This window comes from Hyperoodon ampullatus, assembly GCF_949752795.1.
Source record: "Hyperoodon ampullatus genome assembly, chromosome: 7".
Classification (NCBI taxonomy): Eukaryota; Metazoa; Chordata; class Mammalia; order Artiodactyla; family Ziphiidae; genus Hyperoodon; species Hyperoodon ampullatus.
The window spans coordinates 11,534,618-11,606,706 of record NC_136920.1 but is presented as its reverse complement, the minus strand read 5'-3'; the positions used below and the strand labels follow the sequence as shown (position 1 = coordinate 11,606,706).

Genomic DNA, 72,089 nt, shown 5'->3' with positions numbered 1-72,089 from the left:
TGAAAAATGCCATTGGTAGTTTGATAGGGATTACATTGAATCAGTAGATTGCTTTGGATAGTATAGTCATTTTCACAATGTTGATTCTTCCAATCCAAGAACATGGTATATCTCTCCATCTGTTTGTATTGTCTTTAATTTCTTTCATCAGTGTCATAGTTTTCTGCATACAGGTCTTTTGTCTCCATAGGTAGGTTTATTCCTAGGTATTTTATGCTTTTTGTTGCAGTGGTGAATGGGATTGTTTCCTTAATTTCTCTTTCAGATTTTTCATCATTACCATATAGGAATGAAGATAGTTCTGTGCATTAATTTTTTATCCTGTTACTTTATATCCTTTTGAAATCCTTGTCATGCCTCTGTTGGCCTTTTGAACATCCTCTTTGGAGAAATAAATGTTTATCCAGTTCCTCTGCCCATTTTTAAACCACATTGGTAGGGTTTTTTTTTTTTTTGAAATATAGTTGAAGTACAATATTGTGTTAGTTTCAGGTATACAGAATAGTGATTTAGTATTTTTTTTTAGATTTTTTTCCATTATAGGTTATTACTGAGTATAATTTCCTGTACTATACAATAAATCCTTGTTGGTTATTTATTTTATGTATAGTAATGTGTATCTGTTAATCCCATACCCTTAATTTGTCCCTCCCCACTCTTTCTCCCTTTTGGTAGCCATAAATTTGTTTTCTATATCTGTCAGTTTGTTTCTTTTTTTTTTTGCGGTACACAGGCCTCTCACTGTTGTGGCCTCTCCCGTTGCGGAGCACAGGCTCCGGACACACAGGCTCAGCAACCATGGCTCATGGGCCCAGCCACTCCGCGGTATGTGGGATCTTCCCAGACCGGGGCATGAACCCGTGTCCCCTGCATAGGCAGGTGGACTCTCAACCACTGCGCCACCAAGGAAGCCCCCGTTTCTGTTTTTTATATACATTCATTTGTATTATTTTTTAGATTCTACATATGACTGGTATCATATAGTATTTGTCTTTCTCTAACTTATTTCATTAAACGTGATATTGTCTATGCCATCCATATTGTTACATATGGCAATCTTTCATTCTTTTTTTATGGCTGAATAATATATATATATTCCACATCTTTTTAATCCAATCATCTGTTGATGGGCACTTGAGTTATTTCCATGTTTTGGTTCTTGTAAATAATGCTACTATGAACATTGGAGTGCATGTAACTTTTCCAATTAGAGTTTTGTGGGGTTTTTTTGGATATATATCCAGGAGTGGATTGCTGGATCATATGGTAGTTCTAATTTTAGTTTTATGAGGTACCTCCATACTGTTTTCCATAGTGGCTGCCCCAATTTACATTCCCACCAACTGTGTACATGTGTTCCCTTTTCACCACATCCTTGCCAACATTTGTTAATTGTGGTCTTTTTCATGATATCCATTCTGACAGTTGTGAGCTAATACTTCATTGGAGTTTTGGTTGACATTTCTCTAATGATTAGCGATGTTGAGTTTCATTTCATTTGCCTTTTAGTCATCTGTACATCTTCTTTGGAAAAATGTCTATTCAAGTCTTCTACCCATGTTTTGTTTGGATTGTTTGTTTTCTATGTTGAGTATTATGAGCTGTTTATATATTTTGGATATTAACTCCTTGTCAGCTGCATCATTTGCAAATATTTTCTCCCATCTCGTAGGTTGTCTTTTCGATTTGTTGATCAATTCATTTGCTGTGCAAAAGCTTTTAAGTTTGATCACATCCCATTTGTTTATTTTTGCTTTTATTTCTTTTGCCTTAGGAGACAGATTCAAAAAATATTGCTATGATTTATGTCAAAGAATGTTTTGCGTATCTTCTCTTCTAGGAGTTTTATGATGTCATGTCTTACATGTAGATCTTTAAACCATTTTGAGTTTATTTTTGTATATGGCATGAGGGAATGTTCTGATTTCATTGATTTACATGTAGCTGTCCAGGTTTTCTGGTACCACTTGTGGAAGAGATGGTCTTTTCTCCATTGTATGTATGTTCTTACTTCCTTTGTCATAGATCAATTGACCATAGGTGCAGAGGTGTCAATGCCATGCTGTTTTGATTACTGTTACTTTGTAAATAGTATAGTCTGAAGTTGGGCAGTTATACCTGAACTTTGTTCTTTCTTCTCAGGGTTGCTTTGGCAATTTGGGGTCTTTTTTAGTTCCATATTAAATTTAGGATTATTTGTTCTATTTGTGTGAAAAATATCCTGTGTACTTTGATAGAAATTGCATTAAATCTGTAGATTGCTTTAGGTAGTGTGGGCATTTTAATACTAATGATTCTTCCAATTCAAGAGCATGGAATATCTGTCCATTTCTTCAAATCATCTTTGATTTCCTTTATCAAGGTTTTCTAGTTTTCAGAATATAGATATTTTAATTCCTTGCTTTTGTTTACATATAGGTATTTTATTTGTTTCTTGGTGCAATTTTAAACATAATAGCTTTTTTTTACATTTCATTTCTGATATTTCTGTTCAAAATGCAATAGGTTTCTGTATATTAATATTGTGTCCTACAACCTTGCTGAATTCGTTTATTACCTCTAATAGTTTTTTGCTGGAGACTTTAGGGTTCTCTATAGAGAGTATCATGTCATCTGCAAATAGTGATAATTTTATGTCTTCCCTTCCCATTTGGATACATTTTATTTCTTTTCCTTGTCTGATTGCTGTGGATAGGACTTTCAGTACCATGTTAAATACAAGTGATGAGAGTGGGCATCTTGTCTTGTTCCTGAATTTAGCAGGAAGGCTTTCAATATTTCACAGTTGAGTATTATGTTGGCTGTGGGTGGGTTTGTCTTAAGAGGCCTTTATTATGTTGAGATATGTTCCCTCTGTACCCACTTTGATGAAAGTTTTCATAATGAATGGATGTTGAATTTTGTTAAATGCTTCTTCTTTGTTTATTGAGGTAATTATATGATTTTTTAATCTTTCTTTTTGTCTATGTAGTGTATCACATTAATTGATTTGCCTATGTTTAACCATCCTTGTGATCCTAAATAAATCAAACTTGATCATGGTAAATGATCCATTTTATGTACTGTTGGATTTAGTTTGATAATATTTTGTTGAGGATATTTGCATCTATATTCATCAAATGTATTGACAAGTAATTTTCATTTTTTTCTTGTCTTTGGTTTTGGCATCAGGGTAATAATAGCCTCACAAAATGAAGTTGGGAGTGTTACCTCCTCTTCATTTTTTGGTAAAGGTTTGAGAAGAATAGGTTTAATTTCTTCTTTATATGTCTGGTATAATTCCCCAGTAAAGCTGCCCAGTCCTGGACTTGTTTTGTTTTTTTTTTTTGGCAGGGAATTTTTCAAAATACAGATTCTACTTCACCTCTAGTAATCGGTCTGTTCAAATTGTCTGCTTCTTCTTGGCTCATTCTTGGCAGGCAGTATGTTTCTAGAAATTTGTTCATTTCTTCTAGGTTGTCTAATTTGTTGGCATATAATTGTTCATAATATTCAATTCGGTTTTTTTTTTTTTTGGTATTTCTGTGGTATCAGTTGTTATTTCTCCTCTTTCCTTTCTCATTTTGTTTATTTGGGGCCTCTCCCTTTTATTCTTGGCGAGTCCAGCTAGAGGTTTGTCAATTTTGTTTATCTTTTCAAAAAATTAGTTCCTTTGATTTTTACTACTGATTTTTAAGCTCTATTTTATTTATATGCTCACTGATCTTTATTATTTCCTTCCTTCTGTTGACTTTGGGCTTTGTTCTTTTTTTCCTGATTATTTTAGGTAGTAAGTTAAGTTGTTTATTTGAGATTTTTCTTGTTCCTTGATGAAAGCCTATACCGCTTTGAACTTCCATCTTAGAACTGCTTTTTCTGCAACCCATAGATTTTGTAAAGGTGTGTTTTCATTTTCATTGTTCTCAAGGTATTTTGTGATTTCCTCTTTGATTTGATCATTGACTCATTGGGTTTTTAATAGCATGTTGTATAGTCTTCATATGTTTATTTTTTTCTGTTTTTTTTCTATAATTGATTTCTAAATAGTTTCATAGCATTGTGATCAGAAAACATGCTTCATATAATTTCTATCCTCTTAAATTTTTTGAGACTAGTTTGGTGACCTAGTATGTAGTCTATCCTAGAGAATGTTCCATGCATGCTTTAAAGAATGTGTATCCTGTTTTTTGTTTGTTTGTTTGTTTGTTTTTTGGATGTAGTGTCCTTTAGATATTAACTAAGTTCAATGGGTGCATTGTGTCATTTAGGACCTCTGTTGCTTTATTTATTTTCTCTCTGGATATTCTGTCCATTGATGTCAGTGGGGTTTAAAGTATCCTACAATTACTGTATTATTGTCAGTTTCTCCCTTTATGTTTTTTAGTATTTTCTTTATATATTTAAGTGCTCCTATATTGGATGTGTGTATTTTTTTTTTTTTTTTTGCGATACACAGGCCTCTCACTGTTGTGGCCTCTCCCATTGCGGAGCACAGACTCCGGACGCACAGGCTCAGCGGCCATGGCTCACGGGCCCAGCCGCTCTGCGACATGTGGGATCCTCCCGGACTGGGGCACGAACCCGTGTCCCCTGCATCGGCAGGCGGACTCTCAACCACTGCGCCACCAAGGAAGCCCTTGGTGTGTGTATTTTAACGAGTGTAATAATATCTCTTGTATTGATGCCTTTATCATTATATTATGCCCTTCTTTGTCTTTTTTTTATGGTTATGTTTTAAAGTGTATTTTGTCTGATATGATTATTGCTACTCCCCCCTCTCTTATCATTTCCATTTGCATGAAATATCTTTTTCCACACCCTTGCTTTCGGTCTATGTGTGTCTTTTGTCCTAATGTGAGTTCTGCATACTGATTCTTATGTTTTAATCCAATCAACCACTCTAGCTTTTGAGCTGAGTATTTAATTTGTTGACATTTAAAGTAATTGTTGATAGTATGTACTTACTGCCATCTTAATCTTTGCTTTCCAGTTGTTTTTGTAGTTCTTCTTTGTTCATTTCTTCTTTTTGTTTTTCCTTTTGTAGTTTGATGATTTTCTTTTGTTGTATGCTTGAATTTCTTTCTTTTTAGTTTTTGTGAATCTATTGTATATTTTTGATTTGTGGTTACCATAAATTTCATGTATATTGACCCATAACTATATCTTCTTTCCTTAACCTAGAGTTATTTAAGTTTAAAAATATTCTAAAAGACCTACATTTTATGCTCCTCCCTCATGTTTTGTGGTTTTGATGTCTTATTTATATCTTCACACTTATCCTTTTACTGTTTATTGTATTTATAATTGCCTTTATAATTTTAAAATTTTCTTTTAATCTACATATTGATTTATTTTACTGAACTTCAACCCTTCCTATATATTTGCCTTTGCTATTGTGATTTTCTCTCTCCTATAGATTCTTGCTTCTTTTCTATTTAGAGAATACCCTCAATCGTTCATTTAATTTAGGCTTAGTATTGCTGAATTCTTTTAGCTCTTGCTTGCATGGGAAATTCTTTATTTCTCCTTCTATTTCAATGATGATCTTGCTTGGTAAAGTATCCTAGGTTGCAGGTTTTTCCCTTTCAGCCCTTCATATATATCACATCACTCCCTTCGGATCTGCAAAGCTTATGCAGGGAAATCAGCTCATAGCCTTATGTGGGTTCCCTTATAACTGACCCTTTGTTTTTCTCTTTCTGCCTTTAGAAGCCTCTCTTTATCATTTGTTTTTGCCATTTTAAATATCATATGTCTTGGTGTGGGTCTGTTTGAGTTCATCTTGTCTGGGACCCTCTGTACTTCCTGTACACGGATATCTGTTTCCTTCTTTAGGTTTGGAATGTTCTCAACTATCATGTCTTCAAATACATTTTCAATCCCCTTGTCTCTTTCTTCTCTTTCTGGAACCCCTGTTATGTGTAGGTTGACACTTTCTATATTTTCCCATAGATCTCGTATGTTGCTGTCATTTCTTTTTGTCTGCTTTCCTGAGTGATTTCCATTTTTCTATTTTCCAGATCACTTATTCATTCTTTTGTGTCATTTAGTCATCTACTCACTGCTTCTATATTGTATTCAAATTATCTATTTTTTGGTTCGTATTTACAGTTTCTGGTTGCTTGCTACATTGATCTGCATTTTTATTGATAATCTTTCTTAATTCCTTTAGTGTTTTTATTGTCTCCTTTTTGAACTCAGGTTATAGTAGACTGGTGAGGTTTGTTTCATTATTTGCTCTTTTAGGTGATTTCTCTTGTTCTTTTAATTGGGAGTAGTTCCTCTGTCTTTTCATTTTACCTAACTTTCTTTATTTCTGTGAACTTAGGAAACACTACTTCAGTCTTGAAGGGGGGTTTTTAGGTTAAGAGTATCTCTGTGCAGACTTTGTGTGTCCAATGTCTTTGGTGCAAGGGCTGCTTTTCATATGGATGCCAACCATGTCTTTCCTCAGTGTGTACTTGTCCTCATCACCTTGATAGGTGGTGCAATTGGTTTGGGGATATCTAAAGCCTGTTCACAGTGTGATGTGGGAATTTCTTTCAGCTCCATGCCTGCTGTCACTCTTGGAGTAGAAGCTCTGAGGGTCAGGTTCCATCAGGTTTCATTACTCTTGAGTGCATGCCCTGCAAAACAAAGGGCAGTGTGGAAGCAACTGAGGCCCAAGTGCTCACAGAGGATAAAACCGCTGCCTGTGTAAGCGTTTGCAGCTCTGCTTGGATGCAGCCCAATGTTGCATACTTTTCCTCATGTGTTTGTCCTAGATCTAGTACAAGGCTGGGGTGTTCATACCTGGCATTCACTAGGCTGGGGCTGAGGCTTGAGGCATTGTGGCTGCAGGAATTGAAGTGGCTGCACTGTCATTAGATATATGAGCTCCCCACCCATTTTCTCCCAGGACCTCTCTGCTCCAGATCCAGCACTAAGCTGTGGTGTGGAGTGAGGGTGTTCACCTCACTCAGATTGGGGGGTACAAAGAGGCAGTCACTGCCTGTGCAAAACTTGCTCTATCCTGATTGTTGCACAGCAGCAGGTGTGCTCTCCTTGCAAATAGTGTCAAGGCTTCTCAAACCCATCTATCTGTCCCAGCAGTTCTCCCAGCAAACAAGGGGGCTTATCTCCTCCACACAGGACCTTGGACTGGGATTCCCAGTCTGTGGCTCGACCAGCTTGCTCCTCAGGGTGAGAGTCTACCCTTGCAGATCTTCTCTTATTTTCAGATCCTTATCAAGGGTGGGAGTTCTGGCTTTACAACTTTTTTCCATCCTAGCCGGTTATGTGAAAATCTTTCTTCCGAAGTAAATGGAAACATCTTCTGACAGTTTCCATTTAGTATTCAGTGAGAATTGTTCTACATGTAGATGTATTTTTGATGTTTTTATGGAGGTAGTTGAGCTCCATGTCCTCCTACCCTACTATCTTGATCCCTCACTTCTATAAGATAGTTTTAAATGACAGAATTTAAACAAAAGAAAACTGATTAACTGTTGCCAAATTTGGAAAGGAAATGATAGGAGCAAGGGCAGGTGGTATATTTATATCAGTACAACAAGAGGGATGCCTGTGGAGAGGGAACTCTTTAGTATCTTGACTGTGGTGGTGGGCACGTGAAGCTATACAGATGATAAAACTATATGGTACTAAGTACACCACACACATACAAACACAAGTACAGGTAAAACTGACTGGGAAAATCTGAATAAGATCAGTAGATTTTATCAACCTCAAAAAATCTGTAGTAATATTATACTATAGTTTTGCAAATATTACTATTGGGGGAAACAGGGTGAAGTGCATGCAGTTTCTCATTATATTATTTCCTGCTACTGCATGTGAATCTGTAATAATCTCCTAAAGCATCTCAATTAAAAATATAAATGATTGGAATGTTATAGCATGCAAATTATAAGCATAAGAAACCTGGAATGTTTATATTAATATGAGAAAGTACATACTTGAAATCGAGGAGCATTACTAGAGATAAAGAAGCCAAGTTCATAATGAGAAAATGATCAATTCATCAGGATTCTGAACACTGGCACATAAATGATCCTTAATATATTCTGTAAATGAATAAATAAACCTGAGAAAACAAACTCTTATGTTAGCTTACCATTACCTTTCTCCTGTATCTTTATTTGAAGGAATTTAAAATTATTGTGAGGAGCTGGTGTGATTTAAACTAAAGCATAATATCAGTTATCGAAAGTTAGTAATGGCACGATATTTCACTTTGCTTTAATTAAAAACAAAGGATTGTATTTTTTAAATTATTGTAGTCTAAAGTCAGTATAAACCAGAAAAAACTTGCTTTCTCTTCTTTCCACAGGAAAATCATAAAGCTGTTCACTTCTGTGTGTCTCAAATTCCATTTTCTGGAAATGACTGAAGACCCTGGAGCAGGTTTGTTTTAGCTTGTTTAGAGAACGTGTACATGCCGAAGTCCAATATTGATTTTACAGAGTAACTGAGGAGAAGCACATTCAGAGAGTAAATCTTTAAACAGATTTAATGGTCATCAGATAGAAGTATCTTTGGTAAATTATTTTCTCTGTGACTTTACTACAAAAAGTAATACCTACTGATTCCAGCAGGACTGGGGAAACTGCTTCCACTGCTCTCTTGTAGTAGTGAGGTGATGGGACCCATTGATGAGAAACTAGTGTGAGGTCACATAGACTTAGTGTCACCTCTTCAGAATGACATTTGAGGAACTCCTGGATGAAATTGGTGGCCTGGGGAAATTCCAGATCCTTCCTCTGGTTTTAATTCTTCCTTCTTTCATGATAATAGTTTGTCATATACTGTTGGACAACGTCACTGCAGCCATTCCTGGTCATTACTGCTGGGTCCACATCCTTGATAATGACACTGTCTCTGATAATGACACTGGGACCCTCAGCCCTGACGTCCTCCTGAGAATCTTCATCCTGTTGGATTCTAACTTGAAACCAGAGAAATGTCATCATTTCCTCCTCCCCCCAGTGGCATCTCCTTCACCTGAATGGGACCTTCCCCAACATGACTGACCTGAATATGGAGCCCTGTGTGGGCGGCTGGGTGTATGACTGAAGCTCCTTCTCCTCCACCATCGTGACTGAGGTAAAGGCCCTATTTACCTTTTTTTGAGTATATGGTCTGGGTGTTTAGAATAACATAAAATCAACAAGGTTCATGTCTTCAGTTACTGAGTAGATAGTGTAGCCAGCTCTCTTTCATTCTTTTAGGAAAACTGATTACTTATCTATTTAATGCCAAACACATTACAATTGATGACAGCAAAATCAACAACTGGATATGAATTTTACTATCACTGAGTTTTAAATTTAATGTGAATATTGATGGTTGGATAAGTAAGTACTTGATATAAATTGTGGAAAATTATTCTTGGTCATTTGCTCTTAACCTAGTTGCAAATTATAAATATTTGTATTAATTTTTAAAAAATGCCCTACCTTGGATATTGTCAGAGAAACAAATCAGAGTGCAATTCACTCTAGATGTGAAATCCAGGCATCAGTGTTGAAAAAATAACCTCAATGTTTTCAATACATGGTAAGGATTGAGTACCACTGAGATATGCAGTGTTAAGAGAATATGAAGATTGACCCTAATATAATCTAAAAGACTTTGTTGAGGATTTTTAGATTAAAAAACATGCTGAAGCTGAGACATGAATGATATAGATCAATAAATGTAGTAAAGGGAAGCCCAGAGGACACGCATTTCACTGAGGGTTCTCTGAGTGAGTGAACATTGAGGGAAGTAAGATGCTCTGAAGCTCTTCTGTGCTGGTTTTCTTCTCTTCCAGTGGGACTTAGTATGTGATCATCAGTCACAGAAACCAGTGGCTCAGTCCCTATTCATGGCTGGAATGCTGGTGAGGGGCTTCATATAGTGCCATCTCTCAGACAGGTGAGTGTCTCTAGATCATTGTTGCCCTACTGTGTGGTGTTTTCACAGTTTATGATTAGTTGTTTCATAAAGAAGGTTTCATTGAGTTTCAGTAGACAATTTCTACTGCTGTGGGTTGCCTTGGTTCCCAAGGAGCTATAGATGGAAATGTAGAATTAGACTCATTGCGTTGGATGTCATTTTGTTGTCACGGAGCTCTCTGTACTGGGCACAGAAATGATATCTCCATAAGATCTGGGGGCATTTCAGAATAGTATTTTTTTTTTTATGAAACTGCTTTATTGGAAATGAAAGAGTTGCTAGAGAAGAAACATTCAATTTGAAATTCTGAAGGCAGGAGCAGAGAGGTTCCTCCAGTTCCAGAACGCTGGGAACTGTAGTTGGGAAGTGACTCAGAAAAGTATTTAGAGGTAAGTTACCATAAACTTCATTTATTATATAAAGAGAAGGAGTTATCAATGAGAAGGGAAAGGAAGTTGCTCCAAGATAGGAGTTCAGCCTGTTTTAGGAAACAGCAATGCAGGCCTTTGCCATAGCTTCTGTATTAAGTCCCTCACAGATTCAGTGAGCTGAATGCTTGTGGGTTCCCACACTGGTCACGATGTCATGGCTACCCCACTGAAATTAGTATTCATTTCTATAAAATCTGCTGTTTTTTATATGGTATTGAAGTTGAATTAAGACATAATAGTGACTATAATCTGGATGTTTGATTTTGTAAAAAAGAAAAAAAAAGCCTCATTAGAGGTAATACTTGCAACTGTGTAATATAATTAATCTATAGACCACAGGTGTTATAATTTGTGGTGTGAGAAGTTTGGGTTATTCTGTGCCTGGCAGGGGTCATTTAAAACTAAGAGGACAACCAAGGCAGCCATACACACAAGACTCCCATGGGGTAATCGGAGCCTTAAAATGTTCCTTGTCATCGGTAAGACTAACATCATTTAATCTTATAGCTGAAAATTGTGAACTTTGAATGTGTCACCCCAATGTAATTCATAAAAGATTTCAGGGTCATAGTGCTCATATGGACCATTTTCTGACTGAGCCCTTTATAATGATTCACAATTAAATGCTGATTGATCAGTTTCAATGGGCATAGGTTGATACGTGTGTGTGTGAGAGTCTGTGTGTGGAAGTGTGTTATGACAGGAGACGAGAGAGGAAAATTAGGTGAAGAATAGGGAGCCTTATAGCGAAGCTAAAGAATTTGAACTAAAAATAGGCAAAAAGATTCCATATATATGTGTTAGCATATGGTATTTGTTTTTCTCTTTCTGACATACTTCACTCTGTGTGACAGACTCTAGGTCCATCCACCTCACTACAAATAACTCAATTTCGTTTCTCTTTATGGCTGAATAATATTCCATTGTATATATGTGCCACAACTTCTTTATCTATTCATCTGTTGATGGACACTTAGGTTGTTTCCATGTCCTGGCTATTGTAAATAGAGTTGCAATGAACATTGTGGTACATGACTCTTTTTGAATTATGGTTTTCTCAGGGTATATGCCCAGTAGTGGGATTGCCGGCTGGTATGGTAGTTCTATTTTTAGTTTTTTAAGGAACCTCCATACTGTTCTCCATGGTGGCTGTATCAGTTTACATTCCCACCAACAGTGCAAGAGGGTTCCCTTTTCTCCACACCCTCTCCAGCATTTATTGTTTCTAGATTTTTTAATGATGGCCATTCTGACCGGTGTGAGGTGATAACTCATTGTAGTTTTGATTTGCATTCTCTAATTATTAGTGATGTTGAGCATTCTTTCATGTGTTTGTTGGCAATCTGTATATCTTCTTTGGAGAAATGTCTATTTAAGTCTTCTGCCCATTTTTTGATTGGGTTGTTTGTGTTTTTGATATTGAGCTGCATGTGCTGCTTGTAAATTTTGGAGTTAATCCTTTGTCAGTTGCTTCATTTGCAAATATTTTCCCCCATTGTGAGGGTTGTCTTTTCATTTTCTTTATGGTTTCCTTTGCTGTGCAAAGGAAACTTTTAACTTTCATTAGGTCCCATTTGTTTATTTTTGTTTTTATTTCCATTACTCTAGGAGGTGGGTCAAAAAAGATCTTGCTGTGATTTATGTCATAGAGTGTTCTGTCCATGTTTTCCTCTAAGAGTTTTAGAGTGTCTAGCCTTATATTTACGTCTTTAATCCATCTTGAGTTTATTTTTGTGCATGGTGTTAGGGAGTGTTCTAATTTCATTTTTTTACATGTAGCTGTCCAGTTGTTGCAGCACTGCTTATTGAAGAGGCTGTCTTTTCTCCATTGTATATTCTTGCCTCCTTTATCAAAAATAAGGTGACCATATGTGTGTGGGTTTATCTCTGGGCTTTCTATCCTTTTCCATTGATCTATAATTCTGTTTTTGTGCCAGTACCATACTGTCTTGATTACTGTAGCTTTGTAGGATAGTCTGAAGTCAGGGAGCCTGATTCCTCCAGCTCCATTTTCTTTCTCAAGATTGCTTTGGCTATTTGGGGTCTTTTGTGTTTCCATACAAATTGTGAAATTTTTTATTCTAGTTCTGTGAAAAATGCCATTGGTAGTTTGATAGGGATTGCATTGAATCTGTAGATTGCTTTGGGTAGTATAGTCATTTTCACAGTGATGATTTTCCAATCCAAGAACATGGTCTATCTCTCCATCTGTTTGTATCATATTTAATTTCTTTCATCAGTGGCATAGTTTTCTGTATACAGGTCTTTTGTCTCCTTATGTAGGTTTATTCCTAGGTATTTTATTCTTTTTTTGTTGCAGTGGTAAATGGGAGTGTTTCCTTAATTTCACTTTCGGATTTTTCATCACTACTGTCGAGGAATGCAAGAGATTTCTGTGTATTAATTTTGTATCCTGCTACATTACCAAATTCATTGATTAGCTCTAGTAGTTTTCTGGTAGCATCTTTAGGATTCTCTGTGTATAGTACATGTCATCTGCAGACAGTGACAACTTTATTTCTTTCCTAATTTAGATTCCTTTTATTTCTTTTTCTCCTCTGATTGCTGTGGCTAAAACTTCCAAACCTATGTTGAATAATAGTGGTAAGTGTCGGCAACGTTGTCTTTTTCCTGACCTTAGTGGAAATGCTTTCAATTTTTCACCATTGAGAACGATGCTGGCTGTGGGTTTTCTATATATGGTCTTTATTATGTTGAGGTAAGCTCCATCTACGGTTACTTTCTGGAGGGTTTTTATCATAAATGGGTGTTGAATTTTGTCAAAAGCTCTTTCTGCATCTATTGAGATGATCAAGTTGTTTTTCTCCTTCAATTTTTTAATATGCTGTATCATATTGATTGATTTATGTATATTGAAGAATCACTGCACTCCTGGGATAAACCCCACTTGATCATAGTGTATGATCCTTTTAATGTGCTGTGGGATTCTGTTTGCTAGTATTTTGTTGAGGACTTTTGCATCTATGTTCATCAATGATATTGGCCCGTAGTTTTCTTTCTATGTGACATCTTTGCCTGGTTTTGTATCAGGGTGATGGTGGCCTCATAGAATGGATTTGGGAGTGTTCCTCTCTGCTATATTTTGGAAGAGTTTGAGAAGGATAGGTGTTAGCTCTTCTCCAAATGTTTGATAGAATTCACCTGTGAAGCTGTCTGCTCTTGGACTTTTGTTTGTTGGAAGATTTTAAATCACAATCTCAATTTCAGTGCTTGTGATTGGTCTTTTTATATTTTCTATTTCTTCCTAGTTCAGTCTTGGAAGGTTGGGCTTTTCTAAGAATTTGTCCATTTCTTCCAGTTTGCCCATATTATGGGCATATATTTACTTGTAGTAATCTCTCATTATCCTTTGTATTTCTGCAGTGTCAGTTGTTACTTCTTCTTTTGCATGTCTAATTCTCTTGATTCGAGTCTTCTCCCTTTTTTTCTTGTTGAGTCTGGCTAATGGTTTATCAATTTTACTTATCTTCTCAAAGAACCAGCTTTCAGTTTTATTGATCTTTGCTATTGCTTCTTTCATTTCTTTTTCATTTATTTCTGATCTGATATTTCTGATTTCTTTCCTTCTGCTAACTTAGGGGATTTTTTTGTTCTTCTTTCTTTAGTTGCTTTAGATGTAAGGTTAGGTTGTTTATTTCTGATGTTTCTTGTTTCTTAAGGTAGGATTGTATTGCTATAAGCTTCCCTGTTAGAACTGCTTTTGCTTCATCCCATAGATTTTGGGTCGTCGTGTTTTCATTGTCATTTTTTTCTAGGTATTTTTTTTTTTTTTTTTTTTTTTTTTTGCTGTACGTGGGCCTCTCACTGTTGTGGCCTCTCCCGTTGCGGAGCGTAGGCTCCGGATGCGCAGGCTCAGCGGCCATGGCTCACGGGCCCAGGCGCTCTGTGCCATGTGGGATCTTCCCAGACTGGGGCACGAACCCATGTCCCCTGCATCGGCAGGCAGATTCTCAACCACTGCGCCACCAGGGAAGCCCTTCTAGGTATTTTTTGATTTACTTTTTGATTTCTTCAGTGATCTCTTGGTTGTTAAATAGTGTATTGTTTAGCCTCCATGTGTTAAAACTTACAAGGTTCATCAGATTAAAGTCGAACAGTATTATAGAGTATGTGGGAAAACCAAAATTTCTGGGGGTACTTGCAGTAGTATAATTAGGCACAATCTTTATGAGGCTATTTTAAAAATACAACTAAATTAAAAGGGCATAACCTTTATTTTAGAAACTGAATGGGAAGAACTTAACCTTAAAGAAGTAAATAATGAAAAGGAATAGAATGCATGTATTAGGCTGTTCATAAATGAAAGTTTCAAAGTAAAACTGAAAATGACCTTAGTTTTCTGATTTAATAAATTCAAATATATCCATCCAAACTGCTTCCACTTCTGTCATTACAAAGGATAACTGTATGCATTGAAGAAGGGGAAAAAACAACATGTTAAGTTAGGAAATGAGGAAAAACCCAAAATGTATAACAGGACACTATTCTTATAGCCAGAAATAAAGGTCTATATACTTAGCCAAAATATTGACATTAGTATCTATGTGTGTTAATACAGCCTAGATCTTTTGTGAAGTAAAATTTTATTTCCAACTTTTTCTGTGAAGAATTTTTAATTCTATAGCGATAGAAAATAAAAAACTATTTTCCATAGTGGAAAGAAAAGATTATTTGTGTATATTTGCAAATTTCCTTGTCCTAGGGGAAAGAAGTCATAGTTTTCTATAATGGGGCTGTGCGACTTACAGGAGCCAAATCTCACCACCCTTTCCTGCCTCTATGAATCTAAAGCTGGGATGTTCCAGAACCCAATTTATGGCAAGTCCTGGTCAAGCTGGCCAATAGACCCACTTCTTCCAACAACTACTCATTTCAGCTTGTGGAGGCTCAGCAGCCCCTCCTAACCCTGACCCCTCTTCCTTAGGCACTCATCAGACCCCTCCTTGAATCAAGCTCCCATTCCTTATCCTGCCAAGGTGCCCCTCTAGGGACATCTACTCTAAGGCCAGGGATCACGCAAAGGCTCCCTGAATATCCCCCCCTCCCTGAAAAAAAATTCTGAATAGACTGGCCTTTCCCTACACAGGACCCTTCTCTGTGAGACTGGGAAGTGCATGGAGTTGTGCAGGCAGGGGAAGAGGTTGCTGAGAAAGATGTCAATGCTATCCCATCTGTGCTCCTTGAAACTGCCATGTGTCACCTACACAACTCAGTGAACTTAGGTATGTGGTTTGAAGTAACTTCTCTCCATTTTGCACTTTGGACTCAAGTCACTGAATGTGGTTGCTCACTTTTCCTAGTAAATGTGATACTGTAACTACAAAGTGAATCATTGGAATTCCCTGGCAATTCTACTATATTTGCAGGATGATTTAACCCTAACTTTAGAGCAGGACCAGTCTTCCAGTTTATGTACTCAGTCCTCTCTCCTCAGACTTACAACACTGCTTCTCCTACAGGTGTACTACCTGATGGGCACCCAGTTAGTTACCTCAATAAGGGGAAAAATAACAGAGGAGACCTCATTTTTACTCATATCTTTACCCACAAACTCTGCATTTTTTCATTTGCACAGCATGACCTTCTCCTGACCAAAGCCAAACATTTCATTTTTTAAGGAAACTCATTTCCCCACATCTACTCAAAGACTTGGCTTCTATGAATATCTCTATTCTCTCTTCAACATCCCTCTTTCCCTGGTTACTAAACTTTATGAGTTTTGTTCATCTCCATCTTGTCCAAGTTTTTACTTTTATTTTAAAAAAATTTAATTATAGAACTTACTTATCTACAGAAAACAATTTTTTAAAAGACACTCATATATACACCATATACAAAAAAATTAAACAGGTATTACTAGTTCATAGTACAGAGCTTTCCTTAAGAAAAGAGGAAGGAGGAAGGCTCTGATGCTGGGGATGATAGACTAAGCATACTGGCTCTGGTCTCTTTGACTAAATGCACCTTGAAACCTGAAAGAAAGCAGTGCAGGAATGCCCCAGGCTAAACAAATCACAGGGTCAGCACAAGGCCCCACCCATCAGCAAACAGGCTGCTTAAAGACTTCCTGAGCCCACAGCCACTTCTAAACACGCCACTCGACACAGCCCTGTCCACCAGAGGGCCAAGACCCAGCTCCACTCACCCATGGGTAGGTACCAGCCCCTCCCACGAGGAAGCTTGTACAAGCCTCTAGACCAGCCTCACCCACCAGGAGGCAAACACCAGAAGCAAGAAAACTACAGTCCTTCAGTCTATAGCACTGAGTTTGCAAACACAGGTCAGAGATGACCTTGGGGCCAGCTGGTCCCTGGCCCTAGGTTGACGAGAAAGGAATGTACTCCTGGGACATATAGGACATCTGCTAGAGAGGGCCACTTCTACAAGTCGAGAAATGTAACTAAGCTACTACATACACAAAATGCAAATACAATTTTAAACAAAATGAGATGCCAAAAGGATATGTTCCAGATGAAGGAACAAGATAAAACACCAGAAGAACAACTAAGTGAAGTGCAGATAGGAAATTTACCTGAGAAAGAGTTCAGAATAATGATCAAAGATGATCCAAGGGGCTTCCCTGGTGGTGCAGTGGTTGAGAGTCCGCCTGCCGATGCAGGGGACACGGGTTCGTGCCCCGGTCCAGGAAGAGCCCACATGCCACGGAGCGGCTAGGCCCATGAGCCATGGCCACTGAGCCTGCACGTCCGGAGACTGTGCTCCACAACGGGAAAGGCCACAATAGTGAGAGGCCCGCGCACCACAAAAAAAAAAAAAAAAAAAAAAAAAAAGATGATCCAAGAACTCAGGAAAAGAATGAATGCAAAGAGTGAGAACTTACAAGAAGTTTTTAGCAAAGAGTTAGAAAATACAAAGAATAACCAGAGTTGAAGAATACAATAACTGAAATTTAGAATACACTAGAAGGAATCAGTAGCAGAATAAATGAGGCAAAAGACCAAATCAATGAGCTGGAAGACGGAGTGGTGGAAAGACTGCCACAGAACAGAATAAAGAAAAAAGTTGAAAAGAAATGAGGCTAGTTTAAGAGACCTCTGGTACAATGTCAAACACAACAACATTTGAATTATAGGGGTCACAGAAGGAGAAGAGAGAGAGAATGGCCTGAGAAAATATTTGAAGAGATAATAGCTGAAAACTTCCCTAACATGGGAAAAGAAACAGTCACCCAAGTCCAGAAAGCACAGAGGCCCATACAGGATTAACCCAAGGAGAAACATGTCAAGACACATAGCAATTAAACTGACAAAAATTAAAGACAAAGAGAAAATATTAAAAGCAACAAGGGAAAAGCAACAAATAACACCCAACAGTATACTCATAAGACTATCAGCTGATTTTTCAGCAGGAACTCTGCAGGCCAGAAGGAAGTTGCACAATTTAGTTAAAGTAATGAAAGGGAAGAAACTACAACCAAGAATACTCTACCCAGCATGGCTCTCATTCAGATTTGACAGAGAAATCAAAAGCTTTACAGATAAACAAAAGCTAAGAGAATTCGGCACCACCAGACCAGTTTTACAACAAATGCTAAAGGAACTTCTCTAAGTGAAATATGAAAGGCCACAGCTCGAAACAAGAAAATTACAAAATGGGAAAGCTCACCAATAAAGGTAAACATACAGTAAAGACAGGCCATCATCCACACACAAATATGATATCAAAACCAGTAAACATGAGAGGAGGAGAGTACAAATGCAGGATATTGGAAATGCATTTCAAATAAAGAGATCAGCAATGTAAAACAATCTTGTATACATATAGACTGCTATATCAAAACCTCATGGTAACTGCAAATGAAAAATCTATAATATACATGCAAAAAAGAAAAGTGAATTCAAACAAATCACAAGAGAAGAGAGCAAAAGAGGAAAGGAAGAAAAAAAGACATACAAAAATAAATCTGAAACAATTAACAAAACAGCAATAAGAATATATATATGGATAATTACCTTAAATGTAAACAGATGAAATGCTCCAAATAAAAGAGATAGACTGGCTGAATGGATACAAAACAAGACCCGTATATATGTTGTCTACAAGAGACCCACTTCAGATCTAGAGACACAAACACACTGAAAGTAAGGGGATGGAAAAAAGTATTCCATGCAACTGGAAATTGAAAGTAAGGTGGAGTAGCAATACTTATATCAGACAAAATAGACTTTAAAATGAAGACTGTTAAAACTAAAGACAAAGGAAGACATGACAAAATGATCAAGGGATCAGTAAAAGAAGAGGATATAACAATTGTAAATATATATGCACCCAACATAGGAGCACCTCAATATATAAGGCAAACACAAACAGTCATAAAAGGAGACATTGACAGTAACACAATAATAGTGGGGGACTTTAACACCCCACTTACATCAATGGAAGTTCATCTAGACAAAAAAAAAAATCAATAAGGAAACAGGCCTTAAGTGACACATTAGACCAGATAGACTAGATATTTATAGAGCATTCCATCCAAAAGCAACAGAATACACATTCTTTTCAAGTGCAAATAGAACATTCTTCAGAATTGGTCACATGCTGGGCCACAAAAGAAGTCTTGGTAAATTTAAGAAAATTGAAATCATATTAAGCAACTTCTCCAACCACAAAGCTATGAGGTTAGGAGTCAACTACAAGAAAAAAATTGTGAAAAACACAAACACATGTAGCCTAAACAATATGCTACTAAACAACAAGTGGATCACTTGGAAATCAAAGAAGAAATTAAAAAATACCTAGAGACAAATGGAAACAAAAACATGACAATTCACCACCTATGGGACACAGCAAGAGGGAACTTTATAGTGATACAAGTTTACCTCAGGAAAAAAGAAAAATCTCAAATAACCATCCTAACCTTACACCTAAAGCAAATAGAGATATAAAAACAAAACACAGTGTTAGTAGAAGGAAATAAATCATAAAAATCAGAGCAGAAATAAATGAAAGAGTAAGAAAACAATAGAAAAGATCAATGAAACTAAAAGCTGGTTCTTTGAAAAGATAAACAAAATTCAAAAACCTTTAGCTAGACACATCAAGAAAAAAAAGAAAGATAGCCCAAATCAGTAAAATTAAAAATGAAAAATGAGAACTTACAACAGACACCACAGAAATACAAAAGACCATAACAGAGTACTACAGGCAACTACATGCCAATAAAATGGAAAATCTAGAAGAAATGGACCAATTCTTAGAAAGATACACTCTCCCAAGACAGAACTAGGAAGAAATAGAAAATATGAATAGGCAAATTACAAGTATTGAAATTGAATCTGTGATTTAAAAACTCCCAAAAAACAAAAGTCCAGGACCAGCTGGCTTCACAGGTGAATTCTATCAAACATTTGGAGACGAATTAACACCTATCCTTCTGAAATTATTTTTAAAAATTACAGAGGAAGGAACACTTTTAAACTCATTCTATGAGGTCCCCATCACCCTGATACCAAAACCAGACAAAGATACCACAAAAAAAGGAAATGACAGGCCAATAACACTGATTAATATAGATGTAAAAATTCTCCACAAAATACTAGCAAACCAAATTCAACAATACAATATAAGGATCATACACCATAATCAAGTGGGATTTATCCTAGGGATGCAAGGATTTTTCAATATCCACAAATCAATCAGTGTGATATTCTACATTAACAAACTGAAGAATAAAAACCATATGATCATCTCAACAGAGGCAGAAAAAGCTCTTGATAAAATTCAACATCCATTTATGATAAAAAAAAAAAACTCTCCAGAAAGTGGGCATAGAGAGAACCAACCTCAACATAATAAAGGCCATATGTGACAAACCCACAGCTAACATCATACTCAATGGTGAAAAGCTGAAAGCATTACCTCTAAGATTGGGAACAAGGCAAGGATGTCCACTCTTGCCAATGCTATTCAACATAGTTTTGGAAGTCCTAACCACAGCAATCAGAGAAGAAAAAGAAATAAAAGGGATTCAGACCGGAAAAGAAGAAGTAAAACTGTCACTGTTTGCAAATGACATGATACTATACATAGACAATCCTAAAGATGTACCATAAAACCACTAGAGCTCATCAATGAATTTGGTAATGCAGCAGGATACAAAATTAATGCAGAGAAATCTGTTGCATTTTTATACACTAACAATGAAATATTAGAAATAGAAATTAAGGAAACAACCCCATTTACCATCACATCAAAAAGAATAAAATACCTAGGTGGGAATAAACCCACCTAAGGAGGGTTTATTAGGGTTCCCACCTAAGAAATGAAAATCAAAAGTACGATGAGGTATCACCTCACATCGTTCAGAATGGCCATCATCAAAAAAGACTACAAGTAGCAAATGCTGAAAAGAGTGTTGAGAAAAAGAAACCCTCCTACACTGTGGGTGGGACTGTAAATTAGTACAGCCACTATGGAGAACAGTATGGAGGTTCTGCAAGAAACTAATACAGAGCTACGATATTATCCTGCAATCCCACTCCTGGGCATATATCTGAAGAAAATCATAATTTGAAAAAGTACATGTACCCCAACGTTCATAGCAGCACTATTTACAATAGGCAAGACATGGAAGCAACCTAAATGTCCATTAACATATGAATGGATATGTATGTGTATAAACATATATATATGTATGTATATAAACATATATATAATGGAATATTACTCAACCATAAAAAAGAATGAAATAATGCCATTTGCAGCAAAATGGATGGACCTAGAAATTGTCATACTAAGTGCAGTAAACTGGACAGAGAAAGATAAATAACATATGACATCATCTATATGTGTAATCTAAAAAAAGAGATACAAGTGAACTTATTTCCAAAATGGAAAGAGACTCACAGACATAGAAAACAAATTTATGGTTACCAAAGGGGAAAGGGGGTGGGGGGGAGAGATAAATTAGGAGGTTGGGATTAACATATACACACGACTATATATGAAATAGATAACAAACAAGGACCTACTCTATAGCACTGGGAACTATATTCAATATTCTGTAATAACAGATAAGTGTTATTATATAGTTTCTAGTCCCTTGTTACAGTGATCTGTGTTTCTATTGATATATTTTCTTAATTCCTTTAGCATATTTATTACCTCCTTTTAGAACTGGGGTTGTAATAGACTGGTGAGGTCTGCTTTGTTATTTGTTCTTTCAGAGGATCTCTCATATTCTTTTAATTAGGAGTAGTTCCTCTGAATTTTCATTTTACTTAACTTTCTCTATCTCTATGAATTTAGGGGAAACAGTTATATATTGTGCTGTTGAAGGGGTGTTGTAGATGGGAGCATCCTGGTGTAGACCATGTGTGTCCAATATCTTTGGTTCAAGGGCTGGTTTGTAATGGATGCTAGCCATGTCTTCTCTCAGGTTGGTGCGGTTGGTTTTGGGGGATCTAAAGCCAGTCCAGAGTGAGGCAGGAATTCCTCTCTGCTCCATGCCTATCACCATGCTCTCATGGGTGGGTCTGCTCCCCAGTTTTTGGAGTAGAAGCTCTAAAAGTCAGGTTCCATCTGGTTTCTTTCCCCTTGAGTGCATGCCCTGCCCCAAAAGAGGGGAGTACGGAAGCAATTGAAGTCCGTGTGCTCACGGAGAACTGAAGCGCTGCCTGTGTTGGTGTCCACAGCTCCACTCAGATGCACCCCACCCTTTTCCCTGATGTGTTCATCCCAGATCTAGTGCAAGGCTGTGGTGTGGAGTGGCCAGGCTGGCGCGTTCACTAGACTGGGGCTTGGGGTCAGGGCGCTATGGCTGCAGGAATTGAGGTGGCTGCACTTCTGTCAGGTATATGGGCTGCCTCACTGGCAGTATTCTCCCAGGACCTCTCTGCCCCAGATCCAGCAGTGAGATGTGCTGTGGAGTGAGTGGGGGTGGGATGTTTGCCCCCTCATATTGGGGAGTGCAGCGAGGTGGTAGCTGCCCGTTCAAAGCTCTGTCCACCCTGATTATTGGAGCCAAAATGTGTGCTCTCCTTGTGTGTAGGGTCAAGGCTCCTCCAGCTCATCTATCTGTCCCAGAGGTTCTCCCAGCCACCAAGAGGGCTTGTCTCATCCACGCAGGAACCCAGACTGGGATGTCCAGGCTGTGACTCAACCAGATAGCTCCTGAGGGTGAGGGTCTGCCCCTGCAAAATTTCTCTCTTACTTGAAGATCCCTTTCCAGGGTTGGGATCCTGACCATAGGCATTTCTTCTGTCCTCCCCTGTTATGTGGAAATCTTTCTTGCAGCTTTGTTTGTATAGGAGTTCTTCTGACAATTTGCATTCAGTATTCTGTGAGAATTATTCCACAAGTTGATGTATTTTTCATGTGTGTAAGGATTGGTGAGCTCCACATCCTCCCACTCCACCATTTTGATCCCTCCCCTCTATATAACAACTTTTAAATGACAGAGGTTAAATAATGGAAAACAGATCACTAGATGCCAAAGGTAGGAAAGGGAATGACAGGAGCAAGGGTTGGTGGTACATTTATAAGAGTACTAAAACAGGATTTCCTGTGGAGAGGGAATTATTTAGTATCTGGGCTATGGCGGTGGGCACAGGAAGCTACAGGTGATAAAACTATACAGTTCTAATTACATGCACACACAAACACAAGTACAGGAAAACCTGACTGGGGAAATCTGAATAAGATCAGTAGACTGTGTCACTCTCAATATCTAAGCTGTGATTATTATACTATAATTTTATAAATATTATTATTGGGGGAAACTGAGTGAAGTGCATGTAGATTCTCATTATATTTTTTCTTGCTACTGCATGTGAGTCTTCAATAATATCAGTAAACACTTCAATTAAAAGTGTACCAGATTGGGGGCTTCCCTGGTGGTGCAGTGGTTGAGAGTCCGCCTGCCGATGCAGGGGACATGGGTTCGTGTCCCGGTCCAGAAAGATCCCACATGCCGTGGAGCGGCTGGGCCCGTGAGCCGTGGCCGCTGAGCCTGCGCGTCCAGAGCCTGTGCTCCGCAATGGGAGAGGCCACAACAGTGAGAGGCCCGCGTACCGCAAAAAAAAAAAAGTATACCAGATTGGAAGTTGTAGCATGTAAACTGTAAGTATAAGAAACCTGGAATTGTTATATTAATATAAGTAAAATACATACTGGAAATCGAGAAGCATTACTAGACGTAAAGAGGCCAGGAGCATCTTGATAAAATGACCAATTCATCAGGATTCTGACCAGTAGCACATAAAAGATCCTTAATATATTCTGTAAGGGAAAACCTCAGAAGATAAATCCTTAGGTGAGCTCACCTCTGTCTTTCTCCAGTATCTTTATCTGAAGGAATTTAAAATTATTTTGAGTGCTAGGTGTGACTGAAACTGAAGCACAATATCAGTTACTAAAAGGTAGTAATTGCACCATATTCCACTATGCTTTAGTTAGAAACAAAGGATTGTATTTTGTTAATTATTGTAATTTAAAGTCAGTATAAACAAGAAAAACACTTGCTTTCTGTTCTTTCCCCAGAAAAATCATAAAGCGTTCACTTCTGTGTCTCTCAAATTCCATTTTCTGGAAATGACTAAAGACTGTAGCAGGCATGTTTTAGATTATTTAGAGACCATGTACATGCCAAAGTCCAATGTTGATTTTACAGAATCACTGAGAAGAAGCACGTTAAGTGAGTAAACCTTTAAACAGATTTAATGTTCATCAGATAGAAGTATCTTTGGTAAATAATTTTCTCTATGACTTTACTTAAAAAACTAATACCTCGTGATTCCAGACAGATTGGGGAAACTGCTTCCAATGTTCTGGTGCAGTAGTGAAGTGACGAGAACCATTGATGAGAAACTGATGTGAGGTCACATAGATTTAGTGTGAGTTAATGAAAGGAAACATTTTTCTCCCTTTGAACTTAACTCTACAAATTCATTGTGAGTTTTCTTGAAAATTGCCTCTTCACAATGGCCTTTGAGGAGCTCCTGAATGAAGTTGGTGGCCTGGGAAAATTCCAGATCCTTCAGATGGTTTTCGTTCTTCCTCCAGTCATGATAGCAGCCTGTCACATACTGCTGGAGAACTTCACTGCAGCCATTCCTGGTCATCGCTGCTGGGTCCCCATCCTTGATAATGACACTGTCTCTGATAATGACACTGGGATCTTCAGCCCTGATGTCCTCTTGAGAATCTTCATCCCATTGGATTCTAATTTGAAACCAGAGAAATGTCATCGCTTCCTCCTCCCCCAATGGCAGCTCCTTCAGCTGAACGGGACCTTCCCCAACATGACTGACCTGGACACGGAGCCCTGCGTGGACGGCTGGGTGTATGACCGAAGCTCCTTCTCCTCCACCATCGTGACTGAGGTAAAGGCCCCATTTAACTCTTCTGAGTACGTGGTGTGGGTGTTTAGAATAACATAAATAGGCACTGTTCAAATATTCACTTACTGAGTAGATAGTATAACCAGCTCTCTTTTATTCTTTCAGTGATTTTTTATCTTTTTTTGTTGTTTGTTTTTTCTTTTTTTTGCGGTACGCGGGCCTCTCACTGTTGTGGCCTCTCCCGTTGTAGAGCACAGGCTCCAGACGCGCAGGCTCAGCAGCCATGGCTCACAGGCCCAGCTGCTCCGCGGCATGTGGGATCTTCCCAGACGGGGGCACGAACCCGTGTCCCCTGCATTGGCAGGCGGACTCTCAACCACTGAGCCACCAGGGAAGCCCCTGTTTATCTTTTTAATTGCCAAACACTTACATTACAACTGAGGATGGTGAAATCAACAAACTGGTTATGAATTTTACTATCACAAAGCTTAAAATTTAACGTGAAGATTGACGTTTAGACAAGGACATACTTGGTATAATGTGTGAAAAATTATTCTTGGTCACTTGTTCTCAGTCTAGTTGCAATTGGAAATATTTGTATTAACTTAAAAAAATTCAATTTCCTGACTAATTGTCAGAGAAACAAATCAGAATTATTTCACTATAGGTGTGATCCAGGCATCAGTGATTAAAAAAAATAAACAAACCTCAATTTTTCCAATGTGTGACAGAGATTGAGAACCACTGAGGTATGCAGTGCTCAGTCAATACGAAGATTGGCCCTGGTATAACTTGGGAGAGTGAGCTGAGGATCTAGAGAAAGCCATGCTTAGGCTGAGACATGAATGATACAGATGAGTAGATGTAGTAAAGGAAACCAGAGGGCGTGTTCACTGAGGGCTATTGGAGTGAGTGCACATCGAATGGTAAAAGGTGTTGTGAAACTCCTCTGTGCTGGTTTCCTTCTCTTCCAGTGGGACCTCGTATGTGATTATCAGACACAGAAACCAGTGGTTCAATTCCTATTCATGGCTGGAATGTTGGTGGGGGGCCTCATATATGGCCATCTCTCAGACAGGTGAGTGTCTCCAGATCACTGCTGCCATTCCTCTGTGGTGTTTTCACAGTTTATGATTAATTGCTTCATAAAGATTCTTTATTGAGTACCAATATACAATTTATACTGTTGTGGGTTGCCTTGGTTCCAAGGGAGCTATAGATGGAAATGCAGAATTAGAATCATTGTGATGAATGTCATTTTGTTGCCACAGAGCTCTCTGGACATTTCTGGAGACAGAAATGACCTCTTTATAAGATCTGGGTGCATTTCAGAATAGTAGTTAGAGGTGAGTTACCATAAACTTCATTTATAAAGGTGAGAAGGAGTTACCAATGGGAAGTGAGAGGAAGGTGCTTCAAGGTAGGAGGTTCTTCCTGTTTGAAGAAACAGCATTGTAGGCCTTTCCCAAGGATTCAGTGAGCTAAATGCTCATATCATCCTCATATCATGGTTACCCCACTGTAATTAGTATTGATTTCTATAAAATTTGTGTGCTCAGTGAGATGGTACTGAAGTTGAATTAGAAATAATTGTGGCTATAATCTGTATGTTTAATTTTGTAAGAGAAAAAAAAGCCTCATTAGAGGTAATACTTTCAACAATATGAGGTAACTAATCTATAGAACTCAGGAGTCATAATTTTTGGAGTGAGAAGTTTGGGTTATCCTGTGCCTGGCAGGGGTCATCCAAAAGTAAGAGGACCAGCATGACTGCCACAGACTCAAGTCTCCCATAGGGGAAATGGAAGGCTTAAAGTATCCCTTGCCATCTGTAAGCCTAACGTCCTTTAATCTTACAGCTGAAAATTGTGGACTCTGAATGTGTCATCTCTCGAATCATGATTCTGTTCTATTGGTTTATCTCTTTATATGCCAGTACCATACTCTTTTGATTATTATAGCTTTGTAATATAGCTTGAAATAGACAGTGTTCTGCTTCTAGCTTGCATCTTCTTTGTCAGGATTGCTTTGACTATTTGGGTTCATTTGTGATTTCATATAAACTTTTGGACAGTTTTTTTCTGTTTCTGTGAAAGATGCCACTGGAATTTTGATAGATATTGCACTGAATCTACAGATGGCTCTGGGTAGTGTGAACATTTTAAAAATATTAATTTTTCCCATCCATGAACATGAGTTCTTTCCATTTATTTTTGTCCACTTCAATTTCTTTCATCATCTTGTTTTTTTCAGTGTCCAGATCTTTCATCTCCTTAATCATTTTATTGTTTTTGATGCTATAGTAAATGGGATTGTTTCTTTTATTACCCTTTTCAGATATTTCATTGTTGGTATATAGAAATGTGTTTGATTTTCATAAGTTGATTTTGTTTCCTTCAACTGTACTGAATTTGTAAATAAGTTCTAACAAAGTTTTTGGTTGAGTCTTCAGGGTTTTCTACATACAAGTTCATATCATGTGTAACAAAAAGAATATAATTCCTTCTTTACCATTTGAATGCATTTTACTTCTTTTTCTTGTCTGATAGCTCTGATTAGGACTTTCAGGTTTATGTTGATAGGAGTGGTGTGAGTGGGCTCCCTTTATTCCCTTGAACTTAGTGGTAAATCTTGCAAACTGTCACTACTGAGTACGATGTTATCTGAAGGCTTGTCATATATCACTTTTATTGGGTTGAGGTATGTTCCTTTTACACCCAATTAATTGAGCATTTTTATCATGAAAGGATATTGTATTATATAAATGGATTTTTCTTTATCTTTTGAAATGATCATATGATTTTAAACTTTCATTCCATTAATATAGTGTATCACGTATATTGATTTCCATATGTTGAACTCCTTGCATCCTAGGGATGAATCGCACTTCATCATATTGTATGACCCTTTTAATGTGCTGTTAAATTTGGTTTGCTATTATTTTGATGAGAAACTTTTTGCATCTATGTTCATCAGAGATGTTGGACTGTAGTTTTCTTGTTGTGTCCTTATCTGATTTTGATATCTTGAAAATGGTGGTCTTCGAAAATGAGTTTGACCATAATTCAAAAAGATACATGTACCACAAAGTTCATTGCAGCACTATTTACAATAGCCAGGACATGGCAGCAACCTAAATGTCCATTGACAGATGAATGGATGAAGAATATATGACACATATATACAATGAAATATTACTCAGCCATGAAAAGGAACGAACTGAGTTATTTGTAAGGTGGATGGACCTAGAGTCTGTCATACACAGTAAAGTAAGTCAGAAAGAGAAAAACAACAGGAAAATGTATGCTAGCACACATGTATGGAAACTAAAAAGGTGGTACTGATGAACCTAGTGGCAGGGCAGGAATAAAGATGCAGACATAGAGAACAGACTTGAGGACACAGGGGGAAGGGGAAGCTGGGACAAAGTGAGAGAGTAGCATTGACATATATACACTACCAAATGTAAAATGGATGGCTAATGGGAAGCTGCTGCATAGCACAGGGAGATCAGCTCGTTGCTTGGTGATGACCTAGAGGGGTGAGATAGGGAGGGTGGGAGGGAGGCTCAAGAGGGAAGGGATGGAGGATATATGTATACATACAGCTGATTCACTTTGTTGTACAGCAGAAACTAACACAACATTGTACAGTAATTTTACTTCAATAAAGATATTAAATAAACAAACAAACAAACAAATAAATAAATAAAATGAGTTTGAGACTGTATTCTCCTCTTCAGTGTTTTAGAAATGTTTGAGAAGAGTTGGTGTTTATTCTTCAAATGTTTGTAAGAATTCACCTATGAAATTATCAGGTCTTTTTAAAAAAGTTTAAATATAGTCAATTTATAGTATTATATTAGTTTCAAGTACATAAAATTGTGATTCAACATTTTTATAGATTATATTCCATTTAAAGTTATTACAAATTAACAGCTACATTTACCTGTGCTCTACAATTTATCCTTGTGGCTTATCTATTTCATTCATAGTAGTTTATATCTCTTAATCTCATCCCCTATCTTGCCTCCCCCGCCCTTCCCTTTCCCCATTGGTAACCACTAGTTTGTGAGTCTGTTTCTGTATAATTACATAATTAATTTGTATTATTTTTTTGATTCCACATATAAATGAAAGCACAGAGTATTTGTCTTTTTCTGTCTGACTTTTTTCTCTAAGCATAATACTCTGTAGGCCCATCCACAGTGTTGCAAATTGTAGAATTTCCTTTTTTTTTTTTTTTTTTCTTTTTGCGGTACGTGGGCCTCTCACTGTTGTGGCCTCTCCTGTTGCGGAACACAGGCTCCGGACGCGCAGGCTCAGTGGCCATGGCTCATGGGCCCAGCCGCTCCGCGGCATGTGGGATCCTCCCGGACCGGGGCATGAACCCATGTCCCCTGCATCGGCAGGTGGACTCTCTACCACTGCACCACCAGGGAAGTCCCTCCTTCTTTTTTATCATTGAGTAATATTCCATTGTATGTAGATATGTAGATATATGTGTGTGTATATATATATATATATATAATATCTTCTTTATTCATTCATCTGTTGATGGACACTTAGGTTGCTTTCATATCTTTTCTATTGTAAATAATGCTGCTATGAACATTTGTATGCACTTATCTTTTTGAATGGTGTATTTTTTCTTTTCAGATATGTATCCAGAAGTGATATTGCTGGATCATACGGTAGTCTATTTCTAGTTTTTTGAGGAAACTCCATACTGTTTTACATAGTTTCTGCACCAATTCACATTCCCACCAACAATGTATAAAAGTTCCCTTTTCTCTGCATTTTCACCAAGAGTTGTTGTTTGTGGTCTGTTTCATGATAAGTATTTGATAGGTTTGAAGTGATATCTCATTGTGATTTGGATTTGCATTATCTGATGATACCTAGTGTTGAGTACCTTTTCATGTGCCAGTTGGTCATCTGTTTTTGTATTTGGAAAAATGTCTAATCAGTTCTTCTGCCCATTTTTATATAGGGTTGTTCACTTTTCTTGATATTGAGTTATATATGTTGTTTAAATATTTTGGATATTTTCTTTTGAGGATGGGTGAGGTTTTGATTAGTGATTCAATATCTTTCATCATTATTGGTGTGTTCAGATATTGAATTTGCTAATGTTTCTGTCTTGTTAGATTGTATGTTTCTAGAAAATTATCCCTTTATTCTAGGTTATCCACTTTGTCTCTTATAAATATCTGCAGTAGTCTCTTTGTATCTCTGTAGTATCAGCTGTAATCTATCTGCTTTCATTTTAAATTTTTTAATTTAAATATTCTCTCATTTTCTTAGTCAAATAAGTTTCTCAATTTTGTTTGCTTTTTCAAAAAATCGCGACTTGGTTTTGTTGATGGCTTCTATTATTTTCCTAGTTTCTATTTTATTTATTTCTGAACTGCTCTTAGTTATTTCTTTCCTTCTGCTAACATTTCCTCTTTTCCAGTTCCTTCAGGTGTAAATTAATGTTATTTGAGAGGTTTCTTTTTTTTTAAACATCTTTATTGGACTATAATTGCTTTACATTGTTGTGTTAGTTTCTGCTGTATAAAAAAGTGAATCAGCTATACCTATACATATATCCCGAAAACCCCTCCCTCATCGTCTCCCTCCCACCCTCCCTATCCCACCCCTCTAGGTGGACACAAAGCACTGAGCTGATCTCCCTGGGTTATGCAGCTGCTTCCGACAAGCTATCTGTTTAACATTTGATAGTGTATATATGTCAAAGCTACTCTGCCATTTCTTCCCAGCTTACCCTTCCCCCTCACTGTGTCCTCAAGTCCATTCTCTACATTTCCATCTTTATTCCTGTCCTGCCCCCAGGTTCTTCAGAACCATTTGGTTTTTTTTAGATTCCAAATATATGTGTTAGCATACGGTATTTGTTTTTCTCTTTCTGATTTACTTCACTCTGTATGACAGATTCTAGGTCCATCCACCTCACTACAAATAACTCATTTTCATTTCTTTTGATGGCTGAGTAATATTCCATTGTATATATGTGCCACATCCCCTTTATCCATTCATCTCTTGATGGACACTTAGGTTGCTTCCATGTCCTGGCTACTGTAAATAGTGCTGCAATGAACATTGTGGTACATGACTCATTGAATTATGGTTTTCTCATAGTGTATCCCCAATAGTGGGATTGCTGGGTCATATGGTAGTTCTATTTGTAGTTTTTAAAGGAACCTCCATACTGTTCTCCATCGTGGCCGTATCAATTTACATTCCCACCAACAGTGCAAGAGGATTCCTTTTCTCCACACCCTCTCTAGCATTTATTGTTTCTAGATTTTTTGATGATGGACATGCTGATCGGTGTGAGATGATATCTCATTGTAGTTTTGTTTTTTTTTTTTTTTTTGTGGTACACGGGCCTCTCACCATTGTGGTCTCTCCCGCTGTGGAGCACAAGCTCTGGAAGCACAGGCTCAGTGGCCATGGCTCATGGGCCTAGCCACTCCATGGCATGTGGGATCCTCCCGGACCGGGGCACGCACCCATGTCCCCTGCATCGGCAGGCGGACTCTCAACCACTGCGCCACCAGTGAAGCCCTCTCTTTGTAGTTTTGATTTGCATTTCTCTACTGATTAATGATGTTGAGCATTCTATCATGTGTTTATTGGCAATCTGTATATCTTCTTTGGAGAAATGTCTATTTAGGTCTTCTGCCCATTTTTGGATTGAGTTGTTTTCTTTTTGGTTATTGAGTTGCATGAGCTGTTTGTAAATCTTGGAGATTAACCCTTTGTCAGTTGCTTCATTTGCAAATATTTTCTCCCATTCTGAGGGTTGCTTTTTCATCTTGTTTATGGTTTCCTTTGCTGTGCAAAAGCTTTTAAGTTTCATTAGGTCCCATTTGTTTATTTTTATTTCCATTTCTCTAAGAGGTAGGTCAAAAAGGATCTTGCTGTGATTTATGTCATAGAGTTTTCTGTCTATGTTTTCCTCTAAGAGTTTGATAGTGTCTGGCCTTACATTTAGGTCTTTAATCCATTTTGAGTTTATTTTTGTGTATGGTGTTACAGAGTGTTCTAATTTCATACTTTTACATGTAGCTGTCCAGCTTTCCCAGCACCACTTATTGAAGAGGCTGTCTTTTCTCCACTGTATATTCTTGCCTCCTTTATCAAAGATAAGGTGACCATATGTGCGTGGGTTTATCTCTGGGCTTTCTATCCTGTTCCATTGATGTATATTTCTGTTTTGTGCCAGTACCATACTGTCTTGATTACTGTAGTTTTGTAGTATAGTCTGAAGTCAGGGAGCCTGATTCCTTCAGTTCCATTTTTCGTTCTCAAGATTGCTTTGGCTATTCGGGGTCTTTTGTGTTTCCATACAAATTGTGAAATTTTTTGTTCTAGTTCTGTGAAATATGCCACTGGTAGTTTGATAGAGATTGCACTGTATCTGTAGATTGCTTTGGGTAGTAGAGTCATTTTCACAATGTTGATTCTTCCAATCCAGGAACATGGTATATCTCTCCATCTATTTGTATCATCTTTAATTTCTTTCATCAGTGTCTTATAATTTTCTGCATACAGGTCTTTTGTCTCCTTAAGTAGGTTTATTCCTAGTTATTTTATTCTTTTTGTTGGAATGGTAGATGGGAGTGTTTTCTTAATTTCACTTCCAGATTTTTCATCATTAGTGTATAGGAATGCAAGAGATTTCTGTGCATTAATTTTGTATCCTGCTACTTTACTTTACTTTTCTCTGGTTGCTGTGGCTAAAACTTCCAAAACTATGCCAAATAATAGTGGTGAGAGTGGGCAACCTTGTCTTGTTCCTGATCTTAGTGGAAATGGTTTCAGTTTTTCACCTTTGAGGACAATGTTGGCTGTGGGTTTGTCATATATGGCCTTTATTATGTTGAGGAAAGTTTCCTCTATGCCTACCTTCTGGAGGGTTTTTATCATAAATCGGTGTTGAATTTTGTTGAAAGTGCTCTCTGCATCTATTGAGATGATCATATGGTTTTTCTCCCTCAGTTTGTTAATATGGTGTATCACGTTGATTGATTTGCATATATTGAAGAATCCTTGCATTCCTGGGATAAACCCCACTTGATCATAGTGTATGATCCTGCTGCTATTTAACATCATACTGTAAATGTATATAGAGCAATTAGAGAGAAAGAGAAATAAAATTTACCCAAAGTAAAAAGGAAGAATAATAATATAATTATATACATATAGAGAGAGAGATGACATGAGCATATAGATATAGAAAATTCCAAAGAATGCACAAGAAATTTATTAGAACTAATAAACGAATTTAAGAAAGTTGCAGAGCACAAAACGAACACACAAAAATCAGTTGTTTTTCTATATATTTGAAGTGAACAATTTGAAAAGAAAATTAGGAAATTTATTACCCATACATCATCTTCTAAAGGAATAAAATACTTAGAAATAAATTTAACCTAGGATGTGAAAGACTTGCACATTGAAAACTATACAGCGTTGTTGAAAGAAATTAGAGAAGACCTAAATAATTGGAAAGTATCCCATGTTAATGAGGTAGGAAGACCTAATATTATCAATGAAGTCAATCATATTTAATGCAACTACAGTTTCAATGAAATCACTATCAAAACTCCAATGTAATGTTTTTCTAGAAACAGAAAAGCTGAAACTTATATTCATATGAAATCAGGGCTCCAAATAGCCAAACAATTTTGAAAAAGAAGAGTAAATTCAGGGGACTCATGCATCTCAGTTTCAGAACTACAATAAAACTACAGTTACCAAATGTTATGGTACTGGTATAAGGATTGACATACAGACAAATGTAATAGAATTGAGAGTTCAGAAATAAACCCATACATTTATAGCCAACTGTCTTTTGACAAGGGTGCCAAGACCATTTAATGTGAGAAAGAACAGTTTCTTCAACAGATGGCATTGAATAACTAAATGTCCACATACAATAGAATAAAGTTTTCTCTTCTGTGCACACTGTATATAAAAATTAACCCAGAATGTATCATTGACCTACATATAAAAATTAAAAACTTAAAAATCTTAAAAGAAAACATAGAAATAACTTTTCATGACCCTTTATTCAGAAATGAATTCTGAGAAATCAAAAGCACAAACAACAATAGAAAAATAGGTAAATTAGAATTCATCAAATTTTAAAACTATTGTGTATCAAAGTACATTATCGATAAAGTGAAAATACAAACTGCAAATGGGTGAAAATATTGGCAAATCATATATCTTTTAAGTGTTTAATATCCAGAACATATAAATAATTTAATGACAAAATAATAAACCAATTAAAAATTAGCAAAGAATTTGAATAGATATGGTCACAAAGAAGATATTCAAGTTGCAATAAGCACACGAAAAGAACCTCAACAACATCACTTATTAAAGAAATGCAAATCAATACTATCTGGGAAACCAGTGAACACATACTAAGTTGGGTATAATAAAAAAATAAAAATCATAAATAGGAGAGAGCTCAAGAAGGTGGAGCAAGAGAATGAGTACCTCACTTCCCGCCATTAACACATCACAAATACATCTACATGTAGAACAATTCTCAGTGAAAACTAACTGTAAATTTGCATAAGTACTCCTGTACAACCAAGGTTAAAAGGTAGATAAACAAGTAAGGATGAGAAAAAAAGCTATTTTGTCAGAACCTGTGCTCCTCTGAGTGGACTAAAAGAAAAAGGGAGATTTCATGGGTGCACATGTGTAAGGAGTGAATGCATGCTGGCTTGCCACCAGACAGGGCATGTAGAGGTCTGCTCTAGTGGCTGCTGTGTTTATCATGACCACCTCACTATGCACCATAGCTCAAGCAGAACAAATGCTTAGGTCCTGCTTACTCCACACCACCAGCAGAATTGGATCTAGGGTGGCCAGGACCTGGGAAAAGACTCAATTTTGGGATGCAGATGCTCCCCTGTAACAAAGTAGACATCAGGTGGAGCAGCGACAGCCATAGTTAGCAGTTACTCTAGTGGTGCCCTAGAAGTAACCTTGACTTGTGATAGCAGCTGCCCCACAACAGCACAACCCTCCCCACGTGTCCCACCTGCCCTGAAGAGAAGTTCCACCCAGGGCAGGAGCAATGTAGTCTGGGGACAGTGATCAATTAATTATAAGCACAAAGCATCTTGCTCCTGAGACAGGGCAGAGAGGGGACTGCTCTAGAGGCTGCCAGTTTTTGAGGACTGCCTTGCTGTGTCCCCCAGCCCAAGCCAAGTGAATGTTCTGTTCTTGCTCACTTTATGCCACAGTGCGGCACTGGATATGGGGTGGCCACCACCAGAGAAAAGACGCAGCCATGGGCTGTATCTGAGTGGAGCTGCAGAGGCCTACACAGCACAGAATTAGACCTCTGTAGGTGCACAAGCCACACTTGCTTCACCACTCTCCTCCTCTAGAGCAAAGGCCCCACTCTCGAGAGAAAGAAAAACACACAATTAAAAGGAAAACAGGCAGCATGAGCCCAACCCTCAGGGCTTCCAATCCAGCAACTTGGGATTAGATCTAGCTCCTGACAAGGCAATGATGGCCACTGAACAGAGGGAAGTCCTGCCTCACATCTTGAATAGGCTCTAGGTCTTCTACTGCCAGGCCTGCCCCATCAAGGTGATACCTGCCAGCACTCCCTGAGGAAACAGCTGACTGACAGCCACATCAAATCCAGCCCTCTCCCCAAAGGCACTGGACACACCCAGTCTACAAAGAGATGTTCACACATGAGAACACTCCTTCAAGACCACAACAGGTAACTGTTTCAACTAAATACATAGAGACAGAGAAATTTAAGTAAAATGAAAAAACAGAGGGACTACTCTCAACTGAAGGATCAAGAGAAAATGCCTTAAAAAATAATGAAACAGAAATAAAAAATTTACATGATAAAGAATTCAAAACATTGATAATGAAAAATGTTAACTGAATTAGGGAAAAGATTGATCTAAACACTGATCATTTAAACAAGGAAATAGAAAATGCAAGAAAGAACTAATCAAAATAAATAATTCAATATCTGAAATAAAGAACACACTAGAAGAAATGACTAGCAGACTAAGTGACATATAACAAAGCACAAGTGATCTGAAGATAGAATATTGGAAATCACACAGTCAGAACAGCAGAATGAAAGACACATAAAAAAAAATGATCACAATCTACAAGATCTCTGAGATAACATGAAGCATGACAACATTTGCATTATTGGGGTTCCAGAGGGAGAAGAGAAAGATAAGTAGATTGAAAATGGATATAAGGAAATTATGTCTGAAAATTTCCCAAACCTGGAGAAAGAAACAGATATCCAGGCACAGGAAGTACAGAGGGTCCTAGAAAAGATTAAACCAAACAGACCCACAACAAGATATATCATAATTAAAATGATAAAAGTGAAAGATAAAGAAAGGATTCTAAAGGCAGCAAGAGAAAAACAATGAGTTATATGCAAGAGAATTCCCATAAGGCTATCAACTGATTTTTCTGCAGAAAATTTGCAAGCCAGAATGGAGTGCCATGACATATTCAAAGTGCTGAAAGGAAAAAAACTGCAACCCAGGATACTCTACCAAGCAAGAGTACCATTTAGGATAGAAAGAGAAATAAAGAACTTCTTAGAAAAGCAAAACTGAAAGAATTAATCAATACTAAACATATCGTAAAAGAAATGTTGAATATTCTTCTCCAAATAGAAAAGAAGTAAGGATCTATAAGAGAGGGAAAATCCCATTAGGGAACACAAATATATAGAAAGAATTTAAGATCACTAAATGTGCCAGCTGTACATTAAAAGTCAAAAAATTGTAAAAACAACCATAATTACTATGAGATAAACAGTTAAGAGATAAACATGAATATGTAAAAATGACATCAAAACCACAAATGTGGGGGAGGGGAATAAAAATGTGTATGTCTTAGAATGTGTTTGAACTTAAATAACAGTCAGTTTAAAACAAGTGGGTATAATTATGAGTCAACATACATGAACCCCATGGTAAAAATAAATCAGAAACCTATAGTAAATACACAAAAATCAGGACTTCCCTGGTGGTGCAGTGGTTAAGATTCCATGCTCCCAATGCAGGGGGCCTGGGTTCAATCCCTGGTCAGGGAGCTAGATCTCACATGCATGCCACAACTAAGGAGCCCGTCTGCCGCAACTGACAGGGTGCAACAAAATAAATAAATAAATAAATAAACAAACAAATAAATAAATAAATAAATAAAATAATTTTAGGGCTTCCCTGGTGGCACAGTGGTTAAGAATCCACCTGCCAAGGCAGGGGACACAGGTTCGAGCCCTGGTCGGGGAAGATCCCACATGCTGCAGACAAACTAAGCCCATGCGCCACAACTACTGAAGCCCGCGCACCTGGAGCCTGTGCTTCACAACAAGAGAAGCCACCGTGATGAGAAACCCGTGCACTGTGAGGAAGAGCAGCCTCCGCTCGCTGCAACTAGAGAAAGCCCGCGTGCAACAAGGAAGACCCAACACAGCCAAAAATAACTAATAAATAAATTTATAAAAAGAATACACAAAAATCATAAAGAGAGAAAGCCAAGAACACTATTAAAGAAAATCATCATTTTATATATAGTAGTGTGTACACCTGAAACCAACACAACATTGTAAATCAACTATACTCCAATAAAAAGTAAGAAAAAAAATTTAAAAAGAAAATTATCAAATCACAATAGTAGGAACTAAAAGAAGATAAAATGAAGAAAGCAGATCTATAAAAACAACCAGAAAACATGTAATAAAATTGCAAAAGTACACCACTATCAATAATTACTTTAAATATCAATTAACTAAATGCTCCAATCAAAAGATATAGAGTAGCTAATTGGAAAAAGAAACCAAGACATTCAGTATGCTGCCCACATGAGACAACTTGAGAGTGAGTCTGAAAGTGAAGGGATAGAAAAAGATATTTCAAAGGGAAACAACAAGAAATCAGAAGTAGCAGTACTCATATGAAACATAATAGATTTTATAACAAAGCCTATAGAAAAAGACAAAGAAGATTTATATAATAATACAGGGATAAATACAAGAACAGGATATTACACTAGCTAACATATATGCACTCAATAGAGGAACACCTAAATATAAAAAGCAAACACTAGCAAACATAAAGGGAGAAATTGACAATAATACAATAATAGTAGGAAAATTTAACATTCTACTGACTTCAGTGGACTGATCATCCAGACAGAAAATCAGTAAGGCAAAAGTGGTCTTAAAGACACAATAGACCAGTTGGACTTAGTTGATATCTACAGGACATCACACCCCCCCCCCCCGAAAAATCAGAATACACATTCTCTTCAAGTGCACATGGAATGTTCCCCAGGATAGATCACATATTGGACCACAAAACAAGTCTCAACAAATTTAAGATAGAAATAATATAAAACATTTTTTCCTACCACAGCAGTATGAATCCAGAAATCAACTACAGGAAGAAAAATGGGAAAAGAACAAACATGTGGAGACTAAATAACATGCTGCTAAGAAACTACTGGGTCAATGACAAAATCAAAGAGGAAATCAGAATATACCCTGAGACAAGTGAAAATGAAGCACACTTTCCATAAACTGTGAGATGCATCAAAAGCAGTTCTAAGAGGGAAGTTTATAGCAATACAGGCCTTCCCCCCAAAACAAGAAAATTCTCAAATAAACCACCTAAACATAGTTAGAAAAAGAAAGACAAACAAAACACAAGTCACTAGAAGGAAGGAAGTAATAAAGTTCAGAAAGAAAATAAATAAATATAAATTTAAAAAAATAGAAAAGATCAATGGAACCAAGAGTTGGTTTTTTGAAAATATAAACAAAATTGATAAACCTGTAGCCAGGCTCACTAAGAAGAAAAGAGAGAGGACCCAAATAAACAAAATAAGAAATGAAAGAGGGGAAATAACAACTGATACCACAGAGAAACAAAAAAATCATAAAAGAATACTATGACTATTTATACATCAAAATATTGGACAACCTAGAAGAAATTAACAAATTTCTAAAAGCATGCAGCCTGCCAATACTGAGTCAAGAAGAAACAGACAATTTGAACAGACTGATCAGTAGAAGTGAGATAGAATCTTTAATTTTAAAAACTTCTTGCAAACAAAAGTCCAGGGCCAAATGGCTTCAAAGGGGGAATTCTACCAAACATGTAGAGAAGAGTTAATATCTATCCTTCTCTAAAGAAGGTAAATATATACAGTGGTACATATATACAGTGGAATACTACTAAGCCACAAAAAAGAATGAAATAATGTCATTTGCAGCAACCTGGATGGACCTAGAGATTATCATACTAAGTGAAGTAAGTCAGAAAGAGAAAGACAAACAGCATATGATATCACTTATATGTGGAATCTAGAATAAGATGCAAAATAACTTATCTACAAAACAGAAACAGATTCATAGATATAGAGAACAAACTTGTGGTTGCCAAGCAGGAGGAGTGGTGGGGGAAGGATAGATTGGGAGTTTGGGATTAGCAGATCCAAACTATTATATACTGAATGGACAAACAAGTTCCTACAGTATAGCACAGGGAGCTATATTCAATGTCCTGTAATAAACAAAAAAAAAGACAAGAATATGAAAAAGAATGAATATATATATATTCATATATATAGTCATATATATATGACTAATCACTTTGCTGTACAGCAGAAATTAACATAACATTGTAAAACAACTATACCTCAATAAAATAAAATAAAAAACAAAAACATCTATACTTCTCAAACTATTCCAAAAAATTGCAGAGGAAGGAGCATGTCTGAACATATTCTATGAGGCCATCATCACCCTCATACCAAAACCAGACAAAGCTGTCACAAAAAAAGGAATTAGAGGCAAATATCACTGAAGAACATAGTTGCAAAAGTCCTCAATAACATGTTGTTATTAGGAAACTGAATCCAACAATATATCAAAAAGATCATACAGAATAATCAAGTGTGCTTTATTGCATGGATGCAAGTATTTTTCAGTTTCTGCAAAGAAATCAATGTGATATACCACATTAAGAAACTGAAGAATTAAGAAAAACCATATGGTCATCTAAATAGATGGAGAAAAAGATTTTGATAAAATTCAACATTCATTTACAGTAAAAAGTCTTCAGAAAGTGGGCATAGAGGAAAGATACCACAACGTCATAATAGCCATATATGACAAGCACATAGCTAACATCATAATCACTGGTGAAAAACTGAAAGCATTTCTTATAAGTTCAGGAACAAGAAAAGGGTGCTCATTCTTGCCACATTTATTCAACATAGTATTGGAAGTCCTAGCCATGCAAATACAATAACAAATATTGGTGAGAATGTGGACAAAAGGGAACCCTTGTACACTATTGGTGAGAATGTAAATTGAAGCAACCCCTGTGGAAGACAGTATGGAAGGTTCTCAAAAAACTAAAAATAGAGCTACCATATGACCCAGCAATTCCATTCCTGGGATAATATCCAGAAAAAATGAAAACTCTAATTCAAAAAGATACATGCACCCCAATATTCAGAGCAGCACAATTTATAATAGCTGAGACATGGGAGCAATCTGTGTACCCATTAACAGACTAATAAAGAAGATGTAGTATATATTTACAATGGAATATTACTCAGCCATGATAAGAATGAAATTCTGGTTTTTGCAGCAATGTGGATGGACCTAGAAAATATTGTGCTAGTGAAATAAGTCAGAGAGAGAAAGACAAATACTCTATAACATCACTTATATGTGGAATCTTAAAAACTAATACCAATGAATGTATGTAAAAAAAAACAGGCTTACAGATACAGAAAACAAACTAGTGGTTACAAAATGGGACAGGAAGTGGGGAGGGAGATATTAGAGATATGGTATTAAGAGATAGATAAGACTATTGTGCATAGAACAGAAGAGCAGCAAGGATATATTTTAAAGCACAGGGAACTATATCCATTATCTTATAATAACTTATAATGGAATATAATCTGCAAAAATACTGAATCACTGTGCTGTACACCAGAAACTAATATAATATTGTAAATCAACAGTACTTCAACAAAAACTTAGAAATTTCAAGTGTTGGTGAGCATGTGGAGAAATTGAAACTCTTGTCCATTGATGGTGGGAATGTAAATTGGTGAAACCACTGTGGAAAACAGTTTGACAGATCCTCAAAAATCTAAACATGTAATTGCCATCTGAACCAGCAATTCCACTCCTAGGTGTATACTCTAAAAACAGGGACTTAGACAGCTGTATATCAAAGAATACAGAAAAAAAGAATGAAGTTCTGGTACATGGTACAACATGAATAAACCTTGAAAAAATTATGCTAAATGAAATAAACCTGACAAAAAAGAACAAATGTTGTAGGCATCCACTTATATGAAATATATCTAGAACAGGCAAATTAATAGAGACAGAAAGTAGATTAGTGATATCAGAAGAATAAGAGGGCAGGAGTGAATGGGAAATTACTGCTTGATGGTGATAGAATTTCTCTTTGTGTTGATGTAAATGTCTCAGAAAAAAGACAATGATGGTAGCACAACATGACGAAAGTAATTAATCACAGGTTTGTACATCTAAAAATGATTAAAATGACAAGTATTGTATCTATCATATGACAATAAAAACATTCAAATATATCTCCAAATATCATTGTGAATTATGTGTCTAGTTCTGTCAATATTGTTTCATGTATTTCAAACTTTTTTTAAGTTAAGGTACATTTGACATTTCCAGCGTTATCTTTTCTGTAAATGTATTTTGTTTTGAAATTTATTTTATTTGATATTAATATAAAGACTCCCACATTATTATTACTATTTTAATTCTATATCTTTTTCTGTCAATTTACATTTTTTTACCTCTTTATTGGAGTATAATTGCTTTACAATGTTGTGTTAGTTTCTGCTGTATAACAGGGTGAATCAGCTATATGTATACATATAACCCCACATCCCCTCCCTCCCACCCTCCCTATCTCACCCTTCTAGGTCCTCACAGAGCATCGAACTGATCTCCCTGTGCTATACAACAGCTTCCCACTAGCCATCCATTTTACATTTGGTAGTGTATGTATGTCAATGCTACTCTCTCGCTTCGTCCCAGCTTTCCCTTTACCCGTCTGTGTCCTCAAGTCCTTTCTCTACGTCTGCGTCTTTATTCCCGCCCTGCCACTAGGTTCATCAGTACCGTTTTTTGTTTTTTTTTAGATTCCATATAAGTGTGTTAGCATACGGTATTTTTTTTCTCATTCTGACTTATTTCACTCTGTATGACAGACTCTAGGTCCATCTTTCAACTGACAATATTTTAAGTACTACAGTGGGCAGTGTAAAAGTACATCACTTTTTTGATCACTACAAGAAACCATATGCCAATAAAATGGAAAACCTGGAAGAAATAGAAAAATTCTTAGAAAAGCACAACCTTCAGAGACTGAACCAGGAAGAAATAGAAAATATAAACAGACCAATGACAAGCACTGAAATTGAAACTGTGATTAAAAATCTTCCAACAAATAAAAGCCCATGACAAGATGGGTTCACAGGCGAATTCTATCAAACATTTAGAGAAGAGCTAACACATATCCCTCTCAAAATCTTCCAAAATATAGCAGAGAGGGGAACACTCCCAAACTTATTCAACGAGGCGACCATCACCCTGATACCAAAACCAGACAAAGATGTCACAAAGAAAGAAAACTACGGGCCAATATCACTGATGAACAAATGTGCAAAAATCCTCAACAAAATATTAGCAAAATGAATCCAACAGCACATTAAAAGGATCATACACAATGATCAAGTGGAGTTTATTCCAGGAATGCAAGGATTCTTCAATATATGCAAATCAATCAATGTGATACACCGTATTAACAAATTGAAGGAGAAAAACCATATGATCATCTCAATAGATGCAGAAAAAGCTTTTGACAAAATTCAACACCGATTTATGATAAAAAAAAAACCTCCAGAAAGTAGGCAGAGAGGGAACTTACCTCAACATAATAAAGGTCATATATGAAAAACCCACAGCCAACATCATTCTCAATGATGAAAAAGTGAAACCATTTCCCCTAAAATCAGGAACAAGACAAGGATGCTCACTCTCACCACTATTATTGAACATAGTTTTGGAAGTTTTAGCCATGGCAATCAGAGACAACAAAGAAATAAAAGGAATCCAAATCAGAAAAGAAGGAGCAAACTCACTGTTTGCAGATGACCTGATACTATATAGAAAATCCTGAAGATGCTACCAGAAAATTACTAGAGCTAATCAATGAATTTGGTAAAGTAGCAGGATACAAAATTAATGCACAGAAATCTCTTGCATTCCTATACACTAATGATGAAAAGTCTGAAACTGAAATTAAGAAAACACTCCCATTTACCATAGCAACAAATAGAATAAAATATCTAGGAATAAACCTACCTACGGAGACAAAAGACCTGTATGCAGAAAACTATAAGACACTGACGAAAGAAATTAAAGATGATACAAAAAGATGGAAAGATATACCATGTGCTTGGATTGGAAGAATCAACATTGTGAAAATGACTATACTACCCAAAGCAATCTACAGATTCAATGCAATCCCTATCAAACTACCAATGGCATTTTTCACTGAACTAGAACAAAAAATTTCACAATTTGTATGGAAACACAAAAGACCCCAAATAACCAAAGCAATCTTGAGAAAGAGAAATGGAGCTGGAGGAATCATGCTGCCTGGCTTCAGACTATACTACAAAGCTACAGTAAACAGGACAGTATGATACTGGTACAAAAACAGAAATATAGATCAATGGAACAGGATAGAAAGCCCAGAGATAAACCCATGCGCATGTGGCCAACTTATATTTGATAAAGGAGGCAAGAATATACAGTGGAGAAAAGACAGCTTCTTCAATAAGAAGTGCTGGGAAAATTGTACAGCTACATGTAAAAGAATGAAATTAGAACACTTCCTAACACCATACACAAAAACAACCTCAAAATGGATTAAAGACCTGAATGTAAAGCCAGACACTATAAAACTCTTAGAGGAAAACATAGGAAAAACAGTTTGACATAAATCACAGCAAGATCCTTTTTGACCCACCTCCTAGAGAAATGGAAATAAAAACAAAAATAAACAAATGGGACCTAATGAAAGTTAAAGCTTTTGCACAGCAAAGGAAACCATAAACAAGACCAAAAGACAACCCTCAGAATGGGAGAAAATATTTGCAAATGAAGCAACTGACAAAGGATTAATCTCCAAAACATACAAGCAGCTCATTCAGCTCAATATCAAAAATACAAACAACCCAATCCAAAAATGGGCTGAAGACCTAATTAGACATTTCTCCAAAGAAGATATACAGACTGCCAACAAACACATGAAAGAATGCTCAACATCATTAATCATTAGAGAAATTCAAATCAAAACTACAATGACATATCTCTCCACACTGGTCAGAATGGCCATCATCAAAAAATCTATAAACAATAAAAGCTTGTGTGGGTGTGGAGAAAAGGGATCACTCTTGCATTGTTGGTGGGAAGGTAAATTGACACGGCCACGATGGAGAACAGTATGGAGGTTCCTTAAAAAACTAAAAATAGAACTACCATACGACCCAGCAATCCCACTACTGGGCATATTGTGGTCTGAGAAAACCACAATTCAAAAAAAGTCATGTACCGCAATGTTCATTGCAGCACTATTTACAATAGCCAGGACATGGAAACGACCTAAGTGTCCATCAACAGATGAATGGATAAAGAAGATGTTGCACATACATACAATGGAATATTACTCAGCCATGAAGAGAAACGAAATTGAGTTATTTGTAGTGAGGTGGATGGACCTAGAGTCTGTTATACAGACTGAAGTAAGTCAGAAAGAGAAAAACAAATACCGTATGCTAACACATATATATGGAAGCTAAAAAAAAATCATTCTGAAGAATCTAGGGGCAGGACAGAAATAAAGACACAGAAGTAGAGAATGGACTTGAGGACAGGGGGAGGGGGAAGGGTAAGCTGGGTCGAAGTGAGAGAGTGGAAAGGGCATATATATACTACCAAATGTCAAATAAATAGATAGTGGGAAGCGGTTGCATCCCATGGGGAGATCAGCTCGGTGCTTTGTGATCACCTAGAGGGCTGGTATAGGGAGCATGGGAGGGAGATGCAAGAGGGAGGGTTTATGGGGATATATGTATACATATAGCTAATTCACTTTGTGATACAGCAGAAACTAACACAACATTGTAAAGCAATTATACTCCAATAAAGATGTTAAAAAAGTACATCAGTTTTTTAACTCACTCTGGTAATCTCTATCATTCGATGGAGTGTTTAGGTCATTAGCAATTAATTTGACGTGATTGTTTGGGGATTTTCTTTCCATCTACCATTTCATTTTTTGTTTTCTAAATCATTTTCTTGATGATGATAGTGATTATGAACATGATTATTTGGTGTTGTGTTTGTTCTTATGTATCCCATATTCTGTTTGGGAGGAAATTATTTGAAGCTATTTTTAAATATTGCAGAGGAATTCCTAATACCAAACACTGTCTGTCTGTTTTTATTACAGACAATGGGCTTATATTTACATTAACACATCTCGTTTAGTCCACATTGTCTCTACTAAGACCCTCTTTTCTTGATGCCCAATGAAAGACAAAATTCACTTTTCCTTATTTGTCTTTCACATTCTTTTTCCCTTCATTCTTCATTTTACATAATTCTTTCCTGTGAGAGATTGATATAATAGCCACTGTCTGGGTTATGGTGCTCTTATATTCTGTTCTAGGAAAGCACATTACTTGAGGTTTATAAATACAGATTCAACAAAGAGTGACTCTTACATAAATCTTCAACAACTTTGATGCATTGCTTCACTGATCATTTGCATCAGTTGCGTCTTCACCTGTCTGGTGCTAGAGACCAAAGTACACTTTTAGCTCTCTTGTGTTCTACACACTATACAGACTCTCCACTATGGTAAATGCATAATGTTAGTACAATGAATGCTCATGGTATATTCCAATTTCCAACATTGTAGTTTCTTTTGTATGGCATCACTTCCTGTCAGAGTCCTCCTGGGGATTGGATGATGAAGTTTTAGTAATGTTAGTCTGTAAACCAGAGTGTTAGTATGAAGCGATTTCCGTTGCTGATTTAGCTCTTGTTTACTCAAGGTTTCAGGTACAAAGAATCACTTGTTAAAACATTGTCTAAATTTCAATGTATGCTTTGTTTTCTTAATTTTTTTTTTTTTTTTTACCACAAATTATCATTGCTCCCATAATCTAACCTGCCTCTCTGTTTCTTAGCTTTGGGAGAAAGTTGATTCTCAGGTGGTGTTTGCTCCAGCTCGCCATCTCTGGGACCTGTGCAGCCTTTGCTCCCACCTTCCTCATTTACTGCTCACTACGCTTCTGGTCAGGTTGTTCGGCTGTGGTCATCATAACAAATAACTGGATGCTCAGTAAGTCAACAGTTTTGATTTTCTTGATTTTCCAAGCCTTGAATTTAACTTTGAAATTTCACCCTTATGTGACATTAATATCCCAATTGGGTTTTCTTTCAGTTGTAGAGTGGACAAGGTCCCAGTCAAAAGCCATGGTAATAACACTGATAACCTGTGCCATTAGTATTGGACAGATAATGCTGGGAGGACTGGCTTTTGTCTTTAGAGACTGGCATACCCTGCAGCTGGTGGTGTCTATACCATTCTTTGTCTTCTTTTTCTCCTCAAGGTATGAGCCTCTCTCTCACTCCACTTAAGGGAACCTAGATGAAAATGCATATTGAATTGGGATATACTGATTTTCTTATTCCCTGGACCCTTTCTTGTTGTTTTGACCTAAACCAGTGTTTCTCATCTGTTCACTCTGATCAATTTGAGATTTGAGAAGTAGAATAGGGAGTAACAGTGATCTTCCTTCCGGGGAGCTTGAGGTATTTTCTGCCATTTTGCTTCCTAAGTCTTACCCAGTATTGTGGTCATTGAGTTATTCCAATATTGTTTTTCTTATAGACTTGAAGATATACTTTCAATTTTTTGGCTTTGGAATGAATAAGGTACAATAAAGTTTTCCATGATTTTCTATGTTGCAGATGAAGTTGGATAAAGGAAGAGGCAGAAAATTTATTCATAGAGCAATTTAACAAAATAGCAACAGAATTTCTCCAGAAGTGAAAATGACATGCAGATTGGATGACTTACATTACGTGTTCAACACTTCCTCTTCCCTTAAATAATTTTAACAAATATTTATTTATGGATAATTCCACCCCTACACTTAAAAGCACTTTAGGGAGAATTAGCTTTAGTAGATCACAGAAAGATGACTACAGGCTTAATATAGTGAGATGAGTACAGAGAGAAAGAAGAGTGTAATCCATGTCAGACTCATCTGCTAAGTCATTCTATTCTCATAACAAGGAAGATGTGCTTATTGTTTCCATTTATTTATAAGAAAACTAAAGCAGATGTAAATAAGTGACTCATTTATGTAGTTAGTTACCAACACTTCTGGTAGTGGCAGGAGTATTCACAATATTTGTTGGTCTAAAAGTTTACATAATTTGGGGACTTCTTTTTTCAAAATAATATACATTATATATACTATATATAATAATATATATAATATACATTATATATACTATATATAGAATATATATATAATATACATTATATATACTATATATAGAATATATACTATGGCACAAATTTTCCAGATCTCATGCTCAGCTTTGGAAGGGATTTATGCAAGTGAGGGACTCTCAAACTTAAGCTTCATAAGCCTCTTTGGAAAATCTCCTGGTGAATAAGCAGAGAGGCAATTTGAAAACAAAAAGTCTGTGATCCTATGCATGTAGTACATTTTTTGCCTTCCATCCAATATCCACCACTCCAATTGGTGGTGGATATTGGATGGAAGGCAAAAAGCATATGTTGTAATTAACCATAGGACGAATAAGCAAGAGATAGCTGACTGCACTAGTGTGCCCTTCTTTCATCAGGTGGCTGGTGGAATCTGCTCGGTGGCTGATTATCACCAATAAACCAGATGAGAGCTTAAAGGAACTTCAAAAAGTTGCACACAGAAATGGAATAAAGAATGCTGAAGCAGCCCTGAACATAGAGGTGAGCAGGAAGGGGAAGGTGGTTATTGGGTTGGAGAGAAGACACAAATGGACACTTGCCTTCTCCTTATTATAGATAGACAAACGGCTTTTCTAACAAGGGCAGCTAGTTGAGAATGCAAATTCCCTGGTCTTTCATGGCCATCTCATAGAAAAGAAGCTGTGAGCACTGTACAGAGCTTCTTCCTATAGCTCAATTCCTGATCTGACTCTATACCCTATGTGCTCTCCTGGGTACCCTGCCCACCTCTGTGGCCTCATTTTCAAAATATCATTGTTGCCATTTAATTTCCTGGAGTCTCCTTTAACTCCCTGCATCCTTCTTCATACCATGTTCACTCCTGTGATTGTATGTGTAACATGTTACATTATAAAGAAAGGGAACACATCTCTCCTCTCCTATTGGGTGCCAGCGCTCATCACAATACCTGGCACTGTGTTGGCAAATGACACATTTGTCGTTCTTGAAGGGTTTGAGAGCGACCATGATGGAGGAGCTGGAGGCCGCACAGACCAAAACTACTGTATTTGACTTGTTCTGCACACCCAACCTGCGTAAGAGGATCTGTCTCCTGCTCTTTGTGAGGTGGGCTCCACGCGGTGCATGACAACATTCAAAGAGTGGGGACATGAATCTATGTATTTCACAGGTTTTAACAGTGCTGTGAGAGGGAGGCGCTGATTTGGAGAAAAAATGAGGAAATCACACCAAATAACACTCACATGAAACTGATTATATGATGAAAAGTTAGTTAGGTCATATCACACTATCAGTCTTTTCTCTGGAGATTGATGTTGAGAACTTCTATCACAGTACAGATTTGGGCACTTAATTTTCTTCATTTTTCTTTCAATGTTAATTGAAGCAAACGTTGCAAACAGAAACATGAAGAGGTAAAAAACAGATACAAATCAATGAAAATGTCAGTATGTAAAAAGGTAGCCAACATACAGATCAAGATAGAAAATCCTAATTCCCCAAGACTTCCCCTCAACTATCTGCTACAGCAATATTCACCACCTCCACACCATTGCCTGACTGTTCTCTCCTCACAGCCCGCTCCTGTGCCAAATAAAACTTAACAGTGGTTCTGATCTCCTTCACTGCAGATGAGTGTTGCCTGATCTTGACCTTCACATAATATAAATGATAGAAGGGTTCTGTGACAGGCCGCCTTTCCTCATGCTCATTCATGAAGATTCATCCATTCTGTTGCATGTGACAGTAGGTTGTTTTCCTCCCTAATGCTTTAGTTTCCATTAGATGAATACACTACAATTTCTTTATGTACTTCAATATTGATGGACTTTTGTTTCCAATTTGGATACAGTTTTTTTGTGTGTTAGCACAAGGGCTTCTGTTAAAGTCTTGCTCATTATCTCTTGAGGGGATATAAGTATTTACTTTGGTATAGTCAGGAGGAGAAATTTTAACTTCTGAATTTTTGAAGATTTATATACATGGACAAAAAGCACACAGGACGATAAACACCCACTGCCAAGCTTAAGAAAGTGACTATTTTTTTGTGTGTGTGTGGTACGTGGGCCTCTCACTGTTGTGGCCTCTCCCGTTGCGGAGCACAGGCTCCGGACACGCAGGCCCATCGGCCATGGCTCACGGGCCCACATAATGCTCCGCGGCATGTGGGATCTTCCTGGACCAGGGCACGAACCCGCGTCCCCTGCATCGGCAGGCGGACTCTCAACCACTGCGCCACCAGGGAAGCCCAGAAAGTGACTATTGAATAGTAAAATTTATCTTTCCCAGACATATCCCTGTAGACTGCTTATTCATTTTACTACATTGTGCTTTTTGACCTTTTCATATCCACTAGGACACAGACTTACGTTTCTGAATTCTAGATAATCAGAGTGGAAGGAAAAAGTACATATCATGATAAAGAGAAGACCTGTTTGCAATTGCTGTGTTCTGTGATGATTTCTTCTATTTTCTTTTTTTTAAACATCTTTATTGAAGTATAATTGCTTTACAATGGTGTGTTAGTTTCTGCTTTATAACAAAGTGAATCAGTTATACATATACATATGTCCCCATATCTCTTCCCTCTTGCATCTCCCTCCCTCCCACCCTCCCACCCTCCCTATCCCACCCCTCTAGGTGGTCACAAAGCACCGAGCTGATCTCCCTGTGCTATGCGGCTGCTTCTCACTAGCTATCTATTTTATGTTTGGTAGTGTATATATGTCCATGCCACTCTCTCACTTTGTCCCAGCCTACCCTTCCCCCTCCCTGTATCCTCAAGTCCATTCTCTAGTAGGTCTGCATCTTTATTCCCGTCTTGCCCTTAGGTTCTTCTGACCTTTTTTTTTCTTTTCTTTCTTTCTTTTTTTTTTTTAACATTCCATATATATATATATGTTAGCATACGGTATTTGTTTCTCTCTTTCTGACTTACTTCACTCTGTATTACAGTCTCTAGGTCCATCCACCTCACTACAAATAACTCAGTTTCGTTCCTTTTTATGGCTGAGTAATATTCCATTGTATATATGTGCCGTATCTTCTTTATCCATTCATTTGTTGATGGACACTTAGGTTGCTTCCATGTCCTGGCTATTGTAAATAGAGCTGCAATGAACGCTTTGGTACATGACTCTTTTTGAACTGTGGTTTTCTCAGGGTGTATGCCCAATAGAGGGATTGCTGGGTCATATGGTACTTCTATTTTTAGTTTTCTAAGGAACGTCCATACTGTTCTCCATAGTGGCTGTATCAATTTACATTCCCACCAACAGTGCAAGAGGGTTCCCTTTTCTCCACACCCTCTCCAGCATTTATTGTTTGTAGATTTTTTGATGATGGCCATTCTGACCAGTGTGAGATGATATCTCATTGTAGTTTTGATTTGAATTTCTCTAATGATTAATGATGTTGAGCATTCTTTCATGTGTTTGTTGGCAATCTGTATATCTTCTTTGGAGAAATGTCTATTTACTGTGATGGTTTCTTCTATTGCAATACCTAAATCTGTCTCTCTCTGGGTGAAATAGATCTTTTATGTGGACTCCTTTCCTTTAGATGCTCTTTGGGTAAAAGGTAGATCCTCAGTGGGAATCTTTGATTCCATTTCTGATGGTACAGTTGGTACATGTTTGCTTTCCTGAATTCTTACATTTTCTTTTAGCCCCAAGAACTCTTATATGAACTTTAAATTTCCCAGAACTGTGTTTGAAACCAGGACACTGTGCTCCCACTCGAGGGGACACAGGTAGTTTCTTTGCAGTTTCAGTCACTAGTTGAGAAAAGGGAAACGCTTTACAGTATTGGGGCTGGCGGAATAGAAGGAGGACTCACAGCATACAGACAACTCTCAATAAGAAATGATTTCCCTAAATTTTAAGTTTTAATGCTTATATATTCAAATTCTCTATACCATCCAGTTTGGTGATTGAGTCAGGTTATGTTTTCCCGTCACTGCTAACTCTATGCTTAGGGACTCAAAAAAAAAGAAGGACAAAAGGAATATCATTTTCCTTTATAGCCATGTTATTTTAATGGTAACTTTATCACCCTAAAAGGAAGTGTTATACAAATCAGACTACACCTTTATTCTTAAACATTGATCATTGGCTGCCTGGGTCAATATAATAATCGACTGCAACACATTGGCTCTAAATCTTACAGCTTGTGTCTTTCCTCTTTTGTTCACTACAGATTTGCAAGCACAATACCCTTTTTTGGCATTTTTATCAATCTACAGCAATTTGGGAGCAATATTTTCCTGTTCCAGGTAATCTTTGGAGTTCTCACTGCCTTAGCCCGATGTCTTGCACTTCTAGTATTGAATTATATGGGCCGTCGACCAACCCAGATGCTTTTCATGTTCCTGGTGGGACTTTCCATTTTGACCAACACGTTTGTGCCCCAAGGTGAGAGAAGACAGGACTTTGGGGAGAAAAGTGTCTTTTTCCCACCCTTCAGGGATTGTATTGGTCACACTTGTCTGAAGTCACATTTAAAAAGAGGTACCACTTATGCGCTAAGTATTCCCCCAAACCAATCTGATGGTTTATGAGAAATTCTGCTAAAAATTTTTTGGGAAAAAAACTAAAGGTCAGCGAGGGGCAAACCAGGCATAAGTTCATCTCATCACATTGTGAAGTGTCTTAAACTGGTACAATTTATCCCAGATTATTTCTCTAGGACAGCAATTGTTTACCTGCCTTTTGTCCATTCACACTTCAAATAACAAACATGGAGGGGTGAGGCCTTGCAATGATCCCCCAGGTGAGGACACAGCATGGTCACTCCCTCTGTTTGGGCTCTTCATTACCAGCTTTGATGACTAGTCATTTCCCCGTCTCCACATACCCACATATCAGTGTGGTGTTAAGTCACCATGACTGCAGCTCTTGCTCATGAGAGTCTCCCAGGAAATGAAAAAAATCCCCCCTTTTCAAGGAATGAAGGAGTGAACAGTAGGAATAGAATTTAAGCAGATTAAAATCCTTGTCCAGGGCTTCCCTGGTGGCGCAGTGGTTGAGAATCTGCTGGCCAATGCAGGGGACACGGGTTCGAGCCCTGGTCTGGGAAGATCCCACATGCCGCGGAGCAACTGGGCCCGTGAGCCACAATTACTGAGCCTGCGTCTGGAGCCTGTGCTCTGCAACAAGAGAGGCCGCGATAGTGAGAGGCCCGCGCACCGCGATGAAGAGTGGCCCCCACTCGCCGCAACTAGAGAAAGCCCTCGCACAGAAACGAAGACCCAACACAGCCAGAAATAAATAAATTAATTAAAATAGGTGTTTTTAAAAAATCCTTGTCCATTCCCTGTTAGATTACTTTACAAGTTAATAGAAAGATGATATGTAAGGATTTGTAGAACCTTAGTGGGCACTATGCTTCACGGTCTCCCGATGCAAGAATATGCTTCACAGCATTACAGATGGGTGGACTCTGCTCTTTAGAATACCATTAATGATGCAGGCTTACTCCCTTACGCGAGAGTTCTTTCCAATATTATAAAGCTATAATTAGATTTCTTTTTATACTGTGCAGAAAACTGTTTCTCTGAAATTTTTTTTAGTGGTCCCAAATTCTTTTTTTCCAAATAGAAGTTTCCATTCTTGGTTCTTCATGTCTAACATTGATGTAGATCCAGCTTCTCTTCAGCCTGTCCACTAACAAAAAAGCCCTGTCCTTCTATTACTCTCTTGTGCCATACTCACCCCATGGCAATGCTGTATCTACACTAGGTTGACTGACTCATTGAGGTTTGTCTGGGACTTTCCAGGTTTTATTAATGAAAATCTCACATTGCTAAAACCTCCTAATTCCCAGGAAAACCAGGATGACTGGTCACTTTAAATTCTGCACTTTAATTGTAAAGTCCTCAAGTTTAAAGCTGAGGCTTAGACACAGTAATTGTCCACATGACAGTCCTGCCTTCTAAAATAAGCATAGAGCAAGTACTGGACAGAATAACTAAAAGCAAATTTCTGCCACACTCACCTTTTCTTCTTCTTCTCTGGCAAATCTCAGATATAGAGAGAGATTTGTTACAATTAACCGAGATAATTTTATGTACATTTTACAACCTACATTGATAACTTTATCTTTCTCAGTTTATAAAAGACTCCATGATCCTGCTACTGTAATATTTTATACAATCTATTTCAAGCATACAAATAACCTGTAGAGTTGTTTATCCTGAATAAATTTGGTGGATGCTGATTCCTTTAACACAGCTTTCTTAATCTCACTGGTCTTCCTCTCTCTAGATATGCAGACCCTGCGTGTGACTTTGGCAAGTGTGGGAATCAGCTGCGTTGCCGCTTCTATCACCAGTTATTCTGTCCACTGTAATGAACTCATCCCCACTCTCCTCAGGTATAAGGATTTTTTATATCCTTCTGAAGCCTGAGTAAAGATTGATATATAGTGTCAGTAGTTTAATATAATTTGTGGTTTAGGAAAGGGACCAGGAAACTGTTCTAATTCCACTAATAATAAGGTGGTAGTTATCCATTTGTAAGTTCCAGTTATGAGTGTAAAACAGAAATATAAAGCACCAAACATATTAGAAAATAAAAACAAACAAAAAAAAGTGGATTTAACCTTAATTACTGTGTATTTGAGGTTGGCTTTGGATATGGATTTTCTAAAAAGTGACTTTATTGTTTATCATCTAATAGGTGTAAACTGTGCTACTAGAATAGAAAAATGGAAAATCAAGAACAAAGAACTTTGAATATCCCTCCAGGGCCAAAAAATAGGACTTTCCCAGTTAATTGATGCTTATTGTGGAATAACATAATAAGAAATGTTAATTATAAAGCAATTATTTGTAATAGTAATAGTAACAATATACTAAAAAACAATTATCACCAAAGTTTATCAAAAAAGCTGACTTGGTATCATGTACTGTGCTAAGCAGTATTTCAATACATCTGTTTTTATTAAAATGATGAAAATGGGTCTTAACACATTTTGACCCTGTCAAAGACAGCTAGAAAATCACAGAGCAAATCACAAAAACAAGTGTTTCATAAAGCCCACATATGTAATAATTGTGTTTTAGTGTGTTCCATAATCACATCAAAATAATAGATCGTAAGTTACATGCGTGGATTTTTACTGGATTATTATGTATTCTTGTTTACCCTTCAGGGCAAAAGCTTTGGGATTAGATGTAATGGCTAGTAGGTGTGGGTCAGCACTGGCTCCCCTCTTGATGACCCTGGTGGTGTATCTACCCACTCTGCCCTGGATCATCTATGGAGTATGTCCCATTATTGCTAGTCTTGTTGTCCCTTTCCAACCTGAAACCAGAAATCTGCCTCTGCTTGACACCATCCAGGATGTGGAAAATAAGTGAGTAATGCTTCTAGCCATCCCCTGGGAGAGACTGTGCGCTTTGGATCTGTGAGTGAGGAAGACAAAACACAGAGTGGGGCCCTCAGATCACTGGGAAGGCTGAGCCTGCCTGGGATACTTCCATCTTGGGCCATTGCCTTCACAAGTGGCAAGGTCATTTCTAACCATTGTGAGTTCCAGTCTAGACTGCAGAGATTCCTCTCTGCCCTGTTCTCATTGGTTGTTTTAGTGCTGAAGACACAGTAATTAGCTCTCTTGTGAGGGCATATCCTACCCGCCCTCATGATAGTATTTCATGATCCTCAGATCCGTAAGAGCATGGGATATAAAGGGAAAAGAAATGGGATGACCAGTGAAGGAACAATGTTAGGAAGATCATGTTGAGTTAAAGACTCTTTGATGATGGCCATTCTGAAAATCTACAAACAATAAATGCTGGAGAGGGTGTGGAGAAAAGGGAACCCTCTTGCACTGTTGGTGGGAATGTAAATTGATACAGCCACTATGGAAAACAGTATGGGCGTTCCTTAAAAAACTAAAAATAGAATTACCATATGACCCAGCAATCCCAGTACTGGGCATATACTCTGAGAAAACCATAATTCAAAAAGAGTCATGTACCACAATGTTCATTGCACCACTATTAACAATAGCCAGGACATGGAAGCAAACTAAGTGTCCATTCACAGATGAATGGATAAAGAAGATATGGCACATATATACAATGGAATATTACTCAGCTATAAAAAGAAATGAAATTGAGTCATTTGTAGTGAGGTGGATGGACCTAGAGACTGTCATACAGAGTGAAGTAAGTCAGAAAGAGAGAAACAAGTACCGTATGCTGACACATGTATATGGAATCTAAAAAAAAAAAAGGTTCTGAAGAACCTAGGGGCAGGACAGGAACAAAGATGCAGATGTAGAGAATGGACTTGAGGACACGGGGAGGGGGAAGGGTAAGCTGGGACGAAGTGAGAGAGTGGCATGGACATGTATACACTACCAAATGTTAAATAGATAGCTAGTGGGAAGCAGCCACACAGCACAGGGAGATCAGCTCGGTGCTTTGTGACCACCTAGAGAGGTGGGATAGGGAGGGTGAGAGGGAGACGCAAGAGGGAGGAGATATGGGGATATATGTGTATATATAGCTGATTCACTTTTTTATACAGCAGAAACTAACATACCATTGTAAAGCAATTATAGTCTATTAAAGATGTTAAAAAAATTTTTTAAGAAAAAAAATAAAGACTCTCTTTGAAAAGAAAATAAAGAAATAAATCTTGTGTAGGTGCTTGTAAGATTCAGGCAAATTTTGTCACTACAAGTAATGGAAAGTATCAAAGATAGGGGAAAAAAGAAACTAGTAAAAGTCTTTTAATATGAGAAATATGCTATCTTTGTAACCTAGGACTTCAATAATAAAGTTCTACAAACTGAGTGAATTAAACAACAGAAATGTATTGTCTCACAGTTCTGGAGCCTGGAAGTCTGAGCTGAAGTTGTTGGCAGGGCCATGATGCCTCTGAGGGCTCTAGAGAAGGGTCTATTCCAGGTCTCTCCTGGTTTTCGGTAGTTCCTTGGCTTGTGGCAGCTTAACTACAATCTCCACATGGCATCTCCCTGGCATGTCTCTACGTCCAAATATCCCCTTTGTATAACGACACCAGTCAAATTGGTTTAGGGGCCCAACCTACTCCAGTATGACTTCATCTTAATTAATTATATCTGCAAGAACCATGTTTCTAAATATGGCAATCTCATATTCTGAGATACTGAGAGTTAAGGCTTAAGCATATGAATTTTTGAAGGGACACATTTCACTGCATAACAAATGGGGCTAAGATTTTCAACTCACCTACTGACTTTCCAAAGGTGTCTTTGGTCAGAGGTCTAAAAAGTCCAAGTGAGAGTAGCACTTTCTAACTGCTTTCTTGGGTCTGCACAGTCAGCAGAGCCTTTTCCAGGATGAGTGTCAATCTGTCATGAATTTTATTGGATTATAAAAAGCTGATGGTTAAGGATCAGTTTGTACTTGTGCAGGGATGGCATCCAAACTTACTTTTATTTTTTTCTATTTTTTAATGTGTGTTTTTATTTGCTAACTGGTTGGTTGATTTGTTTTTTTCTGTTTTGTTTTTCCAGCAAAAGATTCTCAAGAGAAGCAAATGAAAAAGATTTCTACATTAAAGTGACAAAATTTTAAGTGGATTTCATGAGATGACTGGTGAGGAAAATAAAAATATGAAGAAAAAAATGAGAGTTTTCCTTTATCTTTACATACTAGCAAGAAAATATACTGGAACATGAATCTCATTTACAATCATGGCATTAATTTGCAATTAAACATATGATTTCTTGGAACATATAATTCCATGATCAGAAAAATGGTGCCCACATAGAATGTTAGGAAACATTTTTTCCTCTTCTATTCCTGAAGGAGTTGGTGTAAAATGGGTAATATGTCTTCCTTAAATATTTGGTCAAATTTCCAGTGAAAAGACCTGTAGTTTTCTTTGTGGGAGAATGCTTAACTCTAAATTTATTTCATGTAATAGATATAGGACAATTTAGTTTATCTTTTTCTTCATTAATAGTTTCTCTCCTTATCATGGATTCTATTTTCCTATAACTTTACTTACCTAATTTTTGATGGATGCCAAGCATTGTGTCTTAACTTCTTGGGTGCTAGATATTTTTTATTCCTAAAAATATTATTGAGTTGTTTGGGGTATGCCTAAGTGACTTGAAAACACTGATCTTTTTGGGTCTGGGGGAAATCCTGTGGAGTGTCTACCAGGTAGCTGTTTGGACTCATCCACAGGCTATCAATACTGGTAAGGGGCTGAAGAACCATGGGCAAAAGCACTGTCTGGAGTTATCTCCTGGCTTGCTCACCAAATATGTAACCAAACCAGGTTTGTTTGCCCGTCGAGCAACAAGCCAAACACTGAGTCACTGACGTTTGCAACAGAGAAAGTTTTATTTGTGAGGTAGCCAAGTGAGGACACAGGAGAATAAATCTCAGATATGCATCTCCAAAGGCCAGAGGCTTGAGATATTTATGATATAAAGAAGCAGAGTGGTCTCAGGCATTTGGAAAGGTGATTGGAGATTGGGGAAAGATGAAGTAACTCATTTCTGTGCAGGCCCAGCTTTAGGGTCAGTGGGCTAAACTAATCTTAGCCAGGTGTATTGGGCAGGAGCTGACTCCAAATTTTTGGAAAACAACTTAAGCCCTCATTACTATAGTGACTCATACATCAGAAGTATTATCTATGGGGGTGGTTAGAAGTCTGATGATAAATTATGTAGGGTTCATGAAGTTTGGAGGGTTTGCAGTTAGAGAAAGGGGAAAAATACAAATGAAGTAAGCTTAATCAGTAAAGGCAGGTTACAAGCAGAGGGTTTTCTAAGAAAACCCTGTTTCCTTATCTACTGCTCTATTAGAAGCATTCAATGATTTCTGTTAAACACTAGCTTCCATTAATCCTATGGAGCATGGTTTCATAATTTCTCCCTCTTCATTGTCTTTCTCTCTCTTGCTACCAAACTTTATGTGTTTCTCTGCTTCCCATTCATTTCCCTTTTGTTCTATTCTTTATTTTTTCTTTAAAAATTTTTAATTATGGAACTTAATTATCTACAGAAAACAGTTTTAAAAAGACACATATATACACCATAAATACTAAAATTAAACATATATGACTAGTTTGCTGTGGTACAGAGCTTCCCTTAAAAAAGGAGGAGGGTTCTCATCCTGAAGAAGATAGAGTAAGCATACTGAATCTGTTCTCTTTTGACTAAATGCACCATGAAAGAACTCATGGGGCAACTATTCTAGACTGTGAAAGTCTATATAGTAATATATTAACATGTCTAAAAAATAATAGCACAAAGTAGATGGGGGAGGAAATAGAGCTCTATAGGAGTAAAGTTTCTATATATTATGGAATTCAGTGAGTATAAATATGAAGTAGTTTCTGATAGCTTATGCTGTGTATTATAAGCTCTAGAGCAACTACTGAGAAACCACTGAGAAAAAAAAGAGTTTAAAATACTTAAATGAATTAAATGATACACTAGAAAATATGTACTTTAAAGGTGGTATTAAAAGAGGACCGGAGGAATAAAATAGTCATGAGACAGAAAGAAAAATAAAATGAAAATAATTGATGTGATTCCAACTGTATCAATAATAATATTTACAATCTAATTAAAAGCAGAGACTGGCTGGATGAAAAACAAAAATATCCAAACATCTGTTGTCTACAGGAAATATACTTTAGACCTGATACCAGTAGATTGAAAGTAAAAGGATAGAAAAAGAAATACCATTCAGACAGCAACTGCAAGATAGCTGGTGTGACTATATAAATATCATACAAAATAGACTTTAGGACAACAACTGTTGCTAAAGCAAAATCTGCACATTTTAGGATAATAAATAGGTCAATTAATCGAGAAGATATAAGAATTATAAATGTGCATAAATGTAACAACAGAACCCTAAAATAGATGAAGCAAAAACTGACAGAACTGAAGGTAAAAATAGAAAATTCAACAATAATAGTTGGAAATATCAATATACTGCTAAATATCTTTTTCTTCATTAATAGTTTCTCTCCTTATCATGGAAAAAGATAGAACCTTTGTTAGAAGGTCAGGAAGTGTAAAGAAGACTTGAACAATGCTATAAACAAACAAGACCTAACAAGTATAGAACACTTCACCTAAAACATCACAATACATATTCTTCTCAAGAACTCATGGAACATTCTCCAGAATAGACCATAAATTAGTCCATCAAACAAGCCTTTATACACAGTAAAGGACAGAAATAATGCAAAATATGTTCTTCAACCACAATAGAATTAAATTAGAAATCAACAATATAAATTTTGAGAAATTTACAAATATGAGGAAATTAAGTTATACACTTCTACCTAACCATTAGTTAAAGAAGAAATCACATGGGCGGGCTTCCCTGGTGGCGCAGTGGTTGAGAGTCCGCCTGCCGATGCGGGGGACGCGGGTTCGTGCCCCGGTCCGGGAGGATCCCACATGCTGTGGAGTGGCTGGGCCCGTGAGCCATGGCCGCTGAGCCTGCGCATCCGGAGCCTGTGCTCCACAACGGGAGAGACCACAACAGTGAGAGGTCTGTGTAACGCAAAAAAAAAAAAAAAAAAAAAAAAAAAAGAAGAAATCACATGGAATATTAGAGAACTTTTCAAGAGGAATGAACAGGAAAACATAACATATCAAAACTTATAGGATGCACTAAAGCAATTCTTAGGGGAAAAGACATGGGGAAAAATGACTATATTAAAGAAAAAGAAAGAGCACAAATCAGTAATCTAAACTTCAATCTTTGAACTTGAAGAAGAAGAGAAAACTAAATCCCAAGAAAGCAGAAGGAAGGTAATAATATTAGTACAAAGATAAAAAAGAGAGAGATAATAGAAAAACAATGGAGAACAATCAATGAAACCAAAATGATTCTTTAAAAAGGTGAACAAAATAGGGTGAATAAACTTTATCTTAACCAAGAAAAGAATTAGAAGAGACTCAAGTTTCTAAAATCATAAATAAAAAAGAGCAGATAGGGCTTCCCTGGTGGCACAGTGGTTGAGAATCCGCCTGCTGATGCAGGGGACACGGGTTCGTGCCCCAGTCTGGGAAGATCCCACATGCTGCGGCTGGGCCCGTGAGCCATGGTCGCTGAGCCTGCGTGTCTGGAGCCTGTGCTCCACAACGGGAGAGGCCACAACAGTGAGAGGCCCGCATACCGGAAAAAAAAAAAAAAAAAAGAGCAGATAGGTAATCCTGTGAACAACTGAATGCTAAGAAATAAGATAATTTGATGAAATGGACAAATTCCTAGAAGGGCAAAATTTACCAAAACTGACTCAAAGAAGGAATAGAAAATCTGAATAAGACTATAAAAATTAAAGATCTTAAGTTACTAATTTTAAAACTTCCTACAAACAGAAACTCAGTCTAATTTACCTTCACTGGTGAACTCTACCAAATATTTAAAAGGAATTAGACTTCCGGGTAAGATGGCGGAAGAGTAAGACGCGGAGATCACCTTCCTCCCCACGGATACACCAGAAATACAGCTACACGTGGAACAACTCCTACAGAACACCTACTGAACGCTGGCAGAAGACCCCAGACCTCCCAAAAGGCAAGAAACTCCCCACATACCCGGGTAAGGCAAAGCGGAGAGATTCCCGCGCAGAGGATCAGTGCCGAGCGGTACTCACCAGCCCGAGAGGCTTGTCTGCTCGCCCGCCGGGGCGGGCGGCGCTGGGGGCTGGGGCTCGGGCTTCGGTCGGAGCGCGGGGAGAGGATTGGGGCTGGCGGCGAGAGCTCAGCCTGAGGGGGCCTGGTGTGCCGCAGCTGGCCGGGAGGGAGTCCGGGGGGGCTCTGGAGCTGCCGAAGAGGCAAGAGACTTTTTCTTCCCTCTTGGTTTCCTGGTGCGCGAGGAGAGGGGGTTAAGAGCGCTGCTTAAAGGGGCTCCACAGACGGGCGCGAGTCGCGGCTGAAAGCGCGGAGCCCAGTGACGGGCGTGGGACGCTGGGGCTGCTGCTGCCGCCACCAAGAAGCCTGTGTGCGAGCGCAGGTCACTGTCCACGCCGCCCTTCCGGGAGCCTGTGTGGCCCGCCACTGCCGGGGTCCCGGGATCCGGGGGCGGCTTCCCTGGGAGAGCGCACGGCGCGCCTCGGGCTAGTGCAGCGTCAAGCCGACCTCTGCCGCTGCAGGCTCGCCCCGCACTCTGTGCCCCTCCCTCCCGCCCGGCCTGGGTGGGCCAGAGTCCCCGAGGAGGCTGCTCCTTTGGCCCTGTCCTGTCTGAGCGAGGAACGGACGGACGCCCTCCGGCGACCTGCACGCAGAGGCGGGGCCAAATCCAAAGCTGAGACCCAGGAGCTGTGAGAACAAAGAAGAGAAAGGGAAACCTCTCCCAGCAGCCTCAGAAGCAGCAGATTAAAGCTCCACAATCAACTTGATGTACCCTGCATCTGTGGAATACATGAATAGACAACAAATCATCCCAAATTGAGGAGCCAGGAGTCAGTGCTGTGCCTCTGAGGTGGGAGAGCCAACTTCAGGACACTGGTCCACAAGAGACCTCCCAGCTCCACATAATATCAAACGGCGAAAATCTTCCAGAGGTCTCCATCTCAACACCAGCACCCAGCTTCACTCAACGACCAGCAAGCTACAGTGCTGGACACCCTATGCCAAACAACTAGCGAGACAGGAACACAACGCCACCCATTAGCAGAGAGGTGGCCTAAAATCATAAAAAGTCCGCGGACACCCCAAAACACACCACCAGACGTGGACCTGCCCACCAGAAAGACAAGATCCAGCCTCATCCACCAGAACACAGGCACTAGTCCCCTCCACCAGGAAGCCTACACAACCCACTAAACCAACCTTAGCCACTGGGGATAGACACCAAAAACAACGGGAACTACGAACCTGCAGCCTGCAAAAAGGAGACCCCAAACACAGTAACATAAGCAAAATGAGAAGACAGAAAAACACACAGCAGGAGAAGGAGCAAGATAAAAACCCACCAGACCTAACAAATGAAGAGGTAATAGGCAGTCTACCTGAAAAAGAATTCAGAATAATGATGGTAAAGATGATCCAAGATTCTATTTCCAAGATCCAAAATCTTGGAAATAGAATAGACAAAATGCAAGAAACAGTTAACAAGGACCTAGAAGAACTAAAGATGAATCAAGCATCGATTAAAAACACAATAAATGAAATAAAAAATACTCTAGATGGGATCAATAGCAGAATAACTGAGGCAGAAGAACGGATAAGTGAGGTGGAAGATAAAATAGTGGAAATAACTGCTGCAGAGCAAAATAAAGAAAAAAGAATGAAAAGAACAGAGGACAGTCTCAGAGACCTCTGGGACAACATTAAACGCACCAACATTCGAATTATAGGGGTTCCAGAAGAAGAAGAGAAAAAGAAAGGGACTGAGAAAATATTTGAAGAGATTATAGTTGAAAACTTCCCTAATATGGGAAAGGAAATAGTTAATCAAGTCCAGGAGGCACAGAGAGTCCCATACAGAATAAATCCAAGGAGAAATACGCCAAGACACATATTAATCAAACTGTCAAAAATTAAACACAAAGAAATCATATTAAAAGTAGCAAGGCAAAAACAACAAATAACACACAAGGGAATCCCCATCAGGATAACAGCTGATCTCTCAGCAGAAACTCTACAAGCCAGAAGGGAGTGGCAGGACATAATTAAAGTGATGAAGGAGAAAAACCTGCAACCAAGATTACTCTACCCAGCAAGGATCTCATTCAGATTTGATGGAGAAATTAAAACGTTTACAGACAAGCAAAAGCTGAGAGAGTTCAGCACCACCAAACCAGCTTTACAACAAATACTAAAGGAACTTCTCTAGGCAAGAAACACAACAGAAGGAAAAGACCTACAATAACAAACCCAAAACAATTAAGAAAATGGGACTAGGAACATACATATCGATAATTACCTTAAATGTAAATGGACTAAATGCTCCCACCAAAAGACACAGATTGGCTGAATGGATACAAAAACAAGACCCATATATATGCTGTCTACAAGAGACCCACTTCAGACCTAGAGACACATACAGACTGAAAGTAAGGGGATGGAAAAAGATATTCCATGCAAATGGAAACCAAAAGAAAGCTGGAGTAGCAATTCTCATATCAGACAAAATAGACTTTAAAATAAAGACTACTAGAAGAGACAAAGAAGGACACTACATAATGATCAAGGGATCGATCCAAGAAGAAGATATAACAATTGTAAATATTTATGCACCCAACATAGGAGCACCTCAATACATAAGGCAAATACTAACAGCCATAAAAGGAGAAATCGACAGTAACACAATCATAGTAGGGGACTTTAACACCCCACTTTCACCAATGGACAGATCATCCAAAATGAAAATAAATAAGGAAACACAAGCTTTAAATGATACATTAAACAAGATGGACTTAATTGATATTTATAGGACATTCCATCCAAAAACAACAGAACACACATTTTTCTCAAGTGCTCATGGAACATTCTCCAGGATAGATCATATCTTGGGTCACAAATCAAGCCTTGGTGAATTTAAGAAAATTGAAATTGTATCAAGTATCTTTTCCGACCACAATGCTATGAGACTAGATATCAATTACAGGAAAAGAGCTGTAAAAAATACAAACACATGGAGGCTAAACAATACACTACTTAATAACGAAGTGATCACTGAAGAAATCAAAGAGGAAATTAAAAAATACCTAGAAACAAATGACAATGGAGACACGATGACCCAAAACCTATGGGATGCAGCAAAAGCAGTTCTAAGAGGGAAGTTTATAGCAATACAATCCCACCTTAAGAAACAGGAAACATCTCGAATAAACAACCTAACCTTGCACCTAAAGCAATTAGAGAAAGAAGAACAAAAACATCCCAAAGTTAGCAGAAGGAAAGAAATCATAAAAATCAGAGCAGAAATAAATGAAAAAGAAATGAAGGAAACGACAGCAAAGATCAATAAAACTAAAAGCTGGTTCTTTGAGAAGATAAACAAAATTGATAAACCATTAGCCAGACTCATCAAGAAAAAAAGGGAGAAGACTCAAATCAATAGAATTAGAAATGAAAAAGGAGAAGTAACAACTGACACTGCAGAAATACAAAATATCATGAGAGATTACTATAAGCAACTCTATGCCAATAAAATGGACAACCTGGAAGAAATGGACAAATTCTCAGAAATGCACAACCTGCCAAGACTGAATCAGGAAGAAATAGAAAATATGAACAGACCAATCACAAGCACTGAAATTGAAACTGTGATAAAAAATCTTCCAACAAACAAAAGCCCAGGACCAGATGGATTCACAGGCGAATTCTATCAAGCATTTAGAGAAGAGCTAACATCTATCCTTCTCAAACTCTTCCAAAATATAGCAGAGGGAGGAACACTCCCAAACTCATTCTATGAGGCCACCATCACCTTGATAGCAAAACCAGACAAGGATGTCACAAAGAAAGAAAACTACAGGCCAATATCACTGATGAACATAGATGCAAAATTCCTCAACAAAATACTAGCAAACAGAATCCAACAGCACATTAAAAGGATCATACACCATGATCATGTGGGGTTTATTCCAGGAATGCAAGGATTCTTCAATATACGCAAATCAATCAATGTGATACACCATATTAACAAGTTGAAGGAGAAAAACCATATGATCATCTCAATAGATGCAGAGAAAGCTTTCGACAAAATTCAACACCCATTTATGATAAAAACCCTGCAGAAAGTAGGCATAGAGGGAACTTTCCTCAACATAATAAAGGCCATATATGACAAACCCACAGCCAGCATCGTCCTCAATGGTGAAAAACTGAAACCATTTCCACTAAGATCAGGAACAAGACAAGGTTGCCCACTCTCACCACTCTTATTCAACATAGTTTTGGAAGTTTTAGCCACAGGAATCAGAGAAGAAAAGGAAATAAAAGGAATCCAAATCGGAAAAGAAGAAGTAAAGCTGTCACTGTTTGCAGATGACATGATACTATACATAGAGAATCCTAAAAATGCTACCAGAAAACTACTAGAGCTAATCAATGAATTTGGTAAAGTTGCAGGATACAAAATTAATGCACAGAAATCTCTGGCATTCCTATATACTAATGATGAAAAATCTGAAAGTGAAATCAAGGAAACACTCCCATTTACCATTGCAACAAAAAGAATAAAATATCTAGGAATAAACCTACCTAAGGAGACAAAAGACCTGTATGCAGAAAATTATAAGACACTGATGAAAGAAATTAAAGATGATACAAATAGATGGAGAGATGTACCATGTTCTTGGATTGGAAGAATCAACATTGTGAAAATGACTCTACTACCCAAAGCAATCTACAGATTCAATGCAAACCCTATCAAACTACCAATGGCATTTTTCACAGAACTAGAACAAAAAATTTCACAATTTGTATGGAAACACAAAAGACCCCGAATAGCCAAAGCAATCTTGAGAACGAAAAATGGAGCTGGAGGAATCAGGCTCCCTGACTTCAGACTATACTACAAAGCTACAGTAATCAAGACAGTATGGTACTGGCACAAAAACAGAAAGATAGATCAATGGAACAGGATAGAAAGCCCAGATATAAACCCACGGACATATGGTCACCTTATCTTTGATAAAGGAGGCAGGAACGTACAGTGGAGAAACGACAGTCTCTTCAATAAGTGGTGCTGGGAAAACTGGATAGGGACATGTAAAAGTATGAGATTAGATCACTCCCTAACACCATACACAAAAATAAGCTCAAAATGGATTAAAGACCTAAATGTAAGGCCAGACACTATCAAACTCTTAGAGGAAAACATAGGCAGAACACTCTATGACATCAATCACAGCAAGATCCTTTTTGACCCACCTCCTAGATAAATGGAAATAAAGACAAAAATAAACACATGGGACCTAATGAAACTTAAAAGCTTTTGCACAGCAAAGGAAACCATAAACAAGACCAAAAGACAACCCTCAGAATGGGAGAAAATATTTGCAAATGAAGCAACTGACAAAGGATTAATCTCCAAAATTTATAAGCAGCTCATTCAGCTCAATAACAAAAAAACAAACAACCCAATCCAAAAATGGGCAGAAGACCTAAATAGACATTTCTCCACAGAAGATATACAGACTGCCAACAAACACATGAAAGGATGCTCAACATCTTTACTCATTAGAGAAATGCAAATCAAAACTACAATGAGATATCATCTCACACCAGTCAGAATGGCCATCATCAAAAAATCTAGAAACAATAAATGCTGGAGAGGGTGTGGAAAAAAGGGAACACTCTTGCACTGCTGGTGGGAATGTGAATTGGTACAGCCACTATGGAGAACGGTATGGAGGTTCCTTAAAAAACTACAAATAGAACTACCATATGACCCAGCAATCCCACTACTGGGCATATACCCTGAGAAAACCATAATTCAAAAAGAGACATGTACCAAAATGTTCATAGCAGCCCTATTTACAATAGCCCGGAGATGGAAACAACCTAGGTGTCCATCATCGGATGAATGGGTAAAGAAGATGTGGCACATATATACAATGGAATATTACTCAGCCATAAAAAGAAATGAAATTGAGCTATTTGTAATGAGGTGGATGGACCTAGAGTCTGTCATACAGAGTGAAGTCAGAAAGAGAAAGACAAATACTGTATGCTGACACATATATATGGAATTTAAGAAAAAAAAAGTCAAGAAGAACATAGGGGTAAGACAGGAATAAAGACACAGACCTACTAGAGAATGGACTTGAGGATATGGGGAGGGAGAAGGGTAAGCTGTGACAAAGTGAAAGAGCGGCATGGACATATATACACTACCAAACGTAAAATAGATAGCTAGTGGGAAGCAGCCGCATAGCACAGGGAGATCAGCTCGGTGCTTTGTGACTGCCTGGAGGGGTGGGATAGGGAGGGTGGGAGGGAGACGCAAAAGGGAGGGGATATGGGAACATATGTATGTGTATAACTGATTAAATTTGTTATAAAGCAAAAAAAAAAGGAATTAACATGAATCCTTCACAAACTCTTTTAGAAAATAGATGGGAAGTGAGCAAAAGAAAGGGAGTTCACCCTGGTAAACAGCATATATGCCTTTTCATTTTGTTGATTATTTCCTTTGCTTTTTGAAGCTTTGGGGTTTTATATAGTCCACTTTTCTATTTTTAACATTGTTGCCTGTGATTTTCATGCCAAATCCAAGAAATCATTGCCACCAACAATGTCAAAGAAGTTTTTCCCTAGCTTTTTGTCTGAGGAGTTTTAGAGTTCCAAGTCAGTGTTTACATCTTGCTTAAAAGTGGAATATTATTTGTCCATAAAAATGAAGCAAATCCTGCCATTGGGACAACATGGATAAGCATACAGACATTATTATAAGTGAAATAATCCAGTTACAGAATGACAAATATGGCATGATTCCACTTATATGAGGTTTTTAAAATAGTCAAAGTCATAGAAGCAGAGAGTAGAATGAATGGTAGTTGTTAGGGGCTGGGGGGAGAGAGAAGTTGGAAATTGTTTTTCCAATGGGTATAAAGTTTTTTTATTCATGATGAGTAAGGCTATAGTTAACAATATGGTATTGTGCATTTTATAATATGTTAAAGGGATGGATCTTATGTTGTGTTCAATAAAAATAGATTACAAAGGAACAGAAGGGAATTTTTCCAGGTGATCAATATGGTTAGTACCTTAGTTTAGTGATGGTATCATAAGTGTATGCATATGCACAATCTCAACAAAATGTGAAACTATTTGGTATATCAATTATACCCCAATAAAACTAAAAAGGAGCAAATACAAAGAACCTACAGAAATTCTCACCCTAAATGGTGAAAGGCTGATTTCTTCACCCTAAGTTCAGGGAAAATATAATGATGTCAGCTATCATGTATATTCAACAAAATATTAAAAGTTCTAATAAGGATAATTAGAGAAGACAAATAAATAAAAGATAACCATATTCGAAAAGAAAAAGCAAAACTGTCTTTATCTGTAGATGACATAATTTTGTATGTAGAAATTCCCAAGGATCCACTAAATATCTGTTAGAAGTAATAAATGAGTTTATGAACTTTGCAAAATACAAAATAAATTGCAAAAATCAATTGTATTTCTTTACACTGGCAATAGACAATCCAAAAACAAATCTTATAATAATCAATTTACAATAGTATCATAGAGAATAAAATACACAGAAAAAGTTAATAGGAGTGCAAGAATTGTCCGCTGTAAACCAAAACACAGCGTTCTGAGAAAATAAAGAAGACCTACATAAATGGAAAGGTAGCTCATATTCTTGTATTGGGAGGCTTAGTGTTGTCAGTAAAGCAATACCCCCAAGTTGACCTATAGTTTCAACAAAATTTCTATCCAAATCTCAGCTGGCTTACTTTTGGGCAGCATTGACATTAATTGTCAATTTATAATATCATTGTCATTAATATTGATATAGACTCAAGGACCCAGATTGCCAATATTGGAAAAGAAAAATAAACTTAGAGGACTTTCACTTTACAATTTCAAACGTTACTGCAAAGCTATAGTACAGTGTGATTCAGACATTAGGATAGACTTTAACATAAAGGAATAAAATTGAGAGTACAGGAATAAACCCTAAAGTTATGGTCATTTGATTTTTAACAAAGGGGACCAGAAAATTCAGTGGGAGGAAGGAAGTCTTCAAGAAATGATGCTTGCATAAGACGGGAATAAAGACACAGACCTACTAGAGAATGGACTTGAGGATATGGGGAGGGGGAAGGGTAAGCTGTGACAAAGTGAGAGAGTGGCATGGACATATATACACTACCAAACGTAAAATAGATAGCTAGTGGGAAGCAGCCGCATAGCACAGGGAGATCAGCTCGGTGCTTTGTGACCACCTAGAGGGGTGGGATAGGGAGGGTGGGAGGGAGGGAGACACAAGAGGGAAGAGATATGGGAACATATGTAGATGTATAACTGATTCACTTTGTTATAAAACAAAAACTAACACACCATTGTAAAGCAATTGTACTCCAATAAAGATGTTAAAAAAAAAACCACACAGTTATGGTCAATTAATCTATGACAAAGGAGGTAAAAATACACAATAGTGAAAAGATAGTCTCTTCAATAAGTGGTGCTGAGAAAATTGGACAGCTACATGTAAAAGAATGAAAATAGAATATTCCCTAACACCATATAAAAAATGAACTCAAAATGGATTAAAGACCTAAATGTAAGACCTGAAACCATAAAACTCCTAGAAGAAAACATAGGCAGAACACTCTTTGACATATATCATAGCAGTATTTTTTGAATCTGTCTCCTAAAGCAAAGGAAATAAAAGCAAAAATAAACAAATGGGACCTAATTAAACTTACAAGCTTTTGCACAGCAATGGAAACCTTTGACTAAATGAAAAGACAGCTTACTGAATGGGAGAAAGTATTTGCAAATAATAACCATAAAGGATTACTATCCAAAATATATAAACAGCTTATACAACTCAACATCAAAAAAAAAAAAAAAGCCAGATTAAAAAGTGAGCAGAAGGGCTTCCCTGGTGGCACAGTGGTTGAGAGTCCACCTGCCAATGCAGGGGACACGGGTTCGTGCCCCGGTCCGGGACGATCCCACATGCCATGGAGCGGCTGGGCCCATGAGCCATGTCTACTGAGCCTGCGTGTCCAGAGCCTGTGCTCCACAAGGGGAGAGGCCACAATAGTGAGAGGCCTGCGTACTGCAAAAAAAAAAAAAAAAAAAAAAAAGTGAGCAGAAGACTTGAATAGACATTCTTCCAAAAAGACATGAAGATGTCCAATAGGCATATGAAAAGATGCTCAATATCCTCAATCAGCAGATAAATGCAAATTTAAACCACAATGAGACATTACCTCACCCCTGTCAGGATGGATATCATCAAAGACCACGATAAGAGATGTTGGCTAGTATGTGGAGAAAAGGGAATCCTCGTACACTGTTGGTGGGAATGTAAATTGGTGCACTCACTATGGAAAACTGTATGGAAGTTTCTCAAAAGAATAAAAATAGATCTACTATATGAACCAACAATTCCAGTCTTGGGTATTTATCCAAAAAAAAAAAAAATCCCCCAAACACTAATTCAAAAAGATACATCCTTGATTTTTTGTTATAGAAATTAAACAATATCCTGGTTAGCTTTCCACATAAGTTACTTTTAGAAGTATTGTGTTATATTGACCATCTCCACATATCTCTGCAGGTCAAGCCCTCGCTGGCCTGCCACCCCAAATTTGCTGCTTATTTTAATAAAGTGCTCATCTTACTTTGACAGTGAAAGAAAAAAAAAAGAATGAAATAATGCTTGGAGAAATAGATATACACATACAATAAGTTTCAGGACCTCTATCTTATACCATAAACAAACAAACAAACAAGTCTCAAAATGAATCATAGACTTAAATATAAGAACTAAAACTATTAATTTTCAAAAGAGAACATAAGAGCACATATTCACAATTTTGGTTAGACAATGATTTCTTAAATGTGACACAAAAGAACAAATGATAAAAGAGATTGACATTAGAAAGATAGCAGGATAGGAGGTCCCAGCCCTCCTCTCCCACAGTAATACCAATTTAACAACTGTCCATGGATGAAAATTCCTTTATGAGATACCTGGAATCAAGGTGAGAGGGTTCATCAGCGTGGTACAGCACAGAAATGAGAAAAGACCTGTTTGAAAGGGTGAACAGAAAAGTTCCACTTTCCTCCTGTCACTCTCCTCCCAACAAGTCACAGAGCAGCACTGAGAAATATCCCCTTGGCCCACAAGTTCTTTCACTGGTGAAAGAGAGAGAAAGACTCTGGATTCTAGCATCAGGCCACAACCATGGACGTCACCAGGCAGCCTGCCCAGGGTCCCTGACAACTGGACTGTACAGAGTCTCTGGCCAAGCTGTCTGGTGTAGACCTTTCCCTGCCTAAGCCAGTCGGTAAAGACTGGAAATGGTGACTGGTTCTTCAAATGGGCAGACAGAAATGCAAGACTGCAAGGGCCATGAAGACTTGGGGGAATATGATACAACCAAGGAAACAAAATGCAGCTGCACTGATTGACCCTAAAGAAATGGACATCCATGAACTGCCTGACAAAGAATTCAAAATAATCTTCTCAGAGAAGTTCAGGTAGATCTTTAAGTTGCAATGAAATGATGCTAAGCAGCAATATGAAAGATTAAGAAAGTGCAAATCTCACTGATAAAGGTAAAGGGAAATATATAGACAAATAATAATGTAATATTGGACCAGTGATATGTAAATTACCTTTTAGCACTGATATAAAAGTTAAATAAAAAAGTATTAATAATTACGACCATAAAAGTTTGTTTTATAGCTAACAGCCATAAAAGGGGAAATCAACAGTAACACAATCATAGTAGGGGATTTTAACACCCCACTTTCACCAATGGACAGATCACCCAAAATGAAAATAAATAATGAAACACGAGCTTTAAATGATACGTTAAACAAGCTGGACTTAATTGATATTTATAGGACATTCCATGCAAAAACAACAAAATACACTTTCTTCTCAAGTGCTTACAAAACATTCTCCAGGATAGATCATATCTTGGGTTACAAATCAACCCTTGGCAAACTTAAGAAAATTGAAATCATATCAAGTATCTTTTCCAACCATAACACTATGAGACTAGAGATTAATTACAGGAAAAAATCTGTAAAAAATACAAACACATGGAGGCTAAACAGTAC

At 37.5% G+C, this 72,089-nt stretch overlaps 1 protein-coding gene across 1 annotated transcript; it reads left to right on the top strand.

Moving 5' to 3' along the window:
* Positions 1-24,307: 24,307 nt before the first annotated feature.
* On the top strand, positions 24,308-56,904 carry LOC307055246 (solute carrier family 22 member 10-like; the record flags this gene model as incomplete). The annotated part of the gene is made up of 10 exons (XM_079707303.1): positions 24,308-24,709; positions 25,642-25,745; positions 46,039-46,193; positions 46,296-46,464; positions 47,735-47,858; positions 48,328-48,443; positions 51,534-51,748; positions 53,600-53,708; positions 54,489-54,692; positions 56,844-56,904. The coding sequence occupies 10 exons, from the start codon at positions 24,308-24,310 to the stop codon at positions 56,902-56,904; spliced, it is 1,659 nt and encodes a 552-aa protein (XP_079563429.1).
* Positions 56,905-72,089: the final 15,185 nt, after the last annotated feature.